Below are 55313 nucleotides of genomic sequence, written 5' to 3' on the forward strand. Positions count from 1 at the left end.
ATTTGTTCATGTACTTGTGCATATTTGTTCGTACTTGTTCATATGTGTGTTTGTGTTATATATACTTGTTCAACTTAGTACAACACTAGGTTCCCCATAGCCTCCTATTGGGCTTCGTGCAAAGAATCTCCCTAGTTTAGGTTAGGACATAGAGTATGGTTTCCCGGTGAAATCGCTCTAAGAGCTCAAACCAACTATACCATGCCTCCCCTTGGGCTTTGTACAAACGAGTGACCCTCCCATAGCCTCCTCTTGGGCTTACAATGCAAGGACCCTGGATTGTCCCTCCCATAGCCTCCTCTTGGGCTTACAATGCAAGGACCCTCGGATAGCCTCCTCTTGGGCTTCGTACAAGGACCCACGGGCTTCTTATAAGCATCCCCATAATCCAAAACAAATACCCTAGGAGATTAGACATTTTTCATCTCTATACTAGGAGTATCTCTTATATATCATCACAAACAATCAATCAATCAAACCTTTTTTGCCACAAGGCTGGCTAATCAATCAAACTGTTTTACCACCGTACTGGATGATTAATCAAAGTTTTTGTCACAAGGCTGACTTCATTGAAACTTTTGCCACAAGGCTGGCTGATTAATCAAAGTTTTTGTCACAAGGCTGACTTCATTGAAACTTTTGCCACAAGGCTGGTTAAACAAACAAAAACATCTTTATCATTCTAAGCACCCTAAGTGGCATGGCCCCGGGCTTATAATGAAAAGATTTTTAAACAAAAATCAAACAGATGTATGTGATGATATAGATTAGATACATCTAGCATTTAGACGACATTTGTCTATTTTTCTTTGCTTCCACTAGCATAAGTGGGAACTACGATTGCTCTGACTTTCTCAACATCCCTTTGAGAATACGTAGGCACAAGGTCGATCCTTGGCGAGCAAAACAAAACAAAAAAAACCATTCAAACCTTAGCACCCGTAGACCCCGAGCTACAGATGCTCTGATTCCCTTTAGGGGATATGTATGCAGAGGATCGCGATGATCTTTGCGAGCATAATCAAACAAACACCTTAGGTCCCACCTCTTTCTCACAAGAACCTTCACCACAACAAGAATGGAATAAAACATAACAAAGAAACCTATAGAGTACTATAGATACGTTGGGTGCTAATACCTTCCCTCCGTATAACCAACCCTCTTACCCAAAGATCTCTCCCCCCACTTTTAGGTTATTGCAGCTTTTTTCCTTTTCCTCCTTTGGAAATAATAAAAAGTTTGGTCGGTACAAAAGAAAAATCATTTTGAGCACTCGAGCCCAAAGAAGGCATCAGGTGTCTCATCCCACTCAAAAGAGGACCACCAAAAACGATTTTTCGCCCGCGACAGAGACTAGTATGCTATTTATAATAAAACCTAACATACTAACTAATGGGCTTTTTCAGCAAGGCCCATTACACAAGCCAACTTAATAAACAAGCTAACTTAACAAATTAGGGTTTAAACACTAAAACCTAATTTAACATGCTAACAACTCTAGCATCTTCAACATCTGCATGTTAGACCCATCTTCGACTACAGCATGCACACTTCGACACCAGCATGTGAACAATCCTTCGACTTCATGCTTAACTCTGTCGAACTGTCGAACCAAGAAACTACCCTTCGACAATACTAGAGTTCGATCCAATATCTCACAACAGAAAATAAATGTTTGCTAGAAACCTTACATAGAAGGTCATTTAAAAATCTACAAAAAAGAGTGAACTAATGGTTACCTTTTACAATTGATGGTTGATTTATAATACTGTCTTGTGAACTGCCAATTGGCATTGCCACTCGGTGATCTTGAGAAACCATATTGTTCTGCTAAGAAATTCGTTGTTCAATGAAGTTTAGTTTTTCCTAACACTTGTGCTAAATGGTGATAGTTTTGTTTCGAATATTTCCAGTTGAGAAAATATAGAATTGGACGGGCCAAACAGTTGCTTGGGTTGCACATCAGGTGACTGTTGCCTGTTGGGCTGCTTGTTGAGATGATTTATAGCGCATCGTATATATTCATCTGCTTTACTTGCTTGATCTTTTATATCAGCAGTGATCTGGCTTTTACTCAGTTCAAAGAATACAAGAATATTTTCCAATTGACTCTTATGTTTAATATGTACGGGCAATCCTCTTGTAGGATCAATCTAAAGAAATTTAATATAGATAGGAAAAATTAGTAGTAATTCCTTCTCGATACTAAATTAAAATAGAGCTTAGTGATTACCCTTTCATAAACTTGCTCCTGCCAGTTTCGATTGCATCTATTTCTGCTTCAAGAAGTAGAAAAGGAAAACATTAGCATTCGATGACCATGGAAACATTATAGAAAGCATAAGTAAAATATTTCAATATGTAAAGAAGAGAATTCACCTGAGGCAGAAGGGTTAGTGATCTTTTCTTTTACTTCAACAGTCTTCCAAGTCCGTGTATGAATCTTCATTAACCTGTCTGTCACCAAACTAAGGTACTCTTCCTTTAAACAGATTCTGTAGGTAAGTTACTATTGTTTTAAAAAATTATGTTTAGAGATTTTATATAAAGCAGAAGCTAGTATAATTGCGAAAAGGACTTTGTATTAAGAACCATGCTTCTATCCGAATCAGAATCAAGAACCATGCTTCTATCCGAATCAGTATCAAGAATCAAATAAAAATAAAGGCACACACACGTTAATCACGCAAGAAAGAAGAGAAAAAAGATTAGTGAGAGTGTGTTAGTTGTTACAATCGAAGTCTTCAAAGACACTTGAATAGTAAGGTCACTGAGTTTAGTAGAGAATGAAAAAAACACGCGCCAACATAGTGAGAGACATATCTGCAATTTAAGTGTTTTTTATGACCAATCTGCAATTTCAATCATTCAGTTGACAATTTCTGAAATTTATTTTCTAGTCCTCGAAGTTTTAAAAATTTGAATATTCTGCCCAATCCTTAACTGCAAAAAATGTACTCACCATTGGCAATTTCCGAAGCAACGTATGCGCTATAAACTGTTGGGTCATGCTAACATGTGCCCTAAGGGCACATGTTAAGGATACTATAAATAGAAAAAGTTAAATGTAATTAAATGCAATAAAGTCATATTTAAAGTTTCGATACATTAAATGCACGCGTTTCAAAAATAAAATTCTATAAATATCTCATTAACATGTGCCCTTGGGGCACATGTTAGCTTTTCCCTAAACTGTTTACTCTGGCGGCGGCTGGTTGTGCAACCGTTGTCGTCTCCGTGCGCCGCCCATCTTCTGTTCCGTGCGTTTTTTTCTTTTTCTCTTGCTGCGATTCTCCCAGGAACGGATTCTCTAACGTTTACGCGGGAACGTTAGAGTGACTTTCAGTATTTTTCAACCACATGATGTTTCTACCCATTCACATGCTTCCACCTGTCTTTGGCTTTATTAACAAATAAATTAAAAATATAGCATAGAAACAACTGAGAACTTCAATCAAATAACTTCTTTTCTCCTTCAACAATACACTTCACCTTCTATTACTGTATCTCCTTCGCTACAGTATTTTTGCCGATCACCGTAACTACTGCCGACCACTTATACATTGTTTTCTCTTCCTCTCAACAAGGTAACTCTATGTTTTCTAAACACGATTTTAATTTTTAACATTTTTTATATGTTGATTGGAAAAATAACTTGACATGTTCATATAATCTATCCTAACGTCAAATAATAAACTTTTTCAAAGTTTTTATTTCTCTGTTACTTTCATTGTTGTTGATTTGTTAATTTCAATGCAGAAAATATGTAATATTAAAAAAATTGGTAAGCAAGAAACAATTATTTTAAATTGTTATCTCTCGACTTTGTTTCCGTTTTTTCATCAGTTTTTTTTATTGCTGTGGTGGTTTATCTCCTTTTATCAATTAGACAAAACAAAGTTCATTGTATTTAATTTCTAATACACACATTATGTTATTCAACTATATTGTTTAACTATATGATTCAAAATTCCAGGTTCTTTTACTTGGAAGTATGATAAAAAAATGACATCTACAAATATTGATTGGAAGCCAGTAATTGGTATGGAATTTGATTCATCAGAGACAGCTTTTTCAGTTTTGGCTCGTATACGGTGCACACGTTGGATTTGGCGTTAGAAAATGTTATGTGAACAAGAATAAAAAAACAGGTTCTATATCATCGTGCAGGTTTGTTTGTTGCAAGGAAGGACTACGACAGGTTGACAAGAGAGATGCTTTTGTTAGTAACCATAGAGCTGAAACAAGAATTGATTACAAAGCAAGGATTTCTATTGTATTGAAGAATAAAAAATTTGTTATTCATGAATTCATAGAGAATCATAATCATTCTTTGTAACAACCAGAGACCACACACATGCTAGCATCACATAGAAAGATAACTGAGGTCCAAACATATGAAATTGATTTAGCTGATGACTCTGGAATACGACAGGAGTCCACATTTCAACTTATGTACACACAGGCGGGGCATAGTTCTAATCTTGGATATACACGTTTGGATCTAAAAAATTATCTCAATGCAAGAAGACAAAGACGTATGGTGTACGGTGATGCTGGATGTCTTTCACAATACTTTCAGCGGCAATTTTTGGAGAATCCATCTTTTTTTCATGCATATTATAGAAGAACAAATCACAAATGTGTTTTGGTGTGATGCAAATATGGTTTTAGATTACGGATACTTTGGTGATGTGGTGTCATTGGACACTACATATTATACAAACCATGCTAATAGATCACTCGCTTTATTTTCTGGTTTTAATAACTATAGACGTTCTGTGATTTTCGGTGTTGCATTATTGTATGACGAGACAATCGAGTCATTTAAATGGTTATTTGATACATTCTTACAAGCACATAGCAACAAAAAACCAAAGACTGTCTTCACCGACCAAGATCAAGCTATGGCTAGAGCATTTACTGAAGTAATGCCTGAGACTCAACACGGTTTATGCACTTGGCATTTGTTGCAGAACGGAATCAAACACCTTGGGAATTTGATGAAGGGTGGAAGCTTTTTTTTAAGAGATTTCAAAAAATGCATGTTTGAATTCGACCACGAAGCAGATTTTGAGATAGCTTGGGCTGATTTGGTCAATAACTACAATCTTTATGAAAATAATTGGATCAAATCTGTTTATGCTATTAAAAGAAAATGGGCTTCATGCTACATGAAGAAAGCATTCACACTTGGCATACGAAGTACACAAGTTAGTGAAAGTCTAAATGCTCACTTTAAATCTTGTATGAAACCGAATGTGGATATCATGCAATTCTTCAAACACTTTGAGCGAGTTGTTGAGGAGAAGAGAGGAAACGAGTTAAGTTGTGATTATGAGTCATCGCATAAGCTTGCAAGGTTAAAATATGAGAAGTCTCCAATAATATTACAAATGGCAAAAGTATACACACACTGTATTTGAGATTTTCCAAAATGAGTTTAAGTTATTCTTAGCTTTATCGATATCAGAAAGAAACGAGTCTCCATCTCTATGCGAATATGTTATCACTATGGTCAATCATGAAGGAACTTGGATGGTATCATTTGACCATACTTCAATCTCCATTACTTGTAGTTGTAGAAAGTTTGAAACATTTGGCATACTTTGTTCACACACATTAAAAGTGTTTGAAGTAAACGATGTTAAGGTTATTCCTGTGAGGTACATTTTACGAAGGTGGACAAGGGAAGCTTGTTGCGGTGTTGTGCAGGATTTTAGGGGGAAAGATGTTGAAGGAGATCCAATTCTATCTAGAACACGAAAACTTAGACAAATTGTCTCTAAATTCATTAGAGTTGCGACTGACGCATCGTCCTACGAAGAGTACCTCACAATCGTTGATGAAAGTATAGAAGTTGCGCGAAAGAAAATAATGGAACTTCGCTTGCAAAACAGAGACAATGAAGATCATAGTGATGAGAATCCAACATTTCCAAGTCACGATCTTACGCAACCGAAGGGATTCAAGAAATGATTGGGTTTAAAGAGACAAAGGCGACTTAAGAGTTGGGTTGAATGACAACCTGCTAAAAAAATAAGTATCACGTCTAGAGGAAAGTCTCGCAGCCAAGTATCTCAAGAAAAAGCATTAACAAGTGGTTTGATTGATGATGTATGTTGTTCAGCACCTCCACTTAATGAACTCCCTCAAACACAAAAGGATTAGTTTAGCTTCACAACACTTTTGATGGTAATTTAAGTTGTCTTGTCTTTGAAAAGTGATTATCATTATTTTTACATATCATGATGTTAATTAATTTTTGTTACTTTGTAGGCGCCCCTAAATGAAACAAATACTACATCATTATAGCGATCGAAGTTAATTAATCACTAAGTTATAATTATTGGGAATACATTATATTGATATTTTGGTGTTACTATTTTTTGGTACAATACTTGATGAATTGGAAATTGTAATTAGGTAGCTCATGAAGCAAGGTGTTAGACATGCTTTGAAGCAGGATTTTGTAATTTTGAAAACCAAAATTCTACATGTAATTATGCCTAGTTCAATGTTGCATTTAGACATGATTTGAATCATGATTTTGTAACTTTGGAAACCAAAATTCTGCATGTGATTATGCTTAGTTAAATTTTGTATTTTGACAAGATTTTATAGATTTGATAGTATAAGTTCAAGCAGAATTTTTATAGCTTTGACAGTATAATTTCAAGCAGAATTTTGTAAGTTTAAGCAGAATTTTTATAGCTTTGATAGTATAAATTCAAGCAGAGTTTTTATAAGTTTGATAGTATAATTTCAAGCAGAATTTTTATAGCTTTGACAGTATAATTTCAAGCAGAATTTTGTAAGTTCAAGCAGAATTTTTATAAGTTCAAGCAGAATTTTTATAGCTTTGATAGTATAAATTCAAGCAGAATTTTTATAGCTTTGATAGTATAATTTCAAGCAGAATTTTTATAGCTTTGACAGTATAATTTCAAGCAGAATTTTGTGAGTTCAAGCAGAATTTTTATAAGTTCAAGCATAATTTTTATAGCTTTGATAGTATAAGTCAAGAAAATTTTTTATAGCTTTGATAGTATAATTTCATGCAGAATTTTTATTGCCTTGACAGTATAATTTCAAGCACAATTTTGTAACCAAAATGGACAGCAGTGAGTTGTAAACAAAATTCTATTAAGAACTTGTGGCAAAGTGTAGCATATATCCCAAATAGAATTCAGTTTAGCATGTCACTGTGACATTGAGTTTTCAACCTATTTTGAATTTTGATATTGTTTAGTACAAATGTGGCATTAACATTAAGTTGCCAAAGTATGAAACATTAAAAACTTATGACATTAACAAAGATCTTGAATGATATGACAGGAAAATTTAACATTGCATATTATAATGAAAACCAAATGAAAATTTGTTTATTCATAACATTTCATTACATGGATAGAGATCAAAAACTGATCCTGTTACTTTGAACTTGACAAACTATCAAATTATACATTATATCCTAAAAGTACATTATGGCCTAAAACTATTTTGTTTCTTCATCTTCTTTATGCTTCACAAGTATAGTACTTGAATCAAATTTGTTTACTTGTCTTCTTTATGATTCAAACGTTGCCGAAAATTAAGTATGCTACTTCACAATTGTCTGCATGCACCAAAATTTCTCCTTCATGCTTTGCCTGCATAAGTCAAACCAAGCATAATACAAATTGTATACAATGTCTTCATAATACCAATTATAAACCAAACATATCAGAATCCTTTCTTCTAATACACCTGCAATAATACAAACCAAACATATCACAGTCCAATTTTAACATGTATAGTTTTATGTTTCATGAACAGAATCAAAGTTGAGTAATTTGTTTTTTAGAGAATCCCTAAATTACAGTTGAATTCAACTTTTCACCAAAAAACAACCATTGAATTCAACTCACGAGTTTGAAATTCAATAATTTTCCAAATCTTACATGATATTTGAAAACAATTGAGACCGTAACACCGACGGAGATGAAAAGACGAAGAAGAATCGTAGGAGCCAGAAAAAGAACCGGTGGAGGCGGCAGGTGGCAGTGGCGAATGAGGCGGCGACAACAACAAAGGGTCACGGTTTGAGTCAGAAAAAGATGAACAATGGAGACAGCGTGGTGGTAGATGACGCCGACCGAAGGAGAAGATTTGGGAATTTTAGGTTTTATCGTTTTCAGCATATTTGCATTTCATCCTCTCCTAATTTCAATTTTAATTGTTTAAAAAAACACGTGGATGCATCTGAACGTTTTTATGGATTGTACGGTTGAAAAGCTGTAAAAGTTACTCTAACATTCCCGCATGAACGTTAGAGAATCCTTTCCCGATTCTCCCGCGTTGGATTCTGGGTTATGGTCTCCGATTTTGTTATTTCAAATAATTACAAAATGTGTTTGAACTTCTAAGTTATTTGGATAAAGTCATAAAAAAATGTAAAATTCATTATTTTAATCGTTGTTAATTATTTTGTTCAATAATAATCTGTTTTTTATTTAACAAGGAAATTTATTGAAAATAAATAAATAAATAAGTGACAAAAAACTTAACTCATTAAAAAGTTAATAAAAATGATAGATGGACATGTTTAAACTATCTTTTGAAAGCATAAATAAGAAGTGACTTTCACTATATGTCATAGTCAACAAAAAAAATCTATATTGATTAATTTATCTGCACATATATTTTTCTATCTTTAAAATATGAGATATCTTAAATCTAAAGGAGTGTATAGTGGATATTCTTCTATTTAATTAAATTATGTGAAGTTTTTTGTGAAATTGTCATTTGGATTAGCTGCATTTTGCAAAACAACATGGAGAAATGTTCAACATGTTCAAGTTGATCTAGCTCGCTTAAGATGTATGGTACTGCAGAAAGGACACACGTTGGACACGATGTCACAATATGTGGTACGACATCTGAGCTTTTGCTCAACATGCCAGACTGCTGCATTTTGGAGTATGTTCTTCAAAAGATTTGTTAAAGATTTTAGTGTTATTGATTTAACAATATGATTAAGTGATTTGTTTGACAGCAGGATGAAGATTGATTCATATTTAAATGGGGATTTAAATTTGAATTTAAATTAAAAAATTATATCTTGTTGGAGAGATTTAAGGGACAAATAATATCCAACAAATTTTGCATCAATTCTAGATGAAATCAAATATCCATGAAGAAAAATCTTGAAATATTATGCTATATAAGGAGCTCACAACCTGCATTGGAATTCAAGCAGTCACATTAAAAATAATAGAGCGCTAGGTTTACAAGGAGTTCTTGTTGTTTTATGTACACTATTATGTTTCACTAACTTGACATAGTAGGTTTATCCAGTGAGTTATAAGATTCACCATCACTCATAGTTATGATTGAAGTTGATTATTAGGGTTTAGTGTGAAAGTTCAAACACTTGGGTTAGTGTTGAGAGAAAATATAGGGGTTCTCATATTTAGGGGGGAGACATAAATGGAAAGTGTTATGGATTGGGTCTGTGGATGGCCCACCGTCGGGTATGGCCTAGTCTAACGCTACTACAAGGAAGGCCCAACGAAGTGGCTAAAACTGCGATAGTCGTTGGGGAGCCTCTCACTCACGTGCCCCTCAAAGGCATGTGGCCAACTGCCCTCCAAAAGAACCGGTCTTCCAACATCCGAAGATTGCGGGGCAGTTAACCTAGAACGAAGATCACACGCTGGTCTTCTCTACCCATGTAGGATCTTGGCAATCTTCTATTGTGGGTCGGAGAATCCATCCCACAATGGACACCTTGGCCCAACACTGGGGGCACTATAAATACCTCTTCCACAGGAGGGTCAGGTATTCTAATCATTCTTTCTAACTTCGTACTTGCACTTTTCACTTTGAACCTTACTTTGGCATTGGAGTATCTTGCAGGTACAACCCCTCTTTTTTTCATCAACCGCAGAAGTTCAAGTGTTGCCGACCACTGAAGATTGTTGTGATCTTGGTAAGATCAGTGGCACCGACGGTGGGGATTCTTTGCTCCCCCATCTTTTTCCAAAACAAACCAAAGCAAACTCAAACTCCAAAACATATCGATCATCATGACCAGCCAACACGATGATAACGTTAAGGAAACTGTCCCCCTACCTTCGCTGCCGGCGACAACCACAACAACGCGACAGCTGGTCAAAAACAAGGTGACCCCAGGGACAGGCAGACTGTCTCCTCATCTTTCAATGACGTGGTCCACAGTGTCGCCTAACATAATGAGACCCTTGATGTCTATCAAGAAATTCTCGTGCCACCTAACACTGATCCTACCACGGTGGTGATCAATTAAACCAACTTCCTCATTTTCCACCAAAACCAACAAATTGAAATGCTAGAGAAGGATCGTAGACCATGTTCCCCCAAGGAGATACCGACGATCGAGATATCGTAGCCCATCCCCGGGACGACGAGAAACCTGTTCATGCTCTCCCCCATGGAGGCACCAAAGGGATGAGTCTCAAAGCCTCTCTCCGCAACCAGCTAGTTGTCGCCCTCGAATGGAAAGGCAATAGCCCGTGGTCACTAAGCGTGATCGCACTCATCCTCGAAAGGAGTGACACTCTCCCATTCACAGGAAGAGCAGAGTTATCGTTCATCCGAAAAAGTTGAAGGGTCGATCAAAGGCTCACCACGCCACGACAGAGGCCCTCGGCTCGACTCCTCCCCGTCTCCCTCACCAATCTGAAGCGATAAAGATGAAACCCTTGGTCCACTGTCTCGAGCGATTATGGAGACTCTGCTCCCGTCGGGATGGAAAAATTATCATCTCTAGCGACATATGATGGCACAACATACCCGGACGATCACATTGAAAACATCAGTGTTATGCTCGACAACCGCAACGTCAGGGGTGCTATCAATTGCATATTGTTCCCCATAACTTTCAAGAAGGGCGCCATGACCCAAGATTTAATGTATCAGGAAGGCACCAGAGGCTTGAAGTACGACAACCCAGCACCACTTATAAGTGCCAAAATGTCGTTATTTCCACTATTGTTTTGTGGCACTTATCGATTCTTTTGCATTGTATTCTTTGAATGAGTCCCCCACTTTTTGTATAATTATATATAAATTGTATTTAATAAATTTTTTGGGTATGTATGTACTGTTTGATAGTTTTCTATTCATTTTGTAGGTATTGATGCGTAATTTGAGCATGAGCAGTAAAGTGTCGAAGGCACCGCTTGAAACGCGCGATTTTGAGCATTTCATCAATGAATAAGAATCAAAGAAAATATAAGAAAAATTATCAATTTTGTATATATTTAGTCATTTTTAGATAGGAAATTGAATAAGCTATCCAATGCTTCGAACCGGACGCAAATCGGAGTTACGGTTCTCAAGTTATGGTCGAAACAAGTTTTCATGTTGCAGCAGAGTTTGCATAGCGAGCTCTGCTATCGCTTAGCGAGATCAGCTGGGCAGAAACACATTAAAAGGGCCAAAATACCCATTTTTTTAGGTTATGTTTTGGGGTATTTGTTCCCAACACATCAACCTTCATTTTTTGGTCTAGAGAGCTTACCAAACAACATTTGAGCTTGCATCTGGATGATCTGAGGTCAAATTTCTCATCGATTGGTGTTGACAAACCAAGAAATGTTTGGTTCCTCTTCTTCTCTTCTTTGTTTAATCTCTATTTATTGGATTTTTTATCGAACTTTACCTTGATTATATGTATACTTATTGTTCATGGTGTTGTATGAAACTCGTTTTACAAATCGATGTTGATGATTGCTTTCTTTATTTGGATTTGGGTTGTTGCAGAAATGGAAACTACGAATCCGGATTTAGGATGAACATCTATTGGGTTTTAATTCTATAGATAGATTAAGGCTTAGTATCCACTTATGTATCGACTCTTAGTGCCTCTGTGTTGTTCGTGTTGTGCTGAGAAATCGCCGACAAGAGCAAAATGGTTGATTTCTCACTTTGCGTTAGACATAACCTTTGTGTGAGTGGTACATGATAATATTGACAAGTGATTTAGGTTGAGTACAATTGGGTAGTAAGTTTAAGTATTTGATAGGGTAGATGAAATGCAAACCCGAGAGTTCTATCCTTTCTGAAGAATGAAATTCTTTTTATAAGTTTAATTCCCGCATTTACTTTAAACCCATTTCAATCCAAACTCATAAACGCGAGAAATTTTCGAACGGCAATTCAATAGCACTAAAGAAATACTTATTTTTGCTGCCGCTTTACCGCTTCAACAACCACCTCAACGAGGAAGGGAGAAAAAGAGAGATGATAAGCCCCATGACTCTCGCGAGCACAGGGGGCTGTCTGACCGTTTCACTAGTACACTTTGTTGACCGCTCCCCGCAAGCATATCCTCGTCGAGTGTACCAATGTCAAGTTAAAATAAGGTGGGGTCTGGTTTCCCAAGGCTACACCCCCTAAGCTAGGAGCCGACAAAACTAAATATTCCCTGTTACACAAGAGTCACGGCCATGTCACCGAAGATTGCATCCACCTCAAGGATGCAATCGAGACCTTAATTAGGGAAGGTCGGCTGAAACAATATACTAAGAAGGGCGAGGCCCTCGATAGGATGTCCGTGAGACAAAATGGTCGAGGAGGAGAAACCCTCTGACGAAGTTGTCCTACTACAGGTCTCCCTGTGCATCTCTCAGCTTGAAGATTTCTACGTCTCCGACAAGGCTAATATGCCCTTGTCTACCCATAGCACGTGGGAAAAGTTCCCATCCTTTATGGTTATATCTAGCGAAGGGTTCAACCAGCTCACGGTAGGGTAGGTGAAAAGGAATTTTCATGAGCTGGTCGACGCAAGTTCAAACCAAAATGCGACCCTCAATAAGTTCTGTAGAAAATCTGAGCCTGCCACCTTCTATCTCGAGGAGCCGCTGGGTGGATCTCCCAACTCCAGTATTCCTTTTCTCGGGAGATTAAAAATAGCAAACTTTGACGTTCATCGTATTCTGGTCGACCAAGGGAGCTCCGTCGACATAATGTACGTCCATCTGTTCACCACTTTTCAGCTCAACCACACTCATTTGAATTCATAAATGGGGTCCAGCCTACATGGCTTCAATGGCACTACCACTAGGCCATGATGTTACGTCAAGCTTCTCGCCGCCTTTCGGGAAGAGGAAATCACCAGACAAGTCAAAGTTCGTTTCCTGGTCATCGAATGTCCGTCTTTGTCATTTGTGCTAACTTTTATCAAACTAGCTGATTTGTGGTTAGATCAATTAGAGAATGGTGAAAAAACTTTTAATCGATTATAAAAGCTCTTAATCAGTTAATCCATGTAACTGTATTAGGATTGTTGGATGTGAATATGGAAATAGAAAATAGTCTAGAGGGGGTGAATATACTTAAAAACAAAAGTCAACCAATTCTTCAAATACGAATAATGAGAGGTTTTTTAGAGTTTGCGCGTTGAAGGTTATTAAGCGAAAATGTAAAATTGTACTCAATAGACAATTATCAGGTAGCAACCCAAATCACTTTAGAAATATCGTAATAACTAAACGAAGAAACACAATGTATGTAATTGAATCAATTAAATAAGTCATGAGATGTGGTTACACAATTTATCAACAAATCATTCTAAAAGCACGATGTTTAGCAAATTTTAATCACCACTAAAGCTCTTAATGGTTTCCCAATTCAAACAGAACCTAATTTTATCAAATTAAATCTCTATTACCAAAATGTAAACCTAAACACATATGTTCTACGAAATTAAAATTAAAAAGGGAGAGAGAGAGAGAGAGAGAGAGAGAGAGAGAGAGAGAGAGAGAGAGAGAGAGAGAGATGACACAATGATTTAAAAGTGCTTCCACTCTTTCGTCCTCGCTTGAGTCTACGTGCACTATTGAAAGTACCTGCATAATTCCATCACATTTTGATAAATACACAAAGATGTCTTACAACCACTTATCCGTAACAATGCTAAAGACAATAAAACTTCAATTCCAGATCTTGACTTGTATAGATGGCCAACTGCCAAACCCTTCTGCGCAATCTTCACTCGATTAATGCTTCCAATCTTCCAATAACACCAATTCTACTCTAAGCCTTTGTATGTAGCAATCAACCCCTTGATCCTACCGAATCTTTGAGCGGTGAAATTATTGTTAGACGCTGGCCTTAGGATCTAGAGGGGGGTGAATAGATCGTTCACAGTTTTACGGAGTTAAACGACTTTTCAGCGGAAGTGATTCTGAATCGACTCGCGTCTATTCCGAACCACTATCGAAACGATTATATATGTGTTTAAAACCAGTCGAAGACTTGAGATAAGTGATAAGAGTATATGTTGCAGAATCAAAGCGTTGCTCTTATTGAAAATCAGATTAACTTCTTGTATGATGGACAATGTTTGCAATGCAGTAAGAGTGATAGAAACAAATATACAAACACTTGGTGATAATGATCAAATTGATGGTGATTCAATATGTGATGGATTGTGATGTTTATATAGGTTCTTAATTCACAATCTTAACACTCGAATCGTTGATCAATTTGCTATTATAACCAAATATGAACAGAATGTAAATGAAAAAGTAAAAGCGACAAGAACACGATATTTGTTTAGGCAGTTCGTCGATCGTCCTCGCTACGACTACGTCTGCCCCCAATTCCAAATTGAAATTGGGTAATCTTTCATTAATGTTGAAAGTAGTATATACAAAGAAGATAACAAAGCGATAAACGATAAACCAATTATGTCGATCCTTTGAATCTTCTTCCCCCTTAATCTTGAACAAGATCAAGGTTATCCAAGAGCTTCACTTTGATTCCCTTCTGCAGTGTCTTGATTCCTTGAACTCCCCGTTCCTCAATCGTTACACTCAGCCGAATCCTCAATGAACGTCTCTTGATAAAAACCCCCAAGAACCACCCGTTGTGGAGGACAAAACCCGCAGATTTTATTCACCAACAAACCCCACAAACCTTCACCCACTAGGAATCTTCAATTCCATTCCATGGACGTTATCGAACTCATCACTAACCCGCAACGCAAGAATGATTATGTGTAATTGTGTTGGAGATGATGAAGAACGAAGATGAGAAGCGTTTGTGTATCTTTCAGTCATTGGTGTTGATGAATAATTAACATGGAATGATATATATATAGTTGCTGGTATGTTGGAGCAGAGAAAACACATAATTTGGGAAGTTTTCAGCAAATAGGTTGACCTACTTTAGTGCTTAGGTCGACCTAACAGAAGCAGAGTTGAAATTGTCCCAGTTAGGTTGACCTGTTAGGTTGGCCTAAAATCTGTTAGGTTGACCTGCTGAAGGTTTAGGTCGACCTAAAGTCAGTTAGGTTGACCTGTTGAAGGTTTAGGTCGACCTAAATGCAGTTTTTTCCAGTTAGGTCGACCTGTTGAAGGTTTAGGTCGACCTAAAGTCAGTTGAAATGCATTTTTGTGACTTTTCTTCAGTTTAGGTCGACCTAGGAGTGTGGGTAGGTCGACCTAACAGTGACATCTGTAAATCCCTTCAGTTTAGGTCGACCTAGGAGTGTGGGTAGGTCGACCTAACAGTGACCTTGTCAGTTTTGCTGAGTTTGCTCTAGTTTTGAGTCGACCTAGGGCTTTGCTTGGTCGACCTAACAGATGCAATACCATTTTCTGAGTGATTTGAGCTTCATAATCTTCCATTGTCTTGAGTCATTCATTTATGCTTTTGTATTTGGTTGCTTGTGATGTTTGCCATGAATCAAAAACTCATTTGTGAGTGCATGCTTGTTCTTACAAACTCCCCCTTTTTGATGATGGCAAACATTTGATTAAATGACGAAAGCTCCCCCGGTCTTGTATGCGTAAGCTCCCCCGTACTAAGCTCCCCCGTACTAAGCTCTCCCGTACTCTCAACTCATCTCCCCCTTTGTCAACATCAAAAAGAAAGAAACCAGGAGAATAGTATAAGAGAATAACAAAATAATCTAAACAAAACAATGTCTTACATAACACAATAGTAAAGAAATAGAGCATAATATCCAAACATATTTAAAGGTACAAACCAAGCTTAAGTTCAAGTAATAAAAGACATAATAATATGACAGAAATGAGATGCAATGCAATGAACTAATGCAATACTCGCTAACGTTTGCCCAAACATGTTAGATGTATGCTTATTCTACTATTTTTATGTCCAAACATGATATGTTATGAGTAATGATGAACAACATATACATGTAAATGAGATAGGTGGAGAAGCATATAAGAAGTCACTATAAACATGTTAATTGATAGCATATTATAGCATCAATGATATTTTTGGAAGTGAACAACAAACATGTTACCACTTTCTCAATTGTAGGTATCTCGTCATCATTTCGTATAATGAAGTATATTCCTCTAGTCAATGTGGAATGATGCTTGATTTGATGATGAACTACCTTCATACTGAGAGAGATGTTAGCTTGAGCATAATCAATATATATATAAAGTAAAGGAATAAAATTAAGGAAACAAACGCATTTAGCTCAAAATTAGAGATATCTAATATCCCTAATTCCCTATGAATGTTGAAGAACTGCTCCGTTGCAAGAGGTTTGGTGAAGATGTCAGCTAGTTGCTTCTTGCTCTTCAAGTTTATGGCACTTGTGTTGTCGCACATGATAGGTATACGATCAAGCTTAATACCAAAGTCAAGAAGTTGTTGCTTGAGCCATAATATCTGCGCACAGCAGCTTCCGACAGCTACATATTTTGCCTCAGTAGTAGATAATGCAACCGATACTTGTTTCTTGCTATGCCAACTTATCAATGAATTTGAGAATAGATGACATGTTCCACTGGTGCTCTTTCTATCGGATTTGCAGCCAGCAAAATCTGAGTCGGAGAATCCCACCAAATAACACTCATTTCCCTTCGGATACCATAGGCCATATGTAGGAGTTCCACGTAGATGTCGCAGAATTCTTTTGACAACTTTTAAGTGAGATTCCTTTGGACAAGATTGATATCTTTCTCATCTTTGTCTAGGTTAGTATTTGTTGCCATAGGTGTGTCAATCTCTTTTGCTTCACTCATTTCAAATCTTTTGAGCAGCTCCGTACAGTATTTAGTTTGATTTACAAACGTTCCATGACTGAGTTGCTTGATTTGTAGGCCAAGGAAGAAATTTAGCTCACCTATGAGACTCATCTCAAATTCACTCTGCATAAGCTTAGAAAAATCTTTGACAAGTTTTGCATTAGTCGACCCAAATATAATGTCATCTACATAAATTTGGACTAAGAGAATATCTTTATCTTTTCTTTTAATAAAGAGAGTAGTGTCAACTTTACCCCTAGAGTACCCTTGACTAAGGAGAAATTTGCTCAAACGTTCGTACCAAGCCCGAGGGGCTTGTTTAAGACCGTATAGAGCACGTTTCAGCTTATAGACATGAGTTGGATACATGAAATTCTCAAAGCCGGGTGGCTGAGCAACATAGACTTCTTCATTTATATAGCCATTTAGAAAGGCACGTTTAACATCCATTTGGAATAGTTTGAAGTCTTTAGAACAAGCATAAGCAAGTAAGAGACGAATAGCTTCGAGACGTGCTACAGGAGCGTATGTCTCTTCATAATCAATACCTTCCTCTTGATTATAACCTTGGGCAACTAATCTAGCTTTGTTTCTAGTAATAACGCCGTTTTCATCAAGTTTGTTACGAAAAACCCATCTAGTGCCTATTACTTGATGATCTCCCGGATGAGGGACTAAGTCCCAAACATCATTCCGTTTAAATTGGTTTAATTCTTCTTGCATGGCCATTAGCCAATGCTCATCAAGTAATGCATCCTTAGCGTTTTTCGGCTCAACTTGTGAAACAAAAGCAAAATGATGACAGAAGTTACTTATCTTTGAGCGTGTTGTAACGCCCCTTGAGATGTCTCCTATTATATTGTCAATTGGATGGTCTTTCACATTTGTCCAGGCCTTGGGAAGTTCTTCATTGTTTGAGATGCTTTCTTTTTCATTTTCATTGTGAGACTCATCTTTCTCTCTCTCAGCATCTTTCTTTACAATACTTTCATTCTCGTCTTCCTTATTCTTGACAATGTCTTCAGTGGACGGACCTGCACCATTAAATGAAAGACCTTTCTCGACATATTTTGCATAAGATTCATCAAAAGACACGTGTATTGACTCTTCTACTATAAGTAATCTCTTATTATATATCCGATATGCTTTGCTAGATTGTGAGTAACCAAGGAATATGCCCTCATCAGCTTTAGCATGTAGATGTTGTTTACTCTTAAGCCCTTAAACATAATGTCTCTTTTCTTAGTATGTTCTATTGTGCAGCCAGAATTTGTAAACATTACTTTAAAATCTTTGTCACACAATTGAGTTATACTTAAAAGATTATGTTTAAGACCTTCTACTAGCAGCACATCAGTTATAGTAGTGGTAGAAGGGTTACCTACACTTCCTTTACCAAGTATGGCTCCCCGATTATTATCTCCATAGGTGACATACCCCTTTTTCTTTGCTTGAAACTCAACGAAAAGAGATAGGTCTCCAGTCATGTGTCTTGAACATCCGCTATCAAGGAACCACAACCTTTCGGCAATGTCAAGACACTTTTCCTGCAAGATTAATTTAAAGAGGGAGGTCCCCAATTTTCATTGGGTCCTTGGTAGTGAGTACACAATTTGTTGCACTTAGGCAACCATTGAAATACTCCTTTAGGAACTAAAATTCTCCTAAATTTGCATTTTTCAATGGTATGTCCCTTTTTGCAACAATAATGACAGGTAATATGATGAGAATATGGAGTTTTGCTAGTTGATAATTTTGGTACAAAAGTGTATTTACTATATAAAGGAGTATACGATCTTTTGCCTTTGTCGGAATGTTTTGCTCCATTTTTCTTTAGATATTTGTTGTATCTTCGCACAAACAGTCCCATTTCCTCATCATCGGAGTCTTCGTCATCACTTGTGTCACTATCCTTTGGCTCTCGTTTTGAGGTCTTGGAGCTCGAAGCTTTTAGAGCTATTGACTTCTTCTCTACCTCTTTCTCCATGTTCTTTTCTTTCTTTGTCCTTTTCTCATGCATGTCAAGGCATTTAAGGTGTTGTTCATGTTCCTCTAGTTTACCAAATAGAGTTGTGATGTCTAAAGTGTTTAGATCATTTGCTTCCTTTATTGCTGTAACTTTGGGTTGCCATTCCCTGTTCAAACATCTTAAGATTTTGTTAGTAGCAACTGCATTGGAAACAGGTCTATCAAGAGAATTTAAACGATTTTTCAAGTGAACGAATCTCTTCTGCATGTTTTTGATGGATTCACCATCTTCCATGTGGAAGAGTTCGAATTCTTGAGTTAGCGTATTGATTCTAGCTAGTTTGACATCATCCGTTCCCTCGTGGGCAACTTGCAATGTGTCCCACATAGCTTTAGCGGATCTACAATGGGAAACGCGATAGTATTCATCAACTCCTAGAGCTGAGATTAGAATGTTTCTCGCTTTCCAATCGTATGCATGTCTCTTTTCATCTTCAGCATCCCAAGTATTTTCTGGTTTTGGAACAACTGCACCAGCTGCATTTGTCATGGTGATCTGAAAGGGACCATTGACAATAGCTGTCCAGATGTTCCTATCAATTGCATTGATGTGGACACACATACAATCCTTCCAATAGCCATAGTTTTCACCGTTGAAAACTGGAGCTCTATTATGAGCCCCTTTAGGTCCGGAAGCCATCTTTCCAATAAGTGTTTCACGTAGCACGGAATAAACCAGAGCTCTTGATGCCACTTGTTAGACGCTGGCCTTAGGATCTAGAGGGGGGTGAATAGATCGTTCACAGTTTTACGGAGTTAAACGACTTTTCAGCGGAAGTGATTCTGAATCGACTCGCGTCTATTCCGAACCACTATCGAAACGATTATATATGTGTTTAAAACCAGTCGAAGACTTGAGATAAGTGATAAGAGTATATGTTGCAGAATCAAAGCGTTGCTCTTATTGAAAATCAGATTAACTTCTTGTATGATGGACAATGTTTGCAATGCAGTAAGAGTGATAGAAACAAATATAAAAACACTTGGTGATAATGATCAAATTGATGGTGATTCAATATGTGATGGATTGTGATATTTATATAGGTTCTTAATTCACAATCTTAACACTCGAATCGTTGATCAATTTGCTATTATAACCAAATATGAACAGAATGTAAATGAAAAAGTAAAAGCGACAAGAACACGATATTTGTTTAGGCAGTTCGTCGATCGTCCTCGCTACGACTACGTCTGCCCCCAATTCCAAATTGAAATTGGGTAATCTTTCATTAATGTTGAAAGTAGTATATACAAAGAAGATAACAAAGCGATAAACGATAAACCAATTATGTCGATCCTTTGAATCTTCTTTCCCCTTAATCTTGAACAAGATCAAGGTTATCCAAGAGCTTCACTTTGATTCCCTTCTACAGTGTCTTGATTCCTTGAACTCCCCGTTCCTCAATCGTTACACTCAGCCAAATCCTCAATGAACGTCTCTTGATAAAAACCCCCAAGAACCACCCGTCGTGGAGGACAAAACCCGCAGATTTTATTCACCAACAAACCCCACAAACCTTCACCCACTAGGAATCTTCAATTCCGTTCCATGGACGTTATCGAACTCATCACTAACCCGCAACGCAAGAATGATTATGTGTAATTGTGTTGGAGATGATGAAGAACGAAGATGAGAAGCGTTTGTGTATCTTTCAGTCATTGGTGTTGATGAATAATTAACATGGAATGATATATATAGTTGCTGGTATGTTGGAGCAGAGAAAACACATAATTTGGGAAGTTTTCAGCAAATAGGTTGACCTACTTTAGTGCTTAGGTCGACCTAACAGAAGCAGAGTTGAAATTGTCCCAGTTAGGTTGACCTATTAGGTTGGCCTAAAATCTGTTAGGTTGACCTGCTGAAGGTTTAGGTCGACCTAAAGTCAGTTAGGTTGACCTGTTGAAGGTTTAGGTCGACCTAAATGCAGTTGTTTCCAGTTAGGTCGACCTGTTGAAGGTTTAGGTCGACCTAAAGTCAGTTGAAATGCATTTTTGTGACTTTTCTTCAGTTTAGGTCGACCTAGGAGTGTGGGTAGGTCGACCTAACAGTGACATCTGTAAATCCCTTCAGTTTAGGTCGACCTAGGAGTGTGGGTAGGTCGACCTAACAGTGACCTTGTCAGTTTTGCTGAGTTTGCTCTAGTTTTGAGTCGACCTAGGGCTTTGCTTGGTCGACCTAACAGATGCAATACCATTTTCTGAGTGATTTGAGCTTCATAATCTTCCATTGTCTTGAGTCATTCATTTATGCTTTTGTATTTGGTTGCTTGTGATGTTTGCCATGAATCAAAAACTCATTTGTGAGTGCATGCTTGTTCTTACAATTATCCAGAGATGTAAAAAGAACTTCGTCTTATCCGTAACCTTCCACACAGTCAATACTTAGGCAATTCTGGAGAAAAGACATTCTTCTTTTCACTAGAATTTGTCAACACCAGTGATAACAACCCCAATCTTGCAAGAACCTGAAAACCTTTAAACAGGTCTCCAAGAGCGATTAATTTCAAGACATTATCTCCCCCAATCAATTAACATCTACTCAAGATAAAGATGTGAAAAAGAAATGAGGTTGAAGATGAAACATTTCTGATTGCAATAGTTTCCAATGGATGGTTAATTTTCACAGAAAATTCACACAACAATTATGAAAACTTTCACAAATGAATATGAATTCTTTTATGAAAAGTTTAACTAAAAGCTCATGTTTGTGCTTGAGATGAAGCACACAAAATACTAAAAAAAGGTCAATGCATGTAATGTGTCAAATGAGTAAGTGAGTGAAATAAAAGAAAATATGAAATTTAGACCATTTGTTGTTGATTCGAATTAAGTGCATTGTGTGATTCGAATCATAGGCCACGTGATTCGAATCATGTGTAATATGTGATTCCAATCAATTGCTCCCAGGATTAAATAAAAAATCCAGAAAAGATGCATGATTCGAATCATGTACAAGGAAAAATTCGAATCAATTTGGACGGAGATTTTTGAAAGATCAGAAAACTTGCCTGATTCAAATCATGTATAAACCTTGATTCGAATCAGAAGGTTCTCAAAATATTTTGCAAGTCTCAGTTTAATTTGATTCAAATCAGATGCTTGAAAAATTGATTTTTCATGATTTTAACACTTTTCATTGCACGTATTTTGGAAAAAAGTGCAATGCTTTTATTCCATCGATTCATACACTTGACTAATAACATTTTAATCAAGTAAAAACATAACCAAAAGGTTTATGCATGATAAAATATATGAATCATGTGAGAGAAATCTACGAGGGAGACTCAACAAAGATAAAATACGAAGGCGATAAGATAAGCAATCAAAACTTAACCGTATCGGAATTTCCCCCCTGCCAAAGACGAGGATATGCAGCAACAACAAATCCCCCTAGGGATATGCAACTATAAGGGTTTCCTTTTCTGAATTAGGGTTGATATTTTTAAAGGTGTTTTAATCCATTACCACCTAAGTTTAATCGATTAGATCAACATGGATCATTTCCTTTTTTAGCTAACATTTTTTTATGTAAAGGAGATTTCTCCTCATTTTATTACACGCCAAATTTATGAATAGAAATCTCTCTGATTTTTCTTCTACTTTGTTTTAAAATTGCTTTTTCATGAGAATTGTCATAGTGCTAAAATATTGAAAAGTCCTTGTGAGAGTTGTGTTGTAATCAGTGTTGTGCTTAATTTTCTTTATTCAAGAGCGTGATTCTCTTATGGAATTATTTTGTGAAGACTTAAAAGGTTCCAAGCTAAATCGGATAAAAGCTTGTTTGCAGGTTCTGGTCCTTGACCCATGTAAAAGCTCTAACTGTAGGTCCTTAAGCTTGATCTCTGTAAAAATATGTTTGAAGGTTCTTGAGTTATGTCTGTGCAAAAGCTCTAGCTGTCTGTCAATTTTTGAGCTTAGCAAGTATAAAAGTTCTATTTGTTTATTGTTGAAGGTTTGTGAGCATATCATGTAAAAACCTTAAGTGTGATTTTAGGGGAACTCTAAAAAGAAAACTTGAGAATATGAGTAGACCAAATAGTTAAGATCAAAATTGTATAATTCTCTAGTACAATATCTCTATCTCTTCTCTCTTTAATTTATGTTGTTTATGGTATTTCATTCGCGTATCTCTCTTTATCTCCATGTTCTTTCTATATTTTTCGTTGTTATAGCTCTAATGATTAATTTAATCAATTTAATTATGTTTTCAATCATCATCATTAAATTTCACTTTAAAGACAAAAATATGACGTATAACTCACTCACTAACTCGGCCATAATGTATCTATAGTTACATATGTTCATGTGTTTTATTTGTTGAGACATTCAGGAAAATTTACAGCATTTAAAGGTGGAAATAGACTGAGTTGAGGTAGGTTTTGCCAAGTTTAAGTTTGATCTGTAAAAAAAACTGAAGCCTCAGACTGGTTTGTAGCATGTCATAAACTTATTTTTTAGGCTTGAGTCTGACCTTTTCGAATGTCTAGTTAGCCTGTTAGCCTACATAAAAGCCTATTTATTTTAAACATATATACATAAACAATTCAAATAATGTTTAACTTATTTTAACTTATCTATGAGCACAAATTTTATGAGACTATTTGCTTACAAGAATTTATAAAATTAAGGGTTAATAGTAATTCACCCCCTGTAATGTTAGCGAATTTTGCTTTTCCCCCTCCCTACCTTTTGGCAATGGTTTTTTCAAAAAAACCGTTTCCAAAACCTGCCTTTGGCAACGGTGGGGGGTAAACCGAAACACGCTCATATTACAGGGGTAAACTACTATTAACCCTAAAATTAACATATGATATTGTTCATAAGGTGTTTTAATCTTATTTTCACAAGTTCTCTAAAATAACTAATTTTTATTTATGTATTTTAATTCAAAATACAGAATATTATTTAATAATAATAATAAATTATCCATCTTAATTTCAATAGGCGATCTGATAGATTTTAAAAAAGAAATTATAGTTTGAGATCTAACATTTTAATTAAATAGGCTTATAAAGAGATTAAATTTTTTTATGATCTAATCTGAACCTGCGTAAGTTAAATCGTTAATTAAATAGGTTTATAAAAAGATTAAATTTTTTTATTTAAAAAAAGTATGATCTAATCTAAACCTGCGTAAATTAAATCGTTGGCCTCAGCTAATCGGTGTGACATACTTTTACCCCTAACAACACTTTTGTTAAATCATTATATTAGACTAAGATTAACCATACAAGTGAATTTAGACTATTCATTGCTCAAATTTTATAACATTAACTATGTTTTTTTTTTTGAAATCAAGAAATATATATATATAAAACACCAAACGTTCGAAATTACAACACCGGAAAGCCAAAAAAGAAAATTACAAACCGATTGAAACTTAACTTAAGTAAAATAATGGGTTATTGCTAAACTCAAAAAAGTTATAATTGGAATGTGTAATTTTCCCAATATACGACCACCTCCAAATTAAAGTCTTACAACTCCAAACAACATCCCTCGAGTTCCACGAACCTTGGTTAAAGACTATATCGTTCCTACGCAACCACAAGCTCCATAAAATAGCAAGCCAAACGATACCAACTTTTGCAACTTTAACTTTCTTAGACCGACAAAAAGAGCTCCAATAGATAAACCACTCCTTAAAATCAAAACCGACTTTAAAAGGTAACCCAATCCACTCGGCCATTTCTCTCCAAACAACACCGACATTTCGGCAAGAAAGAAAAGAGTGGAGAAGGGATTCATTATAATCGGCACAAAAAACACACTCCATATTCGAGGTGTTAGAAATAATACCTTTATTCAAAAGAGAATCTTTGGTTGGTACTTTGTTGATAAAGCATCTCCATCCGAAAGCCTTCACTTTCAAAGGGACATGTGAGTCAGTCCATTTTATATAGTGTTGAATTTGAATATCTTTTTGAAAATTTCTTTGGCCACCTCCCTATGGGGGTCACCCCCAGCGAAAATTCCAAAATACCCCTGCTTCGGAAGTTCATTTCCGAAAGCGTCTTTTTTTGAAAAAATTTACATACTTCGGAAGTGCACTTCCGAAATACTGCGATTTCTGCAGATTTATCAAAACACTCCCCCTCCCCCAATCATTTACCCTAAATCAAAACAAAAAGTGGCAAAGGCGAAAATTTGTGCAAACAGAATTCCAAAGCTGCATCAAGGCTCCAATCACACTGCTAAACAACATTCAAAAGCCCTCAATCCTAACACTTTGTAAGTTTTGAAATTTTTAGATCTATTATTGAAATGCATGTTATTTAGGGTTTTAATTGCATAAATGATATATGGTTAGGTTGTTAGTAGTATTTAGGTTGTTTAGAAGCATTTTGATTTGGTTTGAAGTTTGGTTTAGGGGTCTGTCATGGAAACTCCATCGCAGGGGTGTTTCGGAAGTTCATTTCCGAAAACACCTCCATCCTAGTTTTCGGAAATGAATTTCCGAAATGTATCAGAAGTTCAAATTTTTTTGTTTACAGGAACATGTCAGGCAACCAACTAGCACGCAGGACTGCGTCTTCTAAAGAGGGCGCTAAGGGAAGAAAGGGTTCTTTAAAGAAGGAGGTGAAAGAGATGAAGGAGGTGAAGGAGGTGAAGGAGAAGAAGAAGCTTTTGACTGGTTCTGCTTCTCGTCCCCTGGGGGTCCATGGCTCGGACGTGCAGGCTCAGCCTTCAGGCGTGATCAACGCTGATGGTTCTGATACTGAGTGGGATGAGGATTGGTATAATTATCTTCATTCGGAGGAGTTCGCTCGTCGGGAAGAATAACGTGTTTTTATTTTGTTTGATGTGTACTTTGTAATGCTCGTCGGGCAGAATAACATGTTTTTGTTTTGTTTGACGTGTTTTGTTTTGTTTTGTTCTGATTTCGGATTGTATCGCACAGTGTTTTTGTATTGGATTTATCATGTTAGTTTTTGGAAGTGGTAACCGGGGTCGGAACATATGACGGAGGAGGTGGATGTTCGGAGGAAGAAGAACCGGAGGTACGTCCACCGCGAGACAAAGGAGCCAATCAATGTAAGCTATAGTTTATCATTATCATCTGGGGACGTCATTTCTAAAAAATCAAGATTAAAAATAATAAGATTTTTTTCCCAATTTTTTGTAATGACGTCCCCTGATGATAATGATAAACTATAGCTTACATTGATTGGCTCCTTTGTCTCGCGGTGGACGTACCTCCGGTTCTTCTTCCTCCGGACATCCACCTCCTCCGTCATATGTTCCGGCCCCGGTTACACCTCCTCCGTCATTTGTTACTTACAGTAGTACGTATTTTTATTAAAAGAATAAAAAAACCTTTTGAAATTTGGAAGCCTTTTTTTCTCCCCACCACTCTCTCATCCCCACCTACCCGTGTTCAACAATATGTAACTTTAATTTTATGTAATATTATCGTTGTAATCTTCACCCGATTAAATAAAGCGAATTGTTGTTGTTTTTCATTTTATTCTGTCCAGACATATTTTCGGAGGTTCATTTCCGAATTCTCCAAGGAGGGTGCGTTCGGAGATGAACTTCCGAAACACCACATTTTCTGAAAAGTAACTTTATTTCGGAGATGCATCTCCGAAATCAATATTTTATATTAAAAAAAACACGTTTTCGGAGATACATTTCCGAAAACACCTTTTTTAAGAAAAAAAGTACAGTTTCGGAAATGAACTTTCGAAACAAGGGGTATTATGATAAATTCACCAGGGGTGGGCAAGAAGGTTAGGAGGTGGGTGAAGAAATTTTCATCTTTTTTCTCATATCTCACACGTAATTATTCATCGCATTCCTTAGAAATGTAGAATCAACAATAAAATATATGTATTATTTTCTCACCACACACCAAATCACGAGCCACAAGATTATTTAATTTTCACTGATCTTTTTAAACCAAATCATCTGCATTACATTGATTTCATCAACAATGATCAGTTGAAAGCAATTGTAAATCCCTGAAATAGTAGCATCCAAAGCTGCCAACCCACCAACTCTTAATAAATCACGTTCCACATCACGTGACGCCCCCAGAAAAAATAAAATCAATTTAAACCTAATCATGTGCTGATTTAGCTTTGGGACTTGTAAGCTGAATTAGTCAAAGATTTAGCACATGACTCACCTCCAAATTCCAATGCAAATCCATCTACTGATTATAATATCTAAAATTTTTAACCAACTCAATTGATAGTTGTGTAGAGACATCACACTGATGCTGATACAGAAGTGTAGGTTCGAATCAACGCAGATTCAAACCAGCAACATCCATCTTATTCACTACTTGACAAAAAATAATAATAATATATGATGTTTCATATCTCATCATTACAAATATAGATTGTAATTAAGTGAAAGACATTCCTCAAACACCAAGTGAATAAAAAACCAACATGAGATCTTTGTGTACCTTAATCATTGCTTTGATCTTTGCCATAACAATGATCCTTTCACTTGAGGTAACCGTTGCCAAAGCTAGGACTTACCCATCTTCTTCATCCAAAGTTTCAAAAATGGTTTCATCATTCCATTCTCTCTCACATAAACAAGAGGCATCAAAATCATCTCAAGAGGTAGCTGCTAGCCTTAGATTCATCCCACCTAGCAGACCAAATCCAACACAGAACAAGTAATTAAACTAGTCCTCTTTCTTCAATAAGTTTGTCTCCAATCATTGTGTTTTCCATTGAATCTACATGTTAACAACAAAGGGTGTGTCTTTACCAGGTTAAAGCCTAGGATAAAGGATTGAAGAAAGAAATTGCTGGATTCAGACTTCAACTGTGTCTTGCTCTAGCTATGGTTTTTTCCTATTTTTTCTCAGCTTTCACTTCTTAGTTTTGTTAGTCATAGTGATATATATAGTTAAGGTTTCAAATTTTTGTGTGTTTTTCTATTTTAGATTTCAATTTATGTTCTTTTATTACGTTGATGTTTTAGATTATAGGTAGTATAGGAGCTAATGATTGTAAAGGATAAAATAGTAGCCATCATAATGTAAAACTCAAAACTGGTAAATTTTTGCTTGCTATAAGTTTAGATTCCTGAAACATTTGGACGATTTAGAATGCCATAAGTTTATTCTTACATCAACATCAATTCCAAAATTAATTAATTCCACAAACTTCAATTGTTCCATTTATCTTTGACAAGAACATTGTTAATATGATATTCCTTTCTCCCACCAAACTAAGTATAAACATTGGCAGTGATCAAGACAATGTCAATGATCTTCACCAATCAAGACCCCGATCGTTCCTTTCTCAATCCTCCGGTTGTAGCAAGTTTGTTGAGCGGATCTTCAATCCCTCAATCCCTTATGCACGGCTGAATTGATTTCCAAAGCGAACCAATCGTCAAAAACCTTCGTACCAAAACTTTGATGAAGAAGGAAAAAACCTAAGGTTTTATACAAGAAACACCCTCAACAATCTTCACTCGAACAAGATAAATGTCTACCGTCGAATCTCGAACAAGACAAATGTCTACCGTCGAACCTTATCAACACACGTTCCTTACTCCGATCGAAAAAGATGATTATGTGTGATTTTCGATCAATAAGCGAAAGGTTGAAGATGAGAAGAAGCTTGAGTCTATCTTTCACGTTTCTTGTTGAAATGCTTGAGAATGATCATTTGAGTATTTATACCACACACAATGCATAAGCTAATTTGAAAACAGCAGAAAACCAGTTTGAGAAGCGACAGGTTGACCTGCTCCCTGCATAGGTCGACCTATGGAAGGTATTTCACTTGAAAATAAGCAAAGTATGACACTTGCGTCGACCTGAAGGGTCGGCGTGCGCATTCCCGTGAGTTCCTCAAAATGTCATGCGTCGACCTATTCCTTCAATGCATCGACGCATTTTTCTCTTGCACATGAGTCACCCAAAAGTTGATGCGTCGACCTGAAGAGTCAGCGTGCGCATACCCGAGATTACACCAAAGTTCCATGCGTCGACCTATGCATGTAATGCGTCGACGCATTCAGCCCTTACATAGAATTTTTCAGAAAATGCTTGCAGTAGGTCGACCTATAGTATCTATGAGTCGACCTATTAGTGTCTTGTAGCCAAAAATACTTGTCTTTGTTGCATTTGCTTGGTTTCTATGATTCCACTTAAGTTGTAGTTGATTCACAATGTTTTGACATCATGAAAATTACACCACTGCCCTCACAGCGCAATCATCCAAATTTTTCATGGAGTAACAATCAAGGTCAACCAAAACCCCAAGCTAACCAAGCGCCACAAGTTCCTCCTGGTTTTGCAGCGCCTGCTCAAGGCAACAACCAGTTGGAAAACATATTGAAATCATTCATTCAAGAGACCAAGAATCGGTTCTTAGCACAAGTAGTGAGTATCAAAAATCTTGAAAACCAAGTGGGGAAAATCGCCACCGCTTTGAGTTCAAGACCACTGGGGACACTTACAAGCTCGACTGAAAGACCTTCTACATCTGGGGTGAAGAATGTGGAAACCTGCAAAGTCATCAAGCTAAGAAGCGGTAAAGAATGTGAAACACCGTTACTCAAAGATACTAAGACTAGTGGAGTCCAGCCTAACAATGATAAAACTGAAGACAAAGACGAGTTTATTGTGGAATCGACCTCAGTAGAAGATAACAAAGACAGAACTGGTGCAAGTAAGCATGGCAAAATTCCTGAGCCAGGAAAACAGCCTGAAGCCATGCCAGAACCACTCAGAGAGAAAAAGTTTTTTCAAGAAAGACTGTAACACCTCGAATTTAATTAATTATTTAATTAAATTAATTAAGGATTTAATCGTTGGAATTAGTCGAAGTGGAGAAATTATAAGTATTATTTTAAGAGGCGGAATTTTGGATTAATATGTTGTTTGGAGCTGTTAAGCTTATAGTCGGATTATTAGTCGGTTTAAATGGAGAAAATAATATTAGAAATAATATTATATTAGAATATTATTTATTTAATCGCATTTAGTTGTTGTGTGGTAAATAGCAATTTGGTGGTGTGGATTAGTTGGCCCAATATGACAATATGGAATAATACATTATTATATTGATTAATTGGAATAATGAGAATAAATGAAGTAGTAGTGATATTAGCAAAACAAAAATTAGGTTTTGGTACGTATCACATTAAAGAAGGGTTTTATCATAGGAGGCACTAGGGTTTGGAGGAATAATCGTTGAACCGTGGAGTTTGAAGAGAAGCAGCTCCGGAATTTGACCGTAGAAGTTACAGACGAGGAAAAAGTTGGAAGCTACGGTGAAACTCGGAATTCGACCAGATGATTATACAGAGACCGTCAATCTAAGGTAAGGGTGGGGTTCGAATCTTATAACCGGGATAATGATAATTAGTATGTGGGATTGGGATTTGTATAATTTTCTGTTGTTATTCGTGTTAATGTTGTGATCGATCTGATAATTATTTGGTCATTGTTGATGAAATTGTTGCGTTGAATTTAATGTGGGTTGTTTATGGTAGTATCATGTTGTGCAATTGGGATTTTAATGCAGCCTGCATAGAATTGAAATTGATATTGTACGAGAAAAGTAGGATTATATATAAGTTGCAGATAAGAAACCAATTGAGAAGAAATTGATACGGGGCCACCAATGGGAGGTGGGCACCCCTTAGAAGTGGAGACAGACGCCTCCCTTGGAGATGGGGAGCTGGGGCGGGCGCCTCCATGGGCCCTTAGAATTGGAGACAGACGTCTCCTTGGGGAGGTGGGTCCCATGCAACTTTCTTATGCCCATGTTTTATAGGTTTATGGGCGGCTCAGTAAATAGCAGTAACTTTATGGCATTGTATTTTAGTATAATCAAATAGTGAGCATATATATATATATATATATATATATATATATATATATATATATATATATATATATATATATATATATTTAGGTGTGAGCATATACGTTTAAGTATTGTAATAAGGTAATCAGTAAGAGACAAATGTTAATTTATATCAGGATAACATATTTAATTAGGCAATAGAACGTAATATATTTGAGAGGAGATAATTGATATAGCATATGGATATATAACTGGTAGCTTCCAATATAATACGATTATATATATAATTGGAAATTAATAGAGACTAGGAATTTAATGGAGGATTCTAGCAGCAGGGAACTAGATTAATAACAGATAGTGTAGAACTAGTTAACAGTAGCAGAATAAGGTGGTAGTATTAATAATATAATTGGACAGAGGCAGTGTCGATAGCCAAATTAAGCGGTATAAGTAACTAACCGGAATTAGTTGGGATCTGTCGGGATAGTTCGTGTAAATTAGTAGATAATTATGGTTATGTTGCTTTGTGGAAATTATGTGGAATATGCTGACTTGTAGGTGCAGCTGGGTAAGTTGATTCGTCCGGTTTATGGACATTATTAATTATAGGTCCTATGAACAATGTTGTTGTTTGTGTTGATTGTTTCTGTGGGTAGCCTTATGGCGTGAATCCTAGCAAATATATGGTGAATATGTTGTTGCTATGAGTTGTTGTTGAATTGCGTTGAGATGTTGTTTTTATATAGTTGTTGTGTTGTTGTTGATTAAGTTGCAGGCCTCTGGCTAATGTTGAAGCGATGTTGAGTACCCTTTTATTGGTACAATGTTTATAAGTTGTTGTGCTGTGACGTTGATGGTTGTTGTTATATGTGATTGTTGCATTCATTACATTTGCATAATAAGTTGGTCTGGATTGGCACCACGTTGAAAATTGAAGGCTTATGCCTTGTTGAAATGCCTCGATAATGTGACATGTTTTTAAGTCGGGAGTTCTACTCTAATGGATCCACATGCATATGCACAGTTGAGTCGCATTCAAGTTGTATATGGGTAGTTGTTGTCGTTATCACGTTGTTGATTGACAAATCAATTGTTGTTATTAAAGTTGTTGTAAGTTGCTATGTTGTTGTAATTATCATGTTGTTGTTTCGTTGTCGTTACTAAGTTGATGTAACTATTAAGTTAATATTAAGTTGTTGTCGTTGTATAAGTTGACGTTATTAAGTTGTCTAATTGTTGTTTTATGTTTATTTGTTGAAGATTATGTTGTTGTTTGGTGATTACTTGTCGTTGTTGTAATAATAGTAAAATTTTATGATTCTCATCTAATACATATTGATTATCATTCTTCTGTTTATATTTTTCGATATCTCACCCCTTCTGCTGATGTTTCCTCTACCATGCGAAATGGACAGGTACTCAAGTATAGTTGTGGATGTTGAAATATTTTTATGAAGTTGTTAAGTTGCCTTTTGATAAGTCAATAGGGTCTTGCTCTGCTACGTAGCACTCGGGGGATGAATGTTGTTATTAATTGATGTCGTTGCTTAAGTTGCTGAAGTCTATGAATAATTTGAATACTTGATTAAGTGATTAATAATAATATTTTAAGTTGTTTCCGTTGAGTAAAGAAGTAAAGTCGTTACTGTTGAAAATATGTTTCCGTTGTTTAGTTGATTCAATTGGTTTAATTGAAATACGTTGTTATGAGTTCATCCATGATATAAGTGTTATGTATCTATAGAATTGCGACTCATGTATGTGGTTTATGTGTAGTAAATGTGACATCCCGTGTATGATTAAAATTTTTCCGCACTCTGATTTTATTAATATTTGATGGGTAGATTTAGGGTGTTACAAAGACCACCACCTCCTTTTCCTCAAAGAATTAGGAAGGCAAAAGAAGAGCAACAATTTGATAAGTTTATAGAGATACTCAAACAGCCTTACATCAACATACCTTTGATAGAATCCATTGAACAAATGAAAAATTACTCCAAATTCATGAAGGACGTGCTTACTAAACGGAAGAGAGTGGGAGAGTTTGCCACTTTTGCACTTACTCAAGAATGTAGTCAATTGGTGCAAGGCAAACTTCCTCCTAAGTTGAAGGATCCTGGAAGTTTCACTATACCGTGCAACATTGGTGAATCATTTTGAGGAAGAGCACTATGTGATTTGGGGGAAAGCATTAACCTTATGCCTTTGCCCGTATTCCAAAAGTTGGGGATAGGCGCAGCCAGGCCTACAACCATCACTCTGCAACTGGAAGATAGAAGTATTTGATATCCTCAAGGCAATATTGAAGATGTCTTAGTTAGGGTTGACAAATTTTTATTCACTGATGACTTCATCATCATGGACTTTGATGCTGATGAAGACATCCCCATTTTGTTGGGAAGACCTTTCTTGCTACGGGAAGGACACTAATTGATGTAGAAAAAGGTGAACTCACCATGAGAGTGAATGGACAACAAGTGGTATTTAATGTACTCAATGCATTACAGTACCCAGAAGAAGAGGTTGTTGATTGCTCCATGATTTCTAGCTGGGGCAGAATTATTCACAAAAATTTGCTTGAGTCTACCGGTGTCTTGACTCAAGAACTGGGAAAAATGAAGGAAAGTCTGCAAGAAGGAATCATCTCCTCCATTGATTCACCATAGAATTTTATGTATGTTCCAACATTTGGCTCCAAAAGCCTGGTTCTGATCCATAATTTGTTGCAAAGATGATTACAGTGTCCAACGATTGAGTCCCCACTAATCTTCCAACTCTTTATTCAAAGAACTACGATAAAGGGTGCAAACAAATGAAGGTGTTGTTTTGATATCAAGATGTTCTTGAAGTGGTTAACAATGAAGTTAATCCACTTGGGGAAGAAACTACGAATGCTCAAAAGGCTACAGACAATGAAGAAAAGAAGAAATATTACAAGACACTCTTCTTGATTCATTCTTGTGTCGATGGTGAAAACTTTGAAAAAGTTGGCGACTGCGATTCGGTGAATCCAGCATGGGAGATCTTGAAGAAAGCTTAGGAAGGGGCTGATAAAGCAAAGGTGGTGAGGTTACAAACTCACAAGACACAATTTTAATTGGTTCAGATGGATGAGAATGAGATAATCATCGACTACGGAACGCGCATTACGCGTTTGGTGAATCAAATGAAGTTTTGCAGGGAAACTGTTTTGAAGCAAAATATTGTGTTGAAGATCTTGCATTCTTTAATTTCAAGATTCAACAACATTGTAATGGCAATCGAAGAGTCGAAGGAACTTTCAAAATTGAGCAAAGAGGAACTTCATAGCTCTCTTGAGGCTCATGAACAAAGGATGGGTGAAAGAGGAAATGATAAAGATAAAATGGAGATTACGTTGCAAGCACGGTTCAACGGAAAGAGTAAAAGATCAAAAGGAAAATGGCATTCGAAAGGAAAGGAAAATTTCCAGAATTTTGGTGGAAAAGATTCATAAAATTCGAAGGGTTCGATTGGGAAAAGAGGTGAGAGAATCTTCAAAGATAGTGGTCAAGGAAACTACATCAATAAAATGTATAAAAGTAATGTGAAGTGTTACAATTGTCATGGACTTGGTCATTTTACAAGAGATTGTAATGCGAAATCAAGGGAAAATCAAAGCAATGAGGCTAAGGTTGCTCGACAAGAGGTGGATGATGATAAAAAGCTTCTGGTCATGATCACATAGGAGAAATATGGCAGTAATAAGTTGATGGACTTCATCAGTAACAGCTGCAAGTTGGTGGACAGCAGCTGTAGCAGTTCGAAGAATGTTGCAGAAATGCACGCGGAACAAAACGTAATGGTAACGATTTGGGGTGGTGTGCATGGAAGTGGTGAGTGGTACTTGGATTTTGGTTGTTCAACACATATGCTCATTAGAAATGATTGGTTTGTCAAAATCAATCAAGCCAAGAAGAATAAGGTGAAATTCACGAACGATACCACTTTAGCAGCCGACGGGGTCAATGATGTTTTAATCATGAGAAAGGGTGATGGTCATTCCTTGATCAAATATGTGTTTTACATTCTAGGAATCAAATGTAATATCTTGATAATTGTCCAATTGCTTGAGAAGAATTACATGATTCACATGGAAAACAAGATTTTACACGTTTTGGACCGAAACGAGGCTTTAGTCCTTAAAGCGCGTATGTACTCCGATGTGTGGGGTCCAATGCAAGTTTGCTCGTATGGTGGAAATAAGTACTTTGTCACTTTTATCGATGATTTTAGTAGGAAACAATGGATATACCTAATCAAGAGAAAGGATGAGGTATTTGATGTGTTCAAAAGATTTAAGTCCATGGTGGAGCGGCAAAGTGGTCACAAACTCAAAATTCTCAAAACGGATGGTGAAGGTGAATATACCTCAAATGAGTTTGGGAAGTATTGTGATGAAGAGGGGATAATGCATAAGATTGGGCCACCCTACACGCCACAATAGAATGGTGTTGCCTAGAGGAAAAATCGTTCAATAAAAAACATGGTTCAAAGCATTTTAAAGGGAAAAGACTTGCCAAAGCCGTTTCCACAACCACTTATTTGTTGAATAGGTACCCTAAAAGAAGTTTGATAAGGTGACTTCATAAGAGCTATGGTCTGGATTTAAACCAAGCTTGAGTCACTTGAAAGTTTTTGGTTCGATAGCATTTCGACACGTACCAAATTAGCTTCAAAAGAAGTTGGATGATAGGGGTGAGATAATTTTGCTCATTGGTTATCATCCTACTGGAGGTTATAAATTATTTGATGTTGCAAACAGGGGAATTCGTATTAGTCGATATGTTGTGGTCGACGAACTGAGGCGTTTCCACAACAGAAAACTTGGTGTGACAGGTCCTATAATCGGATACCAGAATGGCGTAACTGATTACGAGCGCGATTTTATGATTCCATAGGCTAGTGCCATTGGTTTTGTATATGGAATAATCGATTACCATAATCCTATAATTGATTACGGCAATGAAAATACAGAAAATTAGGTTGTAGGAGGTTCTATACATCAACTAGTCGAAACCAAAATCAGGGAAAACAGTAAACGACCAACTAGCCAAAGAGGTTTCCTCAGAGACTCCAAGATTGTGAAGCATTTCGGGATGATGAGATCAATGATGAATGTGATTTCGTTCACTTTAGGATTATGGCCGAATCCGAGCCCGTTAGCATGAAATAGACATTAAGTGATCCAAAGTGGGTGTGTGCGATGAAAGAGGAGCTAGAATCGATTGAGAAAATTAGTACTTTGGATTTGGTTGATATAGCAGAACGAAATAAGTCAATCGGTGTGAGATAGGTCTATAAAGTGAAGGTGAATCCCAAAACTGAAATTATCAAGCATAAGGCTCGACTAGTTGCGAAGGGATTTTTGCAAAGAGAAGATATAGAATTTGTTGAGGTGTTTGCACATGTTGCTAGGATATTAACCATAAGGTTAGTTGTTGGCATTGTGAATTGCAACAATTAGTTGATTGATCAAATGGATGTGAAATATGTGTTTTTGAACGGTCCACTAGAGGAGGAATTTTATGTAGAACAGCCCCCGATTTTGTTGTGACAAATTAAGAGGGAAGAGTCTACAGATTGAAGAAAGTGTTTTATGGTTTGAAACAAACTCCTAGAGCTTAGAAGAAACGCATCGATGGTTTTCTAGTTGACGTTGGCTTCCAAAAATGTGTTTTCAAGCATGGTGTCTATGTGAAGACAGATGCAAGCAAAGATGTGATCAAACTTTGCTTATAGATGAATTTGAAATGAGTAACCTGAGGATCATGAGTTACTTTGGCATAGAGTTCCACAAGTCAAAAATGGGACTGCTCATGCACCAAAGGATGTATGCACTTGGGATATTGAAGAGGTGTGATATGGAGCATTGTCATGCAACCAATACACCAGCTGAAACAAGGTTACATCTGTCCAAAATACGCGGTCAGATTTGGCGTTTAGTGTCGGTATTACGAGTAGATTCATAGAGAGACTGAAGGTGTCTCACTTGGCAACAGTTAAGAGGATCCTAAGATACGTCAAATGAACTCTTAGCTGCGGAATTATCTTTTCCGCAGCAGGCAAAAATAGGAACCCATAATTGGGTTTTTTGGCTTATTTTTAAATTATTTTGTATTCAATTTATTTTACTCGACTTGTATAAATGTATAAATATCTTCTATATTAACTAGTGGGAAACCCGTGCGTCCGCACGGGTTCTGGTGTGGGTTGGACCGAGTTTAACAGATACATATAGTCCTAAGTAAAAAAAATCGAAAAAGTTTTTTTATATGAAATTGAAATATAAAAATTATATTGTTTAAACAAAACTATTAAATTGATAAAAAAAAAGTTCAAAAGTAGTATTTATTTATAGAAAATGATTTATTTAATTATATAAAAAATATAATAAATCGTGTGTTCAAAAAATATAAAAACCCGGTTAGAGACAAAACATTCTCCTTTCCAACTAACCCTGTTAATTCTCCTTTAACTTTTAAATTAAAACATAATTATGTATTTTGTAATCAAAATACTTCTTTTAGAAATAACATGCTGCTATTTTTTCTTTCTATAAATGTAATTTTAAAAAATAAACATGATTATCTACTACACGTTGGCATTGAAAATAAGAAAATCCAAATATACTATTGTACTACTATATACACATAAGGGAACATTGAAAACTATTCATACTGTAAGTTTTATTATTCCACCCTATATCAGGAAAATTCATTTCATACACAATACATGTATAGCTGATTGTTATGTATGTTCTCATTTAATATATCATTTTCAAAACACTCAGCTATATCACCGATGATCATAATTGCTTCTTTTCCACATTAAGCATATTCTACAACTCATTATATATATTGAGTGCAACATAATAGTTCATCTTCAAATATTAGTTAAATCAATAATTTATCTTTACAAACAATTTCAACAACACATAATAATTCAACTACATAAGCCACGTGATAAGTCTTAGGTGGCCCTCACAAAAATTGCTAGAAATCCACCCTCACCTCAGCTATAAGATCCAATATCCCAGCCAAATTGCAGGAAAAGCTTCATGATGCCATCCAGTATCTTTGAAATAGAACCAATGTCTAAGAAAGTATTGGAAATCAATGCTGATAGATACCTACAAAAAACATTAAAATTATGTAAAGAGTATGATCCTTAGTCTACAACTGTGGAGCTTTAACATTCTTGTTAGTGGAGTACAATAACATGTCAATTTTGATGATTAAAAAAACAACAAAACAAAGATACCAAACAGGGGAGGAGAAGAGTGTTGTTATTCTGGCAAATTCTTTACAGCTTCCTCCTAAAACAAACTTGCATCACGATCTACCTCACTTCACAGATCACCACATCATCTCTAATTCATACCAACTCACAATTTCATCATCTCCAATTCACATCAGATTCATAACTTTCCTCATCGATTTGCATAATCACCGACACACCAAAGTGACTAATTAACGAATCGCAGCAACAACTCACAACCATTCGTAACCGAGCAAAAATCACCTCAGAACGAAGGATCGCAACAACAATGACGTCAACTTTCAGCATACAACGGATCGACGCATATCATATCAACATCACCTCATCACCGACGAACACAACTCAGTAGCAGCACATCTGACTTCGAAGTTTCACAACACCGCACTGCTCTTCAACACAACAACCAGTTTGTAAATCAATAAAAATATTGAAATTCGGTGGCAGACATGCCATCAAGCAGTTTGTAACATCAAGCCTCTTAGATGGGGTATTGGTTGAACATGTCTCTGAACTCCAACTTTGTTGATTTGATAAGGATGGCTGAGCAGAGAGACTTAAATCTGCAGATAGAGAATGTTGATTACAGGAAAAGGTAGTTTACATTAGGACATCATTCTTCACATGTATCAATATCGAAGCCACATTCAGTTCAATTTATTCAAAACGAAGTCGAGTAAAATCAGGGCACACACATTACCTTAAACCATTTGAAGCCAACTTCAGCCCTGCATCGTTGTCTGTAATTGAATCTACACCGTAAAAACATAGATAGTCCAAACCGAGCTTATGAGTCCAAATACACCTTCAAGCTCCAAAACTCTCCAGAATTCTGCAGTATAACTTATCAACATAGAATCAAACACATGGTATGCTAAGTGCTAACGTGAAACTGAAATACAAGAACATCAACAAAATATTGTTACTGCTAGCATCAGGCTCCAGTTCTAGGTAACATCAACACAAATTTGAAATGTTTCACAAATTTAAAATCTTCATCGGATTGAAATGTTTCACAAATTAAAATCATTTGCAAATTTAAAATCATTCGATCTTCGTATATCCCATAATGATAGCATCGGTGCTTAAAATGTTTCACCGATTGAAATGTTTCCCTATTGCTAAGACAGTTCGAAGGTTGCGAACGGGATGATTTCCTCAACCGCATAAGGAACGATTTCATTTGCAATGGTTATCAGAGATAAAATAATTTCACCATGAAATCTATTTCACCATGCTAAAATAATTTAAAGATAAATGCATACTTGCAACTCACCTTCTCAAGGTGCAATTCTTCACTTGACAGTGTACCCTTCCACTCTCTCAACAAATGGTACACCGTAAGGCCTGCCATCCATTACACGTCTTCGAAATTGTTAGAGCTGTTGCAGTGAATTGGCACTATATTTGCACCAGTTCTCCACCTTAAATCTTTATCAAACCTACAAAAGTACAATAAAAATATTAGTATAGAAATTATTCATCTTATATACTTATTCCATGAAGGTTAAGAGCTCATTGGCAGTAGCAGCTGTAGCAGTAATGACTATTCTTTGTGGTTCAAATTTGGTTCTACCACCTCTTTCTTGTTCCATGAAGGTTGTCATTGCAGTTCTGAAAGATATAAGAGCATGATAGTCTTGAAATAATGCATTCTCTCTAAAACCATTATAATCCTTTAGGTACTTTTCTACCATATCAAATGAAACATGAACACACCACGTTAAAATATATTAGTATTTCATCAGAAGCTATAGCTATAAATATTAATTTGAATGGAATGATATATGAATATAAAGTTAATTGGTTAGGATACTTGCAAGAAAATGCTCGTGATACTAAGTCTTGTGCAATTGCAATTGCTGCCTTCAGAGAGATGTCATAACAGAGGCATAAAAAATAGATATGCAAGTATCTAATGTCTAATACAATATGCAAGTCGATAATCTTTACTCCTTCGTATACTGACTGTGTAACAGAACCCGGACAAAAAATGTCCAAAATAGTTCATTCTTAAACTCATTTTTTCTTTTCCTATAAGTGCTTAATGAAAACTTTATCCAAACTAACAGTTAAATCACATAACCTAAAGAACCATGGAGAAGAACTTACCTTCATAGTAATACAAATTCTACCATTCTATAAAATCATCACAGAAACTCAGAAAAATAATTCAAATTCCACACCTGTCTAACTGAGTACTAAATTAGTTGCAGCAATTACATATCCCAAACTCGACATGTACCTGCACAACTCTGTACCTCTTAAAGAATAGTCATTAAAGGACATGTTTAGGAACTTTAAGCTATGCGAATTATAACTCTTGCTCTTTAACAACAAAAAAACATTGCAGCAGATTTTGATTATCTCATATGTCACACCCCTTTTACCATGGCGTAGGGGTTTGTGAAAAAGTGTAGCCATCAGGATCCTTCACAAAGGCGATAACAGTTGTTACGCCTGAAGTGGCTATAAATGCAGCCCCGTAGCGGAGACCATCAAACACACACCTGAAAAAAAATACCAACAGAATTCAAGATAAAGAAAGCTATAACTAATTAACAACTCTAGTTACATAATACACACATCTGTAGTAACTGACTCAAGTTAGTGAAATAAAATTAACAAAAAGGATCGTTTGACTTATCTTTTAATTACTCCGCTTACTCGCCGGCCAAATCTCCTGTCGTGTCGCTCGATCTGATTATTATTGTCTTCAACAACCTGAAAAGTGGATATCATACATGATAAGATGTTATACACAATTCAAAAGAGTAAACACCATAATAGTTTCCATCGACCAGTATATTCTTTGTATAAATCATAAAGTGAAGATGAAGCAATGCCACTACACTCATTGGTAGGAATCTTTAAAGATCAGGTGAACAACAAATGCATAATAGTAAAGCTACAACACAAACTATCTATATAGATAAGATATTACATCTCCACCAACAAATAGAAGTGTCATATCGAGAGGATCCTGAGATTTCTTCCCTTTTCACTATCCAACAAATATGATAAGGGTAATAGAAAATTCAGCAGCAGTAACAATGATAGAAAAACATATAAAATCCAACAGTGGTACACATAATGTGAAAGTTCATAGAAGCATTTTGTCAAACATTGAGGGTGCAAAAGTAAGGAAAATCTGATTCATCAAGATGAAAAAGATGAAAATTAAGCCATTCACCATGTGACATGACAAATCTCTTACTCTCGACGCCAAGGTATAGGTTTACGATGATTGACCGATGTTGCTCTTTTTCGTCTTCTACCATTTAACCTCTTTCTCTCCAAGATCTTTCATGCACAAAAAATGCAGAGAAATAAATCCAGTTATGCTCAATCTTCTTCCCGTGTGCATAATCTAACCGAAAAATTAAACAAAAATGATTGCCAAAAATCTCCTTCAGCTCTTATTTTGCACGATGCTTAACTCAGATAAAAAAAATCTACACATGAGACACACAAAATCCATTCAAAACCAAAGATTCACATGGAGAAGAAAAGAGATTGGAAACTAATGCATAAAGAAAAAAAATAAACTTACTGAAAAATAAACTTTTCGTTCCCGTCGGCTCTTCCATCAGCAACAACAATAACTCCTCCATTATAGTTGCTCACAAAAAAGCATCTTCCCCACCTTTCTCAACCTTCATAAACACCAAAAAATGAAGAGTTTTCTAACGTAATTACAGGGTTAAGTTCTGAAGAATGAGAAGAAGAGAACACTACCCTTTTCCTTCTCTTAGCAACTTCATTAATAGCAGATATTTGGTTGAGAGTGAGAATGAGAAATCACCATAACTCAGTGGTAAAACTCGATCCAGTCTATATCCTGAAAAACAAACCACAAAATCATCAAATAAACCACTAAAACCCTAACTACAAATTCAAAACCCTAACTTTCAAACCCATTCGCACAGTATGAAACCCTAAAAAAATCTCAATCGAACTGATTCGCGTTAATCGATTCAAACACCATTATTATTTCGGATAACAAAAGAGGAAGAAGGGAGAAGAAGAGAAAAAGGAAGATGGAGATGGAAGCAAGAAAGAAAAAAGGAGAGAGAGACAGAGAGAGACCGAGAAAGAGAGAGAGAGAGAGAGAGAGAGAGAGAGAGAGAGAGAGAGAGAGAGAGAGAGAGTGTGTGTGTGTGTGTTGGATGTTTTGAAGAGTGTATAGGACACTTTGGAAAGTTTGAAAGCCAAAGTTACTTTAGAAGGACCCAATAGTAAGATGAAAAGCAAAATAGAGCATTTTCATTGGACCAAATCAATAATGTGTCATAAAAAGTAATTTTTGGACATCAAATAACCTTGAAATCAATAGGTGTCAAATTTAGAGCAAAGGGCAGAATTGGATTTTCCAAGTACTTATGTTTTCTTATTTTATAGATACATTTCCTCCATTGATGCCCCATAGAAATGGAGAAAATCTCAATTCATTTTGTGTATGTTCCAACATGTTTACGTTGATTTGATAGGTAAAGTTTCCTGAAATAGTCTTTCTTCTTCACCTTTTTTCTCATTTCATATTTATTTATCATTGATTTTGAAATGTATAATCATTGGGTAGTTTCAATAATATTAAGAATTTAATACTTTAGCTTTAGATTCTTGAATTCCATTACTTGTTCCGCAATTTTTTTTTTGTACAAAAAGTAATCATCTTTGATTAATGAGTTTGGAGATATCGAGATAGCAAATTTGATACAGATAGGGATCCTTTAATCCAACAATGTATTAATTAAATAATCTATCATTAGCTGGGAAATAGGAATCAAACAATCAATTCTTCACTGTTTCGCTGATGTAGTTTTTTTGTCATTCTACATTTGGAAGATATAAGCATATGAAAATAATAGTTAAGAATGGATATATAGTATTTTCTTTTTTCCATTCAAACGTTGAATCTATTGACATTAGAAACTTTCTAATAGGGTTAACTCCTTATGTAAAAGGATTATATGTTCATGCCTTTTACAAACAGCACCTACGTTGATTTTGTAAGGTCCTTGGATGCCAAGAAAGTGGAATACATTTATATTATAGAAAATTTAAATTTTGAGTTTTTCAGAACCTATTCGTGACAAGAGAAAGTCACAATCAACTTTGTTGAGAAATATATATGTTCAAACAAGTTTCAAATTTGATTATTTGATTCTGTTGAAAAACATTGTTGTTCTGACAAATTTAAAGTTTGACTTTGTTTGAAGCTATTTCTATCTTGTCAGAGTCAAATTACACTTTGTTGAAATCCATCTCCATTTCAACAAAGTCAAGTTTTAAGTCTACTGGAAATAATAAAAAATGGTTTCTGAAAATGGTTTTTATTGAATAAGGGTGAAGGGTAGTTTAAGTAATGCAAATGGTTTGAACTAGAAGAGGCAAACAGGCATATCCGTCCGTTTAAGTCCGTTTTGTAAAATACGGGGTAGGGCAGACATAGTTGAGAGTGTGGACCTAAAATTTTGTCCACCCCACGAAAAAATGATAGTGGGTGGCTATGAAGTACGGACACCTCACGAGTTGGCGTGTCGCGGTATCCGACACTTGTATGACACTCGTACGACACGTGTCGGAAAAGTCAAACAAGTGTCAGAAAAGTCACACAAATGTCCCCAAATAAATAATTTATTTTCTTTGATCTGACACTTTTTAAATCGGTGTCCGACATCTATATGTAAAAAAAATGTTCATATTTGTGCTCCCAAAAACCTGAAAAATAAAAAAAAAAGGTCGGGAAGAGCGAAGATAAATTTCTAAAGTTCTAAGAATAGTGAAACTAACAACATTCACAATGTCTCATTAAACGTTCAACAATTAATTCAAAGCATAGATCTTGTTGCAAAAGTCTCATAACAACAACGAAACAAACACAATATGACACAACATGTATATCATAACACAAGAAAGTTGAAATAGCACAAAACACATCCTTAACATGAAATAAGAATGTGTTTCATTTATTTGCTTAATGGCTAATGTCCATTAATTAGGCTTGTTTACAGAATCCGAAGTTGTATCAGAATCTGAATCGTTGTCATAAGTACCATCCACAATAGTACTTTCATTGGAGTTGATATCTTGCCTTTCAGTGTCTTCCGGAGAAGGAGGGGGATATTCGAAAACCTAGCACAACATAAAATGTTAAGATTAATTCAAGAAAAATGGATGATTGTAACAATGCCATTAGCCAAATATCATAGCATACATGTATATTAAATTTACAATTAGCATCATTTAAAGATAGAAAATTAACATAAATCTTATTTCTAATGATAATTATAGATTCAAAATTCAATATGTAAGACTAATGTATAACAAAAAATAGTCAATTGTCTATCAATTTAATAAATGCAAAATAATAGTGTAAACATTCAATAATACATGCAATTCTGAAATAGAGACTAACAAAATCATGTGTCACATCAAGTAATAACTCAATCTTCTTCCTCTCCTAAAATATCTCATATTATAAAAATTGAAAGATCTAAGTCAATCATATATGTAATCACATAAATTTGATAAAAATATAATTATATAGATTCAAGTTGGAATGCATTAGGCCTTAATTTACCTCTTCCACGTGAGGATAAAAGTTTGGAATATGACTAGCTTCTCTGAGATGGTCGATATACCTAAAATCACCATTTAAGCATTCTTCTCGTATAGCCAATATTTCCTCGGCCATCTACATAATGAACCATATATATTGTAAGTAAAAACTAGTGAATAATTTAAACAAACATACATTTACATCAAATAATTATAGTAGATTTTGAAAATAGATTGTAATCACAATTCGGACCACATTTGACACCAATGTAACCATAATAGTTGCGAGTATAACTATTGATGCCTCAAATGCGACTAGATATTCTAGGATATGGAAGATTGCGACTAGATCACAATTTGAATCCTTGATTAAAAGAGTTGATGAGAAAATAAATACGAAATCAATAATTTGAGACTACAAAAAACAATTGAAATTAAAATCACCTACATCCTTATCGCTGCCATCAAAAATCTCTAGATCGAAAGCATCATTCATGCCTTCATAAATTAAGGTTTTCAAGTCATCAATATAAAAGGGTCCTGTTATGAAACAATGAATAAAATCAAAACAAAATTAGAACAATATAAATTCAAATTAAATAAAGGTATTTAAGCGATTTTACCTCTTGATTGAGAAAACCAGGAACAAACATCAGCGATTAATTGTTGAGCTTTGAGATGAGAGTTATCGCCACCCCACATGAAATCAACGGCAGTTCGAAGAGCCGCCCAGCGATTCAAAATATAACCAATACCTTCATTGAATGCTTGTAATGACTCTCCTTGCAAGACTCTATATTCACCCATCTCTACAACAAACCTAGTAACGCGACTACTGACTGGAAAATTATGACTCCGATAAGACCCCTATTTAAATCTCAAATACAGTGAATACCTTTTACCCTTATAACATCACGTGCTTAGAGCGTGCAACACTCCCGATTCCTTTTTACATTCAAAATCATAAATTTGGTAATATATTTATAAAGATTAATTTTTATAATAGACAAAAAGTTTGTTTGAATCATTTGACTAAAATTAAAATTTGTGAAAATCTATATGACGACATCTTTCTATTTTCTCTTCTCTCTTTTTTCACTTTCTCACATCAAATTGGTGCGGTGAACATGGAGGAGAAGATACCGTCAAAAAATTACGAGATTGAGAAATTCACCAGAGTAATGTGAAGTCAAGACTCTAAATCCAATATTTTTTGATGAAGACAAAATGAATGTCAAATAATCATATCAAAAAGTATGGAAAAAGCTTCAAGAACAATGTATCAATTCCAAGTCTTATCATGAGCAAAAGGTAGCACCAAATTATTCAAGATTAAAGTTGAAGACTAAGCATGGATATTGATTGATAGAGGTACAAACATCCAATTTTATTGATAATTTTAGTGCTCAAATTATTCTCCGAAAAATCTCTTGCAGCATTGGTCATTTGTGTTCAAAATCACTTTCAAATATATTTTTTATCATGTTTGAACTAGGGGTGGCAAAACGGGTCGTGGCCCGCAGGGCCGGCCCGCGCACCCTCCAAAATATGGAGGGTTGGGTTGGGATTTTAGGCCTGTCGCTCGCCAAAGTTCGCCCCGTCAAAACTCGCCGCCCGCCATACCCGCCCCGCAAAAGCACGTCGCCCGCCAAAGCCCGCCCCTCCTTCAAAACTCAATCTTTTTTAGTTAATTCTAGTAATTGTAATTCTTGATGGTTTATTTTATACATTTATTTATGAATATATGTAATATTTTTTAAGTAAATTTGTTAAAAAGTTGCTTTTATAAAAAAATGTTTTAAAAAATAAGTGAAAAGTTTAATTAAAAGGTAAAAAAAAGTCTATTAATCTATTAAAAAAAATATAAATAAAAATAGGCGGGTAAGCCCGCCGCCCGCCAACCCGCCATCTTGGCGGGGCGGACATGACTTTTATGCCCATTTTACTTAGCGGGCATGTCTGCCCCGCTCGTTTTTTATCGGGCATAAAGCGGGGCGGGCGGTCCGTTTTGCCACCCCTAGTTTGAACCATGTTAAATCACTTTCAAATATAATATATTGACTTAAATAAATCAATAGATGTAGCATTAGGTTGGTTCAAATATTTAGACAATTATTTTAATTTTTTTAATTTTTTCAAACATGCAGTTTTTTTGGTAAATTATGGCGTTTTTAGCTGCCGTAACAGCACAAAAACCGCCACAATTTACAATGTTCTAAACCAATATTTATATATTTGAAATTTGAAAAATGCTGCGAACTTGTTAAGTCAAGTGGTCATTTTAACTGACTTAAGAAGTGTTGTACAAAATTTAAAATTATGTTTTTTCATGAACCATTGTTATTTTAAACTATTGCAAACCTTCATGAAAATGTCTCAAAATTTACCATGTTTCATAGAGGTGTTATGCACTTATAAATACAAGATATTTCAGATTAAAAATCACCTCTTCCATTGCAATTTAACATCATATTTTCTCAATCAAATTACCAAACAAGTGTTTTTGTTCTTAATATTTCATAAAGAATTTTCTACATGTATGTTCATAACATTCTAGAAAATTTATATCATTCTCATAAACACTTGAGCACTATATTTTCATCATATATTGCTTGTTTGGAAGAGAAGATCAATCCTAGTGATTGATATATGTTCATCAATATTACTACTCAAATATATTTGGTTATTATTGACTTGCTATCCATGATTGTTGGAAGCAAGGGTTTTTGATTAGTGAGAGGATTGTTCTCATAATCAATTTAGTAAATCCAAGAGGATTGTTCTTGGTGGTTGAAATCTTGTTGTCCAGGATTGTTGGAAACAAGTGAGTCATTAAGGGAGGATTGTTCTCTTAGTGTACTTAGTGAAAATCCAAAAGGATTGTTCTTGGTGTTTGGTTTGTTTTATGTAAGTCACAAACAATAGTAAAATCTCTTTCATGTTGAAAGGGGACTGGAGTACTCTCGGACTGTGAGGGGAACCAGTATACATCATTGTGTTATTTACTTTTCCGCATTTACCGCTTTCACAAATCATAACCAGAAAAGAAAGTAACACATTTCCAAACTCTTGCACCAAACTAGAAAAATAAGAACAACTTGTTTCTAAAACCGGATAAAATTTCAAGGTCCTAATTCACTCCCCCCCCCCTCTTAGGCGCACACTTCGTACTTACATAAATGACTTTAGTCTATGGCGCTTGAAGATGAAAGTCCTTATTCAACAGGTTTTGTTAACAGCGTTGAAATGATTAGAAAAGATGGATTTTTCCCTAACGGCAAAGGGGAAGACGACGATGATAATGAAATCACATAGTATCATCGTATTGAGCCTTGGTGATAAGGTTCTCCGACAGATCTCGAAGGAGAAAAATGCAGCTGGTGTGTATGGACGAAACACTAAGGTTTGTACATGACCAAATCATCGGTCAATCACCTTGGCTAAAGTAAGTTCTGTATTCATTCAAGATGAGTGAAGATGAAGTCTTGACTAACCAATTAGATATGTTCAATAATACAATTCTTGATCTAGAGAATATTGAGGTTACCATCAGCGATGAAGATCAAGCGTTGCTATTGATGTGTGCTCTACCAAGATATTATGCTCACTTAAAAGAAACCCTCTTGTATGGAAGAGAGTCTCTGGCCTTTGAAGAAGTTTAATCAGCCTTTTACTTGAATGATTTAAACGAAAGAAAGGAGCACAAGTCATCACCTGTTGGTGAATGATTGTCCGTTAAAGAAAATTTTCTCGAAGAAGGATGGTAAGTTTAAGAAGAAGAAGGGTAAAGGTCTACAGAAGTCTTATGGTGGTGATGCTCTTGCTATTAGGTGTTACCACTGTAAGAAGGAAGGTCATATCAAAAAAGTGTGTCCTGACAGGTTGAAGAGTTATGGTGATGGCAAGCATAGCACCCTAAAACCCCAACGTATAATAATATGAAATAATTCAATTATAAAACGTTTAGGGTGTCAAACATCACATCACAAACCTGCTCTGTAACATTTTAAATAAAAACATATAATTCAAAATACTTGTTATCACATGCTCGCCTTTACTTGGGCTCATCACAGCAAAATTAATCAAAAACACACATCTCATCAATTAAATAAGTCTCATGATAATTCTTTATTTGAAATTAAACGTAGTTATGGCAAAAGCCTTCAACATAAAAAAAACTCAAAAACATCAAGAGTAATAACATTTAACTCTCACAATAGCAACTCATAATCAAATGAAACCATAAACTTTTGTCTGCCCGGTGTTACATATCATAGCAATGAAATTTACAATGTATAAAACGGAAAAGAAAGAATAGCCTCAACGCCATCCTCCAGCTCTAAAGGAGCTACTCATCTACCTGTTTGTATGTACCCCAAGAAGGAGCACAGAATACCATAAACAACAAAGAGGTGAGAATATGCTTAAAATATATAATGGTGCAAAAGAAATGCAAGGGTAGCCTAAAACAAATATATCATCTTTCATCCATTTCAATCACATCAAATACCATAACTCATATGTGTTAGCCAAAAAAACTCAATTGCACAACCTTTAAGTAATACAATGCAGACAATGACTCAACTCATGCATGTGGCACCAACATAACAAAGATTTTTCATATGAACTGGGTCCCAACATCTAAACCCCGAGGCCCTCATCTGAGTTTTATTCAAGTCACTAGTCCCTTCATCTAAACTAATGACTCGCCTCTTTCACAACAACAACACATGTGATGCATATATATATACATATATATATATATAAATATATATAATGCACAACAACAACTCAACAATGAATTTACGGTCCCACATCTGACTGTAAATAATCATGCACAATAGCAGCAAAGTAATCCCCAAGGCTGAATAACACACCACAAATCTTAATTACAATCATCACATAATTATCACACAACAACACAATTTCACCAACAATCGAATATCCGATTAAATTATGTAATCAATTAAAAATTCATCAAACAGACTAAACATCAACTGCACGAGGAAACAACATTGAAAATCCAACTCAGCAACTGAAAACGCAACTACTAACAGGGTGACAACTAGCTCGTCATTAGGGTGACGACCGTCGCCCTCTATAGACCAGAACGGTCTCCCCGTCCCCTTTCGCTAATGAGTGTCATTCATCTTTAGCGTGTGACGAACTGGTTGTTGTAAGAGTGAAGACTAGGTCGTCGTAAGCGTGACGACCGTCATGCAAGAGCTGGAACATTTTTCTCCGCTTTCTTCAACAGAGTTTTTCCAAAACTCTGATTTTTCGCCCCAAAACACCCAAATCGACCAGAATCAGTAGAGGGTCAACATATTATCATCAAAACATCATACCTCAATTAATTAACATATAAAATCATCGATTATTCGCCACTTTTGACTTTTTATTCATCAAAATCGTAACACACATATGAACACAAACTCTTACCAAATTCACCAACAAGATCATACAATTTTCATGGTAAAAATCAGTGCACGAAAATCAAATAATTACATAATTTATCTCATGTTATCACAACAATCACATTCATATCATCCATCATTCATCAATGGAAAAAGTAGAGAAACCCTAATGGAGAGTAAGGACTTCTTCCTACCCAATCATGCAATTGACGCCATATTTAAAGTAATTCCTCCTACCTTAAATTTCCAGCAAAACAAGCTCTACAACAATGGTGATTTCTTCCCAGACCCTTGTTCTTCCTTTTCTCTCACTTTGTCTTTTTCTCTAATTCTCCAAAATAACACGTACTGTCATAATTAGGCTATCCCTAAACCCTTTTTATTACAAAACCTAATTTTAATATTTTAATTATATCCCTTTGGCTCAACTTTTTTACTTTCACTTCCTTATCCCTTTATTTCTATTAATTCTAAATTTCACTCCAAAAACACTTCTATTTCTAATTATTAATATTATTTTAATTCTACTTATTTAATTAAATAAAAAAATCATACTCTACCAACCCCAAACATCACATACACATATAGGTTTCACCAACTATTAATCCATAGCACATAAAATTCATTTTAATTAAATAAAGCACATAATCAGTTAAGTAAATAATTTAAAGAAAACGGGGTGTTACAACAAGGACAATGCTAATGCAGCCATTGTTCAAAATGATTATAAATCATCTGATATATTGGTGGTTTCCAGGAGAAATTCTAGCAAGGAATGAATTATGGATTCAGGTTGCACTTGGCAGATGACTCCAAGCAAATATGTATTTGAGGAACTATGTGATCACAGTGGTGGATCAGTGTTGTTGGGAAACAATAAAGTAACAAAATTGCAGGAGTTGGATCTATTAGATTAAAGCTTCATGATGAGTCAATAAAGATGTTGACTGGGGTTGAAGGAAGTCTTGAGAGGCATTAAGAGGAAAGATCTGTATATCCTTGAGGCTAAGGTTGTAAGTGGTTTAGCGGAAGTAGCATCCATGAAACATGTGTCGAAGACTGAGTTATGGCACATGAGACTTAGCCATGTCAGTGAATGGGGCCTGGTCGAATTAGAAAAGCAAAATCTGCTAGGTGATGACAAGCTCAAAAAAATGGAGTTTTGTGAACCTTGTGTATTTGGTAAATCCTGTAGAGTGAAGTTTAACAGAGGTAAACAAAGAACACATGGATACCTTGACTATATACATGCTGATCTTTGGGGGCCTGCAAGGACTCCCTCACACTTATGTGCAATATATTTTCTATCCATAGTTGATGATTACTCACGAAAGTTATAGGTATTCATTCAGAAAGCTATGAATGAAAATTTTGAAAATTTCAAAAGTTAGAAGACTTTGGTCGAAAACCAAACTAGTAGGAAATTTAAGATCTTGAGGAATGACAATGGTCTTGAATTTTGCAATGAAGCTTTCGACAGCTATTGTGTTATGCCTGGTATTGTAAGGCATAAAACTACTGCATGTACTCCCTAGTAAAATGGTTAGCTTAAAGGTTTAATCGAATTATTCTGGAAAGGGTGAGGTGCATGTGGTTTAATGCGTAGTTAAATAAGGTTTTTTTTGGCTGGGGTAGTCATGATTGCAGCTTACATGATAAATAGTTGTCTCTCGACTACTTTAGAGATGAAGACACGTGAAGAGGTTTGGTCAGGTCATCCACCAGAACTCGGGAAACTTAGAGTATTTGGTTGTGTAGTATATGCTCATATTAGGCAAGAAAATGTCGAACCTGGAGCTCTGATATGCATGTTCCATGGATACCCTGAAAGAGTCAAAGCTTATAGGTTGGGGTGCCTAGAGCCAAGTCACATGAGGTGTATCACAAATAGAGATGAAGTTTTCAATAAAGCTAAGATGGCTTTCAAGAAAATTGATTATGTTGATCAAAGTACGAAGATCTCTAAAGAGGAGCTGGAACATGAGGAGTTTCCTATTGATGTGGAGCATGTTGATAATGAAATTCAAGACCCAGATGAAGTCGAAGAAGAAGCACAATATGCTGAAATAAATGAGGAGGTTGATAATGAGTATCTCTTAGCTAGAGATAGATTCAGGAGAATCGGCAAACCACCTTTAAGACTTGGTTATGCATATCTCTTAGCTTATGCCTTAATCTATGTAAGTGTGGTTTTGGATAAAGAACCTAGAGACTATAAAGAAGTTATGTGGAGTCGAGAAAAGATTGGATAGCTTAAAGCCACAGATGATAAGATGAAGTATCATAATGATACAAACACTTGGGAGCTAATTAAGAAACCCATATGGGCCAGATTACTCAGTTGTAAGTAGATCTTCAACGTGAAGGAAGGAATTGAAGAAGTGATGTTGAAGAAATACAAGGCAAGATTGGTCGCTAAAAGGGTTCACTCCGAAAGAAGAAGTCGACTTCAATGATGTGTTCTCTCATGTTGTGAAGCACAGGTCCATTTGAACGTTGTTTGCTATGGTGGCCAAGTTCGACCTAGAATTGGAACAGATGGATTTGAAAACTGCTTTCTTGTATGGTGATCTAGATGAAAAAATCCTCATGAAGAAACCTGAAGGGTATGAAGAAAAAGGCAAAGAGGATTATATGTGCAAAATGAATAGGTGTTAGAAAGCATAGGATAAGTATTTCTAGTATCGTCTCCTCAGGGATTGATGCGATATTATCGCCGTTCTACAACTTAGTGTATTTTGAGTTAAGTTTTGGTTAATAGTTTGGTGACATGAAATATTAATAGCATGAAGAGTAAGTAAAGACAATAAAATAGGGTTTGAAAATGATTTAAGAAAACTGTGTCAAGATTAGTGTTCGTTAGTTAGCTTCATATGTACTCTAATGATCATATATATGAACCTATTAATGATTAATACAATCACGTATCCTCTCGATACCGTTTATCTCTAAAGCAATATCGTGATTATTATCATATTAACCGTCAGATGATCTCTCATGCCGACAATCAACGTGATAATCTTAAAAGCTTGATACATGTGATTATCTACTCATAAATCTATCTCTAGAGTTTGTTTATTGATAGATGAATATCTTTTATGTCTAGCTTTGAAACATATCTCTCAATAGTGATCCAAAACAACAAATGAAACATAAACAACAAGATATTCACCATGTATTGATCATTAACCAAGTTCATACATAATAGATCAAAGAAAGTACATATTTACAAACTAACTACCTCTAATCTTGACACAAGATGAAACTTAGCCCTCCATATCCATGGAAGCTTCAACAACAAGCAACAAACCAAGATTTAGTGACATCAAACTCAAGAAGATTGAAGAAAGATGTTGGAAAATCTTGATTTACTCTTAAGAAAAATGGTTTTTCTCTTCTTCTCTTGCCCTAGAAAAGTTTTCTTGGTTCTCTCTACTTTTTTACAAGATAAGATCACCCTTAAAATATCTCAAAGTGCCTAAAAGTAGTCCCTTGAAAAAGTACCTCCGCTTAGCGCACAGACGGCCGCTAAGCGGACCACTTAAAATATCTGCTTCCACATAGACGGCCGCTAGGCGGGCTGAGGCCGCTAAGCGGAACTGGCTGAACACAAATTTTCCTCTCGCCACTGGAAAGCGCGCTGACACGCCGCTGAGCGGCCCTTGCTGCACAACTCTTCTTCCTTTGGCCTTGAGACTTGCTCCAAAATGCCATTCTTCCTCCCAAAACTTTTCGCATTGCATAGAACCTACAAAATGCATAAGAAAAGCTTATAAATACTATATTTACTACTAAACTCGATTTTATATATTTACACGATTACGAACCGTAATTACATTGAAAAGAAATGAGAAAAGTTATCAGAATACCACAAAAGTTATCAACAATTATCCACATTTTGGATTCTAACAATAGGTCATTATATGGCCTGAAGGAATATCTTATGCAAGGGAATAAGAGGTTTGATATGTTCATGACACGCATAGATCTCACTTGAAGTTAGTTCGACCGATGTGTTTACTTCAAATTTTGACCTGGAAGTTCACTTGTGAGTTTGTTGCTTTGTGTGGATGATATCCTAATAACCAATGACAGTATCGAAGAACAATTAAGGGTAAAGGTTGAACTCAGATAGGAGTTTGAGATGAATGATCTTGGTACTTCCACCAGAATCCTTGGGATTGACACCCAGAAAGATAGAAAGCATACAAGATTATGCTTATCCCAAGAGACATACCTATGCAAGATTCTCGACAAATTTGGTATGTCGAGTTTACAGCCTGTTGTGACTATGACAAATCCTCAATTCAAGCTAAGTATAATTCAGTGTTCAAGTAATGATGTTGAAAGAGCATATATGAATGTTGTGTGATATGTTAACATAGTATGTTCTTTGATGTATGATATGGTTTGCACTAGGCCAGACATAGCATATGAAGTGAGATTTGTAAGCAGGTATATGGCCAATCTTGGAAAGGCGCACTGGCAAGCATTGAAGTGGATTATAAGGTACATAAATGGATCTTAGAGTAGAATCCTTATTTATGGTAGAGCCTGTGGTGATGATAACAAAGTAGAAATCGGAGGATTTATCGACTCTAATTATGCAAGTTGTATGGATTCTAGAAAATCTATTTTAGGAAATGTGTTTACTATGTTTGGTATAACAATCAGTTGGAAAGCAACACTTTAGAACTTTTTGCCTTATCAACCACTGAAGCAAAATATATTTCCCTCACCGAAGATGTGAAAGAAGCATTGTGGCTTAAAGGTTTTGCTAAGGAGCTGAAACTTCAAGGTCAAGCAATCATTTTCAAATGTGATAGCCAAAGTGCAATACACCTGTTAACGAATTCAACCTATCATGAGCGAACCAAGCACATCGATGTGAGGTTGTATTTTGTTAGAGAGATAATCAAGCGTGGATAAGTCCAAGTGTTGAAGGTTTCAACTAATGACAATGTTGTTGATATGATCACCAAGAAATTGTCAAGTTTCAAGTTTTTCCACTATATGCAGCTGATATGAGTGCATGATTACAACTAGTTGGTTTTATGGTTCGAAGTTTGTTCCAAGGTAAAGATTTGTAGCTTATAGGTTATAAGCTAGTGTAGTAGCAAACTTTGTCGAAGTCGAAAAGTAAATGTAGCTGTTGAAATATGCTAGGTTGTTAGCAT

General features: G+C 35.8%; 2 protein-coding genes, 1 long non-coding RNA gene and 1 pseudogene across 3 annotated transcripts; 3 read left to right on the plus strand and 1 right to left on the minus strand.

Annotated features, from left to right (window-relative positions):
* Positions 1-4005: 4005 nt before the first annotated feature.
* Positions 4006-6171, plus strand: LOC131627166 (protein FAR1-RELATED SEQUENCE 5-like; annotated as a pseudogene).
* Positions 6172-27410: 21239 nt separating this feature from the next.
* On the plus strand, positions 27411-28123 carry LOC131627154 (uncharacterized). The gene is made up of 2 exons (XR_009291402.1): positions 27411-27702; positions 27801-28123. It is a non-coding gene; the product is annotated as an uncharacterized LOC131627154 (long non-coding RNA).
* A 1103-nt stretch (positions 28124-29226) lies between these two features.
* On the plus strand, positions 29227-33019 carry LOC131627167 (uncharacterized). The gene is made up of 2 exons (XM_058898001.1): positions 29227-29804; positions 32704-33019. Exons 1-2 carry the CDS (start codon positions 29227-29229, stop codon positions 33017-33019), a joined length of 894 nt encoding a protein of 297 aa, XP_058753984.1.
* Positions 33020-44152: 11133 nt separating this feature from the next.
* LOC131627168 (uncharacterized) lies at positions 44153-45527 on the minus strand. The gene is made up of 4 exons (XM_058898002.1): positions 45343-45527; positions 45168-45259; positions 44742-44855; positions 44153-44293 (listed from the first exon to the last, which is right to left on the minus strand). The coding sequence occupies exons 1-4, from the start codon at positions 45524-45526 to the stop codon at positions 44153-44155; spliced, it is 531 nt and encodes a 176-aa protein (XP_058753985.1). The 5' UTR covers position 45527.
* Positions 45528-55313: the final 9786 nt, after the last annotated feature.

The sequence above is a fragment of the Vicia villosa genome, unplaced genomic scaffold (genome assembly GCF_029867415.1).
Source record: "Vicia villosa cultivar HV-30 ecotype Madison, WI unplaced genomic scaffold, Vvil1.0 ctg.000351F_1_1, whole genome shotgun sequence".
In the NCBI taxonomy this organism is placed as follows: Eukaryota; Viridiplantae; Streptophyta; class Magnoliopsida; order Fabales; family Fabaceae; genus Vicia; species Vicia villosa.

Coding starts and splice junctions, on each gene's coding strand:
- LOC131627168 (XM_058898002.1), bottom strand. CDS start 45,526: ATGGGTGAATATAGAGTCTTGCAAGGAGAGTCATTACAAGCATTCAAT. Junction 45,260..45,342: donor CTGGTTTTCTCAATCAAGAG/GTAAAATCGCTT, acceptor GTTTCATAACAG/GACCCTTTTATATTGATGAC. Junction 44,294..44,741: donor TTTATCCTCACGTGGAAGAG/GTAAATTAAGGC, acceptor ATGTTGTGCTAG/GTTTTCGAATATCCCCCTCC.
- LOC131627167 (XM_058898001.1), top strand. CDS start 29,227: ATGAAAATTACACCACTGCCCTCACAGCGCAATCATCCAAATTTTTCA. Junction 29,805..32,703: donor AAGTTTTTTCAAGAAAGACT/GTAACACCTCGA, acceptor TTTGATGGGTAG/ATTTAGGGTGTTACAAAGAC.